The 72,089-nt window shown below is 35.5% G+C and overlaps 3 protein-coding genes and 1 long non-coding RNA gene across 4 annotated transcripts; 1 reads left to right on the top strand and 3 right to left on the bottom strand.

Moving 5' to 3' along the window:
* Nucleotides 1–14,074: 14,074 nt before the first annotated feature.
* Nucleotides 14,075–18,431, bottom strand: LOC133312132 (putative respiratory burst oxidase homolog protein H). The gene is given in 14 exon segments (XM_061513289.1): nucleotides 14,075–14,184; nucleotides 14,294–14,372; nucleotides 14,463–14,591; nucleotides 14,698–14,835; nucleotides 14,934–15,093; nucleotides 15,170–15,275; nucleotides 15,319–15,476; nucleotides 15,572–15,687; nucleotides 15,764–15,859; nucleotides 16,468–17,277; nucleotides 17,378–17,491; nucleotides 17,591–17,639; nucleotides 17,773–17,938; nucleotides 18,062–18,431. Coding segments are annotated over 14 exon segments (2,601 nt in total).
* Nucleotides 18,432–27,604: 9,173 nt separating this feature from the next.
* On the bottom strand, nucleotides 27,605–30,483 carry LOC133312125 (laccase-17-like). Its single transcript, XM_061513275.1, has 6 exons — nucleotides 30,370–30,483; nucleotides 30,108–30,259; nucleotides 29,762–30,006; nucleotides 29,541–29,669; nucleotides 28,313–29,284; nucleotides 27,605–27,735 (listed from the first exon to the last, which is right to left on the bottom strand). Exons 1-6 carry the CDS (start codon nucleotides 30,481–30,483, stop codon nucleotides 27,605–27,607), a joined length of 1,743 nt encoding a protein of 580 aa, XP_061369259.1.
* Nucleotides 30,484–40,899: 10,416 nt separating this feature from the next.
* Nucleotides 40,900–43,519, bottom strand: LOC133312109 (laccase-17-like). The gene is made up of 6 exons (XM_061513262.1): nucleotides 43,409–43,519; nucleotides 43,115–43,266; nucleotides 42,781–43,025; nucleotides 42,554–42,682; nucleotides 41,418–42,389; nucleotides 40,900–41,030 (listed from the first exon to the last, which is right to left on the bottom strand). The coding sequence occupies exons 1-6, from the start codon at nucleotides 43,517–43,519 to the stop codon at nucleotides 40,900–40,902; spliced, it is 1,740 nt and encodes a 579-aa protein (XP_061369246.1).
* Nucleotides 43,520–65,252: 21,733 nt separating this feature from the next.
* On the top strand, nucleotides 65,253–67,350 carry LOC133312137 (uncharacterized). Its single transcript, XR_009751640.1, has 3 exons — nucleotides 65,253–65,333; nucleotides 66,059–66,240; nucleotides 66,330–67,350. It is a non-coding gene; the product is annotated as an uncharacterized LOC133312137 (long non-coding RNA).
* Nucleotides 67,351–72,089: the final 4,739 nt, after the last annotated feature.

The raw sequence follows: 72,089 nt of genomic DNA, 5'->3' as shown, positions 1-72,089 counted from the left end.
ATGTGTACTGGTTGTCCTTTATTCATCAATCTCGAGTTTCTCTCATCGTGCATGATGCAAATAATAAAAGAACTTTATGAACATGTGGTAAATCAGCTTTTTGTTAAACATATTGAATGAATGAAAAGGTAAGTTGATGCTGCTGATAGGTGTTACTGTGGCAAGACAAATATGCAAGACTATGGACATATATTGCAAGGGAACTAATGGGATGCACATGCAAGTATGGATTGAAAAAATATTGTTGAAAATTTGCATCAAATTCAAAAGTTATTTGTGAGAAGAGGAAGGAAATTATACCTCAGCATTTAGTTAATAACAAGAGTAGAGTGTTGGCAGAATTAGATTATTTTAGTTAACTTGGGCCCCAAATAGAAGGAAGGGCCCCAAATGGAAGGAAGACCATTATTGAGGACAGAGGTGTGCAAAAAAACTGGTTCACCTCGTCCTGCTCTTGATCTGACCTTGATTTGACTTATAAATACCTACTTTTTTTTGAACTGGGTTTAATTACTGACCCACTTTTATTTGGGTCAATTTTAGACCTGACTTATTTTAATAATGACCCATTGACCCAAAACTTGACCCATACTCATTATATGAAAAAAAAGAAAATCACAATTACATTAAAAGAAAAATTTTAACGTAAAACAATTTTGTCAAAATTTTTTACGAAAAATATTTCCATCAAAATTTTTCGCAATAATTTTTGACGAAAAATATTTTCATCAAAATTTGTGACTAAAAACATTTTTGTAAAAAAAATTGACAGAAAAATTTTTGTCAAATTTTTTTCCATAATCTAAATTTCGTCAAAATATTTCACAAAAAAACATATTCATCAAAAATTTAGACGAAACACATTTCCATAAAAAAATTTTGACTAAAAAAATTTCATCAAAATTCTTTACAGAATTCAAATTTCGGCGAAGGTTTTCGATGAAAATATTTTCGTTAACCTTTTGGACAAAAAAAAATTTTCGTCGAAACTTTTAGCGAAACACATTTCCATCGAAATTTTTTGACAAAATATTTTCGTCAAGTTTTTTGATAAAAAATATTTTCATCAAAATTTTCAACGGAACACATTTCTGTCAAAAATTTTCGTAAAATTTTTTGACAAAAAATATTTTGATAAAAAATTTTGACGGAAAAAATATTCTATCAAAATTCTTTAGAGAAACTAAATTTCGTCATAAGTTTCGAATAAAACATTTCCATCAAAACAATTTTCGTCGAAATTTTCGTCAGAACATGACCTGACTTGGATCAAATTAAAGCGGGTCGGGTCAAAATACCTTACCTATAAAAACCAAGTTGGATCGAGTCGGCACAAAAATATGACCCATGCACACCCCTAATTGAGGAGGCGATGTAAGAAAAGATCTTTACCAAAAGAAAAAAAAAATTGGGGTTGGGTTGCCCCCTCCGAAACAAAGTAGCTCAGCCCAATAGGAGTGCAAATGATAGGTAGGGGGAAATTAAAATTTACTCGGTATTATTGCATGCATTATTGATGATTTACAAATTTTTCATTTACAAACTTTTACAAACTACATATATTTGACTGGTAATACACTCTTGAGTAAAGTCTGACTGGTCAGACATAGTGTAATTTGTAAGTTTGGAAAAAAAGGTTTGTAAATATAACTTTTTCCATTGATGAATATATTTAGAATTTCCACATTTCCCCCAAAATATTTTATTGGATATCAAGAACTAGCTATTATACCAAAAGTTTAACCCCCGTTTGGGATATGTACCGTTGGGATCTATAAGCCCACTATGTTCCCGTTGGGGATGGAGTCACTGTATGGATGATACCTCTAGCATAGGTAGAGACCAAGCTAGGAGGCACTGTTCCAAGTATGGTGCAAGCAGTTAACAATGGATTCAGGAGTGTGTATATGTGACTCAATGTAAATGGGCAGAATATCAATACATAAGATAAGATTTCCTCTGTATCAAGAGGGGTATTTATAGATGAAGGTGATGTTGATCTTGTGTGGGTTCGTGAGGAGAGGTTCAACTCTTCTTGGGTTTTGTTAAGGGTGCAGACGCTGCTGAGGGTGGTAGGCGCTGCTGAGGGTGGCAGGCACTGCTAAGGGCAGCAGGCGCTGCTATGGTTGCAGTGATGCACCCCCTGTTCCTGGCGATCTCAGCATATGACAAAGGGCAGTTACCTCTTATGGTATCTGGGGCGGTCTCCTTGGGAGTTATAATCCCTAGGTGAGACATTCTGGTGTCTCACCTAGGGAGCATCATCACATTGGGGGTTGTGAGGTTGGAGGTTGGTAGGGCTGACGTGGATGAGGGTTTTGGGCTTAGACCCTTGGGCCACTATGTCGTTGGGCTATTTGAAACATAAGCCCTTCAGCTTGGTAGCAAGCGTAGCTTAGTGCCAAGATAAACGGTCCTGGTCGATACTCTCTAGCTGGCGATCTGAGTGGCAGATATTGGCGGGATGAGGGTTCGCCCAGTCTCTTGGTGAACATTTTGGAGTCTTGTACGTTTGGTTCTTGGGCGATACTCTCTAGCTGGCGATCTGAGTGGCTAGTATTGGCGGGATGAGGGGTCGCCCAGTCACTTGGTGAACATTTTGGATTCTTGCAGGTTTGGCTCTAAGGCGATACTCTCTAGCTGGCGATTTGTGTTGAACGCATAGTACTTCTTAGGCCGTCCACCTGTCTCTGACAGGAAATGTGGCTTTTCAGTTTTCGAGGGACAGTAATGATGGGTGCCTCCATCATTGCAATTAACTGCAGGGACTCAAACGTCACGAAGCGCGACGCATTAATGTTATGCGAAAGGTGTCTTGTCCCCTTGTAATTACCATAGGATCCCTCATCACAACCGCTTATTATCTGACAGTTGTGTTATCCTACGGTTAGAGTCGTGGGATGTACACGTGTACGCCATCCTTATCCCTTTGGTCCTATTTAAAGGGGGTTTTTCCCTCCACGAAACCTTCTTCACTAATTTCTGGCCCTTTGTGTTTGCCTCCTTCTTTCCGGTTTTCTCTCTTCTGAGTGCTCGCATTGGTCTTCTTTTCTTCCATTCTTCCTTCTTCTGCAATCTTCGCTATCTCAGGTATAGTGTTTCTAGCTTGTAACTTTGGTATTTCTTTACTTTTCTTTGGCTTTGCTTCTCTTCTCTTCTTTCTCGTGATGGTCGAGTTGAAAGATTTGACCGGTTTGGTCTTGCCTGAGTTAGAGGTGGATGTTAAAGAGGAGGAGTTCGATGAAGCTTTTGATACGGGCGATGGCTGTATAGTGGGGTCGACTATGCGGGGTTTCCTTGCTGGTCGTGGTGGGGAAGGTTGTAGTGTCCCCTATTTCCGCTCTTTAATTCCTAGGTTTGAGTCGTTACCCCATAGTAGAATACCAGAGCTTCTAGGTTTCAGCGAAAAGGATATACAAAGTCTTTTGCCAGAGAGGGCTTTCGGGCATGTGGTTCCCTATTCTGGCGAGGCTTCTGGTTCCTGTCTTCATGGTAGGCGTCAGGCCGTAACTGGTGGGAGGGCTTCTAGATCTGGTAGGCATCGATCTGCCGGATCTAGAAGGCGACGATCTGGTGGATCTGGAGAAGGTACTAGGCCTCGCCTTTCACGGAGGAGTCATACTAGGTTTTCTGATCATTCTTATGATCACAGGGCAGGTTTGCGCCTCCGTGATTTGCGGCGTTCAGCTTTTGGAGTAGGGCGGCTTATTTGGCCCTTATCTTCTATTAACCGCCAACCTCAAAATTGTCAACTCGAATTTTATTACCACCATCGTCCTTTAAAAATAATCCATCCAACTGTTGAATCTCCAGTTGCCTTGTGCACGTCTTCTGGCCATATTCCTAAAATTTTCGAGTCTTTCCATCGCCGTAAATATGACGAATCCACTGACAACCGATTAGGTAGATACCACCCAGAGGACGCTCGACTTGTAAGTATGGCGTGTGGGATGCCATTTATGAAGACTTGGGGCTTTATAAGGTACAACCTGCGTGGTGGCCGTCTTCTTTAAGCTATTCAGATTTTTATACATCGGGCTCCTCAGAAACCTCTGACTCTTCTGGTAAGTTCTTTGTGTTTGAGTTGTTTTTGATTGAGTTATCGGTGAGGGGATGCTGGTGGTTCGGGGAGTAGGAGTTGGGTGGTGTGAAGGTTCGGGGTTTGATGATTTGTTTACCTTCTTGGCATCAGTTGAAGTGTTTGGCGTTTGACTGTGTATTTGTCGCTCCCAGGTTTGATTTGTGAGTAATCTCTTGACTTATGGCGGTTGTGCAAACTCAAGAACGCTTTTTGGCGAGGAATTGGGTAGACCCAGTGGTGGCATCTTCTTCTTCTTGTTATACCAGTACGGATATTTTCGACGAGGTTTACCAATCTGAAGGCAATTTTGACTTTACTGAAAATGCTGAAGACGAGATGAAATGGCAAAGCGTTGTGGTTAGGGATGTTGATTGAGTCTGTGACAAGCCACGCCGTAGGGAGGTCTCTCAATGGCGATTTATGGTGTATAAAACTCACTTTATCGATCAAAAAATGAGGTTTCCTCTATTTGAGTTTTAGATGGGAGTGTTAGCCCATCTACGGGCTGCACCTTCTCAACTGCACCCTAATGCCTGGGCATTTGTTCGGGTTTTTGAGAAGATATGCCGATACTTTGAATGGGTGTGCTCTATACGGTTATTCTTTTATTGCTTCCAGGTGTTGCCTTCGTTGAAAAAGCTTGGCTGGGTTTCGCTGAAGGCAGGGGCTAAACTGGGGGCGATATTCTCCACATACGCTGATTCATACAAAAACTGGAGGGGGACTTTCTTCTGGATACAGCCGATTCTGGACGAGGGGGAATTACCCTTCTTCGTTGACCGAGAAAGTGGGGAAAGCCGGATCGAACTGTATTGGTGTAAAGCGCACTATGAGCGTCTGGCCAATCAGTATTCGTTTGGGTGTGAATCTTTGTCTCGGGAAGAGATACAGGTAGTTGACTGGTTTCTGGAGGTTAGGAAGGGCTTCGAACGGTGGCCTACGAAGAAAATGTTGTGTTATGGAGGTGTGACGGTAATTTAATTTATTTGTGACTGCGCTGTAAGTATTTATCGTCTTAACTAATGCCTGTGTCTTTGTATCTTGCAGTTGAAAGTTTGTCGATGGATGCGTTAAGAATCGCACGTGAGGCGGCTGATAAGGTCAGGGCTGAAAGTGGTGGGGTTCCTCTGGCCACGCCTGTTCCCTCCGCACAAAGGAAAGATGTCGACAAAGGCAAGAAGAAAAAGGTTCATCGCCCAAAGAAGAAGATCCGATCTGCGGCTGATATTCCTGCTGCCAAGTTGGAGAAGAGGGCGGCTGGGCCCATAATTAAAGAAACGATGAACTGGGTGGGTGGTTCGTCGACAAGAGAGTCTACTCGCGGATCCATCTCACCTGGGCGTGAGAGTTCAGGATTGAAGAGGCCGAGAGATGAAACTTTGGTCTCGCCTGGGGGTGTAAAGACATTGCGCCTTGCGCCGCCTGAATCTAGACAGTTGACCGATGACAACTGCTACGCCGCGGGCGGTTTTCTGGAAGGTTCAGGCGACGCCTTCTCCTACTCCAATCCCCATTGGCAGAGTTTTAAAACTGTCGGAAAGGGATCTCGACTCCAACTTTCTCAAACCTGTGCTGAATATGGAGGTGCCTGACCATATAACCCGCCAGCAAATCCTTAATTGTACGCAAGTAGTTATTAATCGGATTTTGGGAATCCAAGAAATTTCCCTTACTGTCGACAGCCGTTGTTCCGCCCAGGAAGATCGCCTCAATAAGGCGGGGCATAAGGTGGATTGCTTGACCGTTGAAGTGGGGCGCCTTGGAAAGGAAGTTAATGACTTGAAAACTGTCAATAAGTCTTTGACTGCGTCGTCGAAGAAGGATGGTGAGGAAATTAAACGCTTGACTTCTGAGAAGGATGACTTGTCGAAGTCGCTAGATGAGTGTAAGGCAGAAAAAAACAGTATCCAATCGGCGAATGATGCATTATCCGTCGAATTGGCCTCGGTGTATGGGAACCTGCACACCTCCCAAGAAGACTCCAAAAAATATGTTGGGCGGGTGAAAGAGCTGGAAGGTGCCTTGGCAAGTCTTCTGTATCAATCTTTTAACAATGCGCTCCAACAAGTCTGCGTTCGGCATCCTGATTTTGACATTACCGGTTTTAGCCCAGAATATGAGGTGGAGGGAAATCAGATACTTCAGCGGATGGCGAATGGGGAGGCGGTTGTGATTGAGGAGGGTCCCGAGACCGATGAAGATGGTGGCCTATCAGAGGGTCTTGCTGTTGACGATGCTGCTGGTGGGGACCATACTATTGGCGATGAAACTAGGCGGGGCTTATCGTTGGAGCTTGTAGATGTTACGCTATCTGAACCAAACATGGAGGGTGGTGGTGGGAGTGTTGTTGTTGCTGACACAGTTGAACCAGCCTCTGTGGTTGAAGACGAGGTGACCCCCATGGGAGACCGTCAGACTTGACTTTGTAAATTTGTAGTTTCTTCTTTTTGCTATGGTTGGTGTGTCAACCGTGGAATTGCACTTCTTTGTCTGTAATGAAATGTTTTGTGTCTTTAGCCAAGTTTATTACGCCCTTGTTTTCAACTTTTCTCATTTGCATCTTGTATGTTGGCTGGGGGTGAGAACCGTCCCAGTCTAACGCTTGGCGGGGGTGAGAACCGTCCCACAACTTGGACGTTGGCTGGGGGTGAGAACCTTCCAAGTTCAACGCTTTGCGGGGGTGAAAACCATCCCACAACCTGGGCGTTGGCTGGGGGTGAGAACCGTCCCAGTTCAACGCTTGGCGGAGGTGAAAACCGTCTCAGTCCAACGCTTGGCGGGGGTGAAAACCGTCCCACAATTTGGACGTTGACTAAGGGTGAGAACCGTCCTAGTCCAACACTTGGCGGGGGTGAGAACCGCCCCGCATTTTGGATGTTAGACTGGGGGTGAGAACCATCCCAGTCTAACGTTTGGCGAGGGTGAAAACCATCCCGTAACTTGGACGTTGACTGGGGATAAAAACCGTCCTAGTCCAACGTTTGGCAGGGGTGAGAACCGTCCCGTATTTTGGACGTTAGACTGGGGGTGAGAACCATCCCAGTCTAACGCTTGGCGGGGGTGAGAACCATCCCGTAACTTGGACATTGACTGGGGATGAGAACCGTCCCAGTCCGGTGTTTGGCGGGGGTGAGAACCGTCCCGTACTAAAAATTACGGAGATCATGAGAGATTGAGTGGTGGAAATAACATGGTATTGTTGATTAAAAATGAAACCTGCCTCGTTAAAAACCTTCCCAAGCAAAACCCTTTGGGAGTCTGTAAATTGAGTGTCGTTGTCTGTTATAACCTCTCCTGGGATGCCGAAACGATAAATGATGTTTCTCCAGAAGAACTTCCTCACCCTTTGAGAGGTAATGGTAGCAACTGGTTCTGCCTCCACCCATTTGGTGAAGTAGTCAATGGCGACGATTAGCCATTGGACCCGGCCTGCCGCCTCAGGAAAGGGACCTAGGATGTCCATCCCCCATTTGTAAAAGGGCTAGGGCGATGTTATCGACGTCAGTTCTTCTGGTGGGGCTTTATGCACGTCGGTGAACCTTTGGCACTTTTCGCACTTTTTCACATGCTCATGGGCGTCTCGCTCCATGGTTGGCCAATAAAATCCTGCTTTGAGCGCTTTCCTTGCCAGCGAGTGACCGCCCATGTGACGGCCATTGATTCCTTCATGGATTTCCTCGAGGACGTACTTTACCTCGCAAGGGTTCAGGCATTTCAAGAGTGGGGTTGAGCACCCTCTTTTATATAAGCGCCCATGCATCATGCAAAATGGGCATTTCTTCGTACTACCATCTTGGCTTCTTTCTGATCAAGTGGGAGCGTACCTTCAGATAGGTAGTTAGTGATGGGCGAGATCCAGGTATCTTCGGCGGCTCTGTCAGTTACGTCTGTAACACTTATGACGACGCATGGGTTAGGCAAATTATGCTGAATGACATAACGATTGTTACTTGGGCTTTTTGTGCTTGCCAGTTTGGCAATTATGTCTGCCTATGTGTTTTTTGTCTGCCTAATGTGCTCAATTTCGACTGTCTCGAAGGTCCGCATTATATCTTTAACTTTTTCCAAGTACTTGCACATCAGTGGCCCTTTAGCCTGATATTCACCAGAAATTTGGAATGTCACCAACTGAGAGTCACTGAAGACCTTGAGATGGTGGGCTCCCAATTCCTTGGCTTGAAGTAGTCCGGCGATCATTGCTTCATATTCTGTCTGATTGTTGGTGGTATTAAAGTTGAAGGTCAAGGAATGCTCAATCGCCACACCATCCAGATTTTCAATTATCATATCGACGCCAGATCCTGTGGCGTTGGTTGAGCCATCAACATACAGCTTCCACACCGCAGACAGTGGGGTTTCGCCGATTTGACTATCGGTTGAGCTGACGTGCGTCATCTCAGCTATGAAGTCTGTGAGAGCTTGGGCCTTAATGGCAGTTCTTGGTTCATAAACGATTTGGTACTCCGACAGTTCAATCGCCCATGACATCATTCTTCCGGCGAGGTCAGGCTTATGCAAGACTTGGCGGATAGGCTGATTGGTCCTAACAATGATTGGGTGGCATTGGAAATACGGTCTTAACCTTCGTGCGGCGAAGATAAGTGTGAGAGCAACCTTTTCCACCTGCTGATACCAAAGTTCAGCCCCTTGTAAAACTTTGCTGATGAAGTAGACTGGTTTCTTCCTCTCTTCTTTTGACTCTTTGACCAAAGCTGCGCTGATAGCCTCGGCGCCTACGACAAGGTATAAATACAAAGTTTCTCCGTTGTCTGGCTTGGTGAGGACTGGTGGGCAAGATATGGCTCTTTTAAACTCCTGGAAGGCTTTCTCGCATTCCTCGGACCATTGAGCGGTAGTACCTTTTTTGAGTAGGCTGAACAGGGGGAGAGACTTGTGGGCAGAATTTGCTAAAATACGGGTGAGGGCCACTAGTCGCCCAGTTAACTTCTGGACCTCCTTGACAGTTTGGGGGCTTCGCATTTCTATAACCACCTTGCATTTGTCGGGGTTGACTTCAATGCCTCTTTGGGTAAGCATGAAACCTAGAAATTTACCAGCTGGCACGCCAAAAGCGCATTTGCTAGGGTTAGGCCGCATGTTGTACTCTCTCAACCTATCGAACACGCCTTGAAGGTGTAACAGGTGTTGATCAGGCGTTCGCGACTTGGCGATCATGTCATCAATGTAAACTTCGATGTTGTCGCCAATCAAATCTTTGAACATTTATTCATCATCCACTGGTATGTGGCACCGACATTCTTCAACCCAAAGGGCATCATGGTATAACAATAATTGGCTTTCTGGGTGATAAAAGCTGTTTTATCCTGGTCCTCCTCAAGTAGCGGAATTTGATTGTAGCCAGAATATGCATCCATGAATGAGAGCATTTTGAAACCAGATGCGTTATCGACCAACTAGTCGATACTAGGGAAAGGATAGGCATCCTTGGGGTATACCTTGTTCAGGTCAGTGTAGTCAACACACATCATCCATGCCCCATTTGGCTTTTTAACCAACACTGGGTTTGACAACCAAGTCGTGTATTTGATTTCCCTAATGAAGCCGGTGTCCTGGAGTCTCCTTTCTTCTTCGTCAATAACCTTCTGGCGGTCAGGGCCAAACTTTTTTTTTTTTTTTTTTCTGAGAGTCAGGTTTTGCTTTGGGGTCCATAGACAACCGGTGGCAACACACTTCAGGATCGATGCCTGGCATGTCTGATGGTTTCCAAGCGAACAGATCTCTATTGTCTCGCAGCAGCTTAATCAATTTGCTTTTCATTTCTGGGTCGATGGTCGCCCCATGGTTGTTGTTTGGTGATCAGCGTCGCCCAATACGACGTGTTCTAACGCCCCATCTGGAGTGGGTCTGGAATGTTCCACCCGAGGGTCGTCTCTTGCGTCAAATTCTACTAGGAAACATTGGTCATGCTCCTTGCCAATCCTGCTAGGGCTTCCTTCGATTGATTGGGTTGTTACTTGTTGGGGTGCTAGTTGGTCTCTGAAGGTAACCTTGGTCGCTGGTTTCAGAGATATATTGTAACAGCTCCTGGCTACCGTTTGGTCTCCTTTCACTGTTGCGACTTTGTTGTCTCTGGCTACAAACTTCATTGCCAAGTGCAGATGAGATACGCTTGCCTCGAAGGCAGCGAACATCCTTCTGCCAAGAATAACATTGTATGCTGACGGGGTGTCGAGCACTAAGAATTGGATGTCGGCTGACCTTGAAGTGGGAGGCGTTCCCATTGATAAGCGCATGTTTATCATTCCGAGCGGCTTGGTGACTGTCGCGTTGATGCTGGACATTTCACCTACAACTGGGGTTAAGTCATTGACCGTAAACCCTAATGCCTTGAAACAAGGTAAAAATAAGATGTCAGCTGAGCTGCCATGATCAACAAACACTCGATTAACGCCAAAGTTGGCTATTATTGCTTGAATGACTAAGGGGTCATCATGTCCGGGAAGGACGTCGCCCAACTCGCTGTTGTCCCACACGATTTTAGGCTTGGCTGGGTCCAAATCAACTTTTTCTTTGTTAATGACTTTGCCAAATACCGCCAAACACTGTTTCAAATGTTTCTTCCTGGCGTTAGCTGTTTCTCCACCTCCACTCAATCCACCTGAGATCATGTTTGTTACACCGTGTTTGATGACAGCCGAGTCTTCGTCATCCTCCTCCCGTCTTCCTCTATTGTTTGGACTGGTTTGCACCCTGCGGTCTCTTGGAGAGTCTTCTCTTCTGTTATGTTCACGGCGGGGCCGGTAATCAGATTGGTTGGCTCTTCTTCTTTCCGGTGACCTGCTACGCTCGCGGCGACGCCTGCCAGAACCGGCTTCACGAGCAGAGTCGCTCGCCCGTCTTTGAGCCCCTCCTTTGATAAGCTCATCAATTTCATCTTTGAGGGATCTGCATTCTTCAGTGCTATGGCCGTTGCTGCGGTGGAACTTGCAGTATACAATGATTTTCCTAGTTGACTGCTGATGCTGTGGGTTACTATTGCGCTCTTCTTTGTATTCAGTTTGCAGGACGCTGTGTGATTTGCAACCTAATGTATCACGCCCCAAGGGGCGGCTGGAATATTTGGGGGGCTTGCGACTCTTCCTGTCTTCTTCAACATGGTCCTTACTTTTATTAGCTTTCTTCTCTCGACTGCGGTAGTCATCAGCTCGGCTCCCCTTATACTCTTCTATCCGCATAAACTCTTGAGCTTTTTTCTTGACCTCTTCAAGGTCGGTGATTTCGTGGCGAGCGAGCTCATAGGCGAACACTCCTTGTCGTAAACCGGACAAGAGTATATGCACCTGCACCTTAGGGTCTAGCCTTGTACTTGCAGAGCCTCTTTATCAAAGCGGTCCAAAAAGGATCTGAGGGATTCTCCCGATTGATGCCGAACTTTTTCAAGGGAGTGGACAGATTTAGGCACTGGGCGACTTGTTGTGAACTGGGTTTAAAACTTGCCCGCCAAATCATCCCAGGATGCAATACTCCTTGTTGGCAAAGTAGTGTACCACGTCAATGCCCTTCCGCCCAGAAGCGTAGAGAAAGTTCTGCACATGAGGAGATCAGTCTCGCCATGAAGGATCATTGCCGCTTCGAACTTCTGGATTCATTCAAAAGGATCGGTGTTACCGACATACGTAGTGATATTGGAAGGGCCTTTGAAACCAAGAGGTATGGGGGTTAGGCGTAGGCTATCAGTTAAGGGTTTGTTGCGTCCCGAGGTATGAGCAGGTGTCACTCGCAAGTTCGGGATATGCTCATGTTGGTCCGACGGTGGGCGAGGTACGTGGGGGGCTTCAACGAAGAAAGAGAGGGCTGAAGCTTGATGGATGCCATGTTGGGGTGGGGCCGGGATCACATACGATCCTTAGGGTTGTGGGGCGACTGCATTATGAGGTGGTACTGCATAACCATGGAATGGAAAACCAGTACGGAAAGGTGGCGCTGGGTAAGGGGCAGCAACGTTGTGGGTGTAAGGTCCAGGGGGATATGCGGCGCCCAAAGGAACTCAATGATCATTGTACATAGCTACTGGTTGACTTCTTGCTGGCTGTTGATACAAGATGAGTGGAACAGTTTGTGGGCCGGGAGCGGCGAGTGGCATTCCGAAACGAACTCCTGGCGATAGGGGCTGGGTTGGGACTGCATTCTCTCCTTGGATTTCGCTACACGATGATCCAACTGGGTTACTCTGGCATCAGCTGCTGGCAACCGTGCGCCAACAGATTGTAGAACCGGGGTGAGAGCTTCACCGGCTGCTTGCTCAGCTGGGGCTGAATGAATGGACGGTGGGGAGCTGGAATGGACCGTTTGCGCGTGACCTTCTGGGGTGATGGCTCTGGTTTGCTCTGCTCTTCTTGTTGTGACGGCCATGTTTGACTGAAGGAATACGAAGTGCCTCCTGTAGATCTTCGGTAGGAGAATGGGAATAGAAGTTTATAGTTTCCCACAGACGGCGCCAATGTACCGTTGGGATCTATAAGCCCACTATGTTCCCGTTGGGGATGGAGTCACTGTATGGATGATACCTCTAGCACAGGTAGAGATCAAGCTAGGAGGCATTGTTCCAAGTATGGTGCAAGCAGTTAACAATGGATTCAGGTGTGTGTATATGTGACTCAATGTAAATGGGCAGAATAACGATACATAAGATAAGATTTCCTCTGTATCAAGAGGGGTATTTATAGATGAAGGTGATGTTGATCTTGTGTGGGTTCGTGAGGAAAGGTTCAACTCTTCTTGGGTTTTGTTAAGGGTGCAGACGCTGCTAAGGGTGGCAGGCGCTGCTAAGGGTGGCAGGCACTGCTAAGGGCAGCAGGCGCTGCTATGGTTGCAGTGATGCACTCCCTGTTCCTGGCGATGTCAGCATGTGACAAAGGGCTGTTACCTCTTATGGTATCTGGGGTGATCTCCTTGGGAGTTATAATCCCTAGGTGAGACATTCTGATGTCTCACCTAGGGAGCATCATCGCATTGGGGGTTGTGAGGTTGGTAGGGCTAACATGGATGAGGGTTTTGGGCTAAGACCCTTGGGCTACTATGTCGTTGGGCCATCCGGAACAGGATATGAGTCATAAATTAAATGTAAAGTACGAGTCATACTCAATAAAGAAAAAATAATATGATTCTGCCAATAATCTCCTATAGATGGTACCTCTTTACTGCACCTATCAGAAGCATTGTGAGTTAAGATGTTAAATATATAATTAAGAATCCTAAGGTCATCTTCCCTACATTCTCTCATTGCATATATCATGAGGCTTTAAGAGAATGCATGCAGTGTTATTGAGATTGCATTGCACGTTACAATGTATGAAACACGGTGGGGCCAATGCATTCTCTTATCATGTATATGTCAAAAGTTGTTGAAGATTAACAAAGAACATTCCTTTCATCATCAGTGATATTAAATTGTAGAAATGGATATGGAAATAAAGCTGCAAATAACTGATTATTAAAAATTAGTACTCTTGTTATCTATATTGTGAAAATCGTATTCATTAATATCGCTTCTTTCTTTAATTTTTACGGGAATATAATTTCTCATGTTGCATGAGACAAAATTGTCTCATCCTCCACTCACTTATTTGTATCTGCATGAGACAAAAATTGTCTTGTGCAACATAAAAAACTATATTTCCAATTTTTAGACCATAAGAAAGGATGAAAATGAAAAATCTTTAAATTTTTGTGGCTCATGAGTTTAGGTCCATTTTGATTGAGCCATAAATTTACTTCTCTTTCTCTTTGTTTAATCTGATTTCCATTCATATTTTATTTATCATAAGTTTGCTGGTAGATTGATGAATTGTAAGTTTTGAGCATATAAAGATTTTCTGGGAGAGAAAGAAAGGATGAAGAAAAATATTAACACTAAAAGATCTAGGCAAAACCAACACTTACTCATACATCTAACTACATACAAGAAACTTGTGGTTCTAAACAAAAAGTGAAAACAGATAATTCTGGATTGATGCTGTGTGAATTGCTCCTTTAGAAGTTCTCCTTATGAAAGTGAAATCTTGTACTTGAGTTTAGGCTGAAATCTTTACAAAGGTTCTTCAATGGTTTTGCAAGAGTAGGACTTCCACAGTAGAATACACCTGCATCAAGAAAATAGCAGACAAATTTTTTAATTTCTTTCATTGAATTTTTTATTTTATTTTCTCAAATATAATTTAGAATTTCACAAAGCATCACATTTTTGCATACCTATCCTTGAATTTTGATGTGTGCTTGCTAATTGAGAGAAGACTTTTTTCCAGTTGGGTCTTGCAAAATGAGTTCTTATCTGGCATATGGTAACATGAACATCATAAAAGCATAGACTTTGGTTGAATGATTAAAGAGGTTTACTTTAAATGAGTACAAAAATCAATACCCGGCTTTCTGAAACAACATCAACTCCATTTTTAGCATGTTGTAGCTTCTGAATCATGGCAATAAGTGCAGACCGTGCATCACCTTCTTCATAGACACTAGTCAAATAGTTGTGCATTTCTATCACACCCTGCATTATTTAAACATGCCAAATTTTTACTATATAGTTAAATATTATGTACATGGTGGAAACAAACCAAGGAAAAAAAAATGATGAGTTTGGTCCACAATCTCACATCATGGTCATATTCTGCAATATCATCCATGACACCTTTGAACCATTCAAATGAAGCCTGCTCTCTTGTTACCCAATAAAAATATGCTCTTTCAGGACCTTTCTTATATTCATCTGAGTAGTTGCTTTCAGGTGTTCCCTGCTATGTTAACCCCATCAATGGTTGCTTGTGTATAAAAATTATAAATGTACTGCCAACCAGAAAGTATATAAAATTTTGTTAATCTTGTGACTTACTTTTTGAGGGCTTTCTGCCTTCATGTGGTTCAATAGATCTTTGAGAATACTAATCATTGGGGTTGCCCCAATTCCTAGACCTATGAGCAAGAGGACATCATAATTCTTATAGGTTTGTGCCGGGGCTCCATAGGGTCCTTTGATGTAAATCTTTGGATATCTACAACAAGAAAGAACAAATAGGATCAATATTTATATATCATTTTGTAAAGTTAAGAACCAAGAGTTCTATTCACCTTGTTTGTGTCTGGTCATAGCTTGAATTTGCTCTAGTTTCCATCCTCAAAAGGGTCCCGCTTCTTGGTTGTGCACTTTGAGGCTCACAAGCCTGCATTTCTAGGTCTTAGTACAACTAGATGTTCAACAATTATCATATTTCTATTACCCTTTGACTAATTGAATATATAGCTTTGAGTTCACAGTTCACAGATAAACATCACCTTTGCAAATATGTTTTTAAGTTCTGTAGTCCAATCTCCTAAGGTTCGTATATGGACACTCAAGTAGTCATCTCCAGGTGCAGAGGTTATGGAGAAAGGATGCCTATAACAAGAGTAAATTTGAGTATCCTAGTTAAAAGTGATTTTACAGCAAAATAACTTTTCTGATCACTATGAGCCAAGTATCATGGTTATTACCATTCAAAACTAGATATATCTGGACACTTGACAAAAAGATACATTCCACTTAGATACTTGAATCCTGAGGGTTTGGTCATGTATAGTGCTAGAACATTTCCTGTGTATATTACTGCCTGAAATTTCCAAGTACTAAAATCATTTTCATGCTTCGGCGTGAAGAACCAAGGAGAAGAAGTTGTTGACACACACCTTAATGACGCTTACACGGTGATCTTTACTCTTAAAAAATCGATGAGTTCTCTCAGAAGCATAGAGTACTAGTGGAACTACAAGGTACATCCAAGTCTGCATTAATAAAAGATGATGTCAGCTGATTTATAAACATTTTCAGATTGTAGCCCATCAAAATGCAATGCTATGGAACTAATATGGAGCATCACGGCATGTGTCTTCACTTAATAACTTAAACTTTTACGAGAGTTGGTTCATGACATGGTATCAGATTACAAAAACAAATGGTCTATGGTCTAGAGTTTTATCCTTACCGTCCCTATCATTCTAATAAATATTGTGGAATTTCTTAGTACAATATAAATGGGCGTGTACATTGTCCACCTTTCAAACCCAAAGGATTTTTGTACGAGGGAATGTGTTAGAAATATAAATATAAAAAATCATTCATGTGCTTTCATATGACAACTTAAGCTTCAGGGAGAGTTGGTTCATGACATATGCCATCTAATATGAAGGGTAGGGAGAGTTCAACAATACATTTAATGAGCACTAAAGTAACTACAATACATATCAGTTTACAAATGCATAAGCTATTGCAACTGCATTTAGAGAAAACTTTAGGAAAATTGAAATCAGAATCTGGATATTACAGATCGATTTGGTAAAAAGTGTAGTTTATTGGTAGTTGGAATAATTAAAAATGTTGGAGCAATGCATACCGTCTTCTTGCGCCAGTCCTTGGTGAGAAATAGAAAGTGGCCATGTATGACAAGGAGTATGTAAACCAAAATTAGCAAATGATGTGCATACCAAAAGGCATTGAAACCAGCCAAACGATGCAAAGGGGAAGGTAACTTGACAACACTTCTTCTGAAATAATGTGTGGCAAGAGTGAAGGTAAAGGCCATAATCAAGACCATAAGAATTCCAGTTATACCAGGAATACTTTCCACAATGCTCAGATAATCAGGTTGCACATAGTTAAAACCTGGCCCAAGTATCATCATGAACTTTTCTTTTGGACACGATTCTATTCTAGGAAAATCACAAGTGACATGCATTCCAACATGAATAAGAGTCCCTAAAACTACAGCTACTGCAATCATCTTGTGAAAGTTTATATTGTCATCAAAAGGGATGATTCGACTAAGAACTGATCCTCTTAGCTTTGTAAGAGTTCTTCTGCACATGGTAAGGACAATGAGAGCCATGTTGAACTTGAGAGTTTCAGCAGCACCCTTTGCAAGGCAGAGACAGTAACCCATGACTTCAAATGCTCCTCTTTCCCTGTATTGGCGAAACTTCCATATGAAAAGTGCCAAGTTTATGGCCAACCAAAGTGTGATAACCCATATTCTTTTCCATTTATCAACTACAAATTCTGTGGTTGTAGAGAGAAATTTGCTAATAGGAGTTCTATACTTGCTCGGTATCATAGTTCTAGTCAAAGTCATGGTTTTAGTATTATCTTTTTTGGTGCCTTCTTCAGAACTAACCATTTCTCTTAGCAGAGTTTCTAGCTGCCACATCTGTTCAAAAAGAAAACAAAAATAAGGAGAATACACAAAAAAGTTGGAGGTTTATCTAAAACCCAATTGAACAAGTAGTAAAAATTTGTGTACTTCTAACCTCTATATATCCATTATGATCAGGGTCAAGTTCTTCCATAATCAAGGCTGCATATTCAGCAGCATGTTGTTTGAAATTTCCTAGCTTATTTGCAGAGGCACTCATCACTATAACCTTTTACACAAATTTACAAAATTCTGTTTTATATAATGGAAAAAAGAGAGAGAGAGGAGAAGGTAAAACAACAAGAATTTACATGGTCTCATTACTCACCTCCTTAACCTCCTCTTCTGATAGTCTACCATCCCCATTCTTGTCACACCTGAAAATAACCAAGTTCATTTATGACAGTGGATGGAATTAGAATGTAACATGCAAACGGTAGATAGATAGATAGGTAGAGTGAGAGAAAGAAAGTGTGTGTGTGTGTGTGTGTGTGTGTGTGTGGTCTTTACATGTCAAAGAACACTTGAAGTCTGGATTCAAGATCTTTGTCAGTCATATCCTCCCAGAATATTTTAACTTCATCAAGTGTTACCCCATTTTCTGCATAGATTTTCCTTCTCCTTGCCAAGGCCTGATACAGTTCCCCAGCGAAATCATTTGATTCTGCCCCCATGCCTGTGCAACACAATTTTGGAAGCATCATACAAACTTGTAACTAATTAGAACAACTGAATAGATTAATAAACATCAAAACCAAAATTTGAAGAAACCCCAATAAAACATAAAGAGAATACGTACCAATGCATGTTCCAAATTTATCTTTTGAAAGCTTCCCATCAACTGCATGTTGAGCAAAACGCTTCTCAATGGACTTCCATGCATCAGCTTCTTTCCCTGTAACCGTTCTATCAAGAAACCGTAAACCCTTAAGCCCTCTGGCTGCTCCTGATTGCAACCTCATCATCTTGGAACCATTATTCTCCTGAGAACCATTCCTGTTCCTGATATTGCCAACATTATTGTTCAAAGCAGCATCATTAGGAGCTTTTAGCACAATGCTTTCATGGGGTCCATCATCTTTTGGCACATCCACAATAGGATCAATCTCAACGCTCTCAAGAATCCACGTTGATGAATCATCCATTCCTTCTTTTTTAGGTGACATCATGACATCAATGAGAAAAGATGATCACCAAATGAAGCTGAGGAAATCTGGGTGTGTGAAAACACAGGAGAAAAGAGTTCAACGGGTGATGATGCTACTTTTGGAATTGTTAAGGGAAAAGGGTATTGTAGAAAAAGCTGAAATAGTCAACCTGGTATTTGTAGAGAGATATATGAGTATATAAACGTTGTTTGTGTTTGATAGCTTTTGCTAATAATAGGAAAAACAGTTTGAACATCCCCTTGTTGTGTTGGTCCAACCAACCATGATCCTTAACCGACCGACACTATAACAATATATGCATAACTACTGTTTTTTTTCTTTGCGTGCATTTCTGGCAGCTATAGTACTTCTACTCTGGCAGGACAATTAATTTGGTATTTCATTGTGGGGAATGGAGATATATATTCTAAGGGAAATATTACTCTCCTCTCCTTTTACATAAGGTAACTTATCTCATTTTCTTTCACTTCGATTTTCGCACCCTACTTTTTTTTTTTTTCTTACAATAGTGGGACTCACTCATTTTCTCTCTACCACTACCACATAAGATAACTGTATTATATAAAAGGAGATTAATAAAACCCATATTGTAATATTATCAATATTCATATGAAAAATCTGAGATAGCTTACAAGGTAGCTTTAATAGTTGTTCGTCAATTTATCAATAAATGATTATTGAGATTTTTCATAATTATTTTAAAAATAAATATAGGAGCATCAATTTTCCTTTTTTTTTTTTATCATAACTTTTACGTGGGTATATAGATTATTTTAATTCCTTTTTTAATAAAAAATTCAACCTAAAAATTTTAGCTGTTAAGTGAAGGTTCATTAATCGTTTATATACTTTTCTAATACGCCATCTCATATGAGAATCTATTGGACATGAATGATGGATAATGTACCTGTACTAAGAAATTCCATAAGAGAAAGTGAGGACAATGAGAATCGAACTCGAAACACGAGACTCTGATATTATGTAAAAAATCAATTCAACCTAAAAAATTAAGTTATTAAATAAAGGCTCATCAATAGTTTATATATTTTTCTAGGAGCGATAATAAAATTTCAAATATATTATTAAAGTAATGTAATAATATAATATATTTTGAACAATTATTAATCACGTTTAAACCGTGATAAATTTTCATAAATAAATTTTTTAAAATACAATTCATAAACTTGAAGGTGTTTGACACGTGGCACGATCCAATAAGTCTGGTACACTTGGAATTTATTATATTACTTTAATGATATATTTAAAATTACATTATTATTATTATTATTATTATTATTATTATTATTGGAAGTATCCATATGCCCCTGTACCTGAGTTAACTACTTTCATATGAAAGTATAGGTTTGTTTTTTCTAAAGTTACTTTAGACAACTTTATCTAATGTTCATTGAAATGATGTCGTTCTGGGACGAAAATTATGGTGTTTTTGTAATTTTAATTTATTTCAAGGTTATAATAGTCTTTATCATTCTATTTTTTTAATTTTTCAACCCTAAAACGACGTTGTTTCGATGAACATTAGATAAAGTTATCTAAAATAATATTAGATACTTTTTTCCCTAAAAGTATTATGAGCCCGTTTGTTTGCACTTTTAGAAAAAGTAATTTTTATCTCTTTCTTATTTTAGAAGTTCTTTTTACAAAAGTTAAAGCTATTTATATTTTTATAAAAATATTTAGATTTTGAAAAAATTATTTGGCTTTTGACTCCTGCTTTTTTTAGAAGTTAAAATTTTTAGCTTCAGAAAAAAGTAAATTTTTGACTTTTTTGTGACTTCTGCTTTTTTAAAAAGCAGACATCCAAACGAACTAAAAATGAAAAGTGTTTTTTTTCAAAAAAAAAAAAACAACTTCCGGAGAGAAAAAAACTCATCCAAACGGGCCCAATATGTCTTTCTTTCTCCCATCATATAAATGTAAGAAAAATCTAGATAACTTGTTATTGTGTTTTTCTTTTCTGGTCCCACCCCTCTCAAATACCAATTTTAATAACATACTTATGAATCGTGTTTCAGGTGATGGTTATCAACGACTTTTACTGCGATATTTAGTATCATTGTTATAATTTTTTTTTTTTTTTTTGGTCTTCATGGGAGTTTTATTGGCATCCAGTTGCAAGGAAGGATGGTAGAATGGGAAACTAGTTTTTGGATATTTTAGTGTGTTCCAACTTTTCATAGCAATTGGTTAGAAGCTGTTAATAGCTCCAAAAGGTATCGTTAGCTTGTCCAATGTAACGATGTATTCTCAAATTGGAGAATCGACGTGCCAGCATTATACCTAACATCTTTGATGTTTGCTCCAGCGCACATGCGCATTAGACTATATTGTACAATGGGATGCCTTTGACTCTGATTAAGGAAACATCCCCTCCATTGCGGGTTTTTATATTTAAGTAAAATTTAAAAATATAACCACAAGAAAAAATTTAAAAAATTAAATTAAATTTATTAAGATTATTAAAAGAGAAAAAATCAAAAAATAAAATTGTTTTGTGTTGCAAAAAAGAGAAAGTTATACTTACAATCAATTTTTGTTTATAATCTTTTACAGTTATATCTTAACCGTTGATTTCTGTCAATCAACTGTTATAATTTTCGTAAATCAAATTCATTAATTAATTATTAATTCACAATAAATGATAATCGTTGATTGACATAAATAAGATTAAGATATAGTTGTAAAAGGTTGTAAACGAAAATAAATTTTAAATATAACCTTCTTCAAGAAAAAATTAAAAAACCTTATAAAAAGACATGTGTATATAACTGAAAACAATTAGGATTGTGCTTAATCTAGTGTATTCTAATTTGATATAAGAATGAAGTAGTTGAAATTTGAAAAGAAAGAACAAATGTAATTTAAAAAGAAAAATTAGATAATAATTAACTTGAGAGCATCAAAAGTTGATATTTGGAAAGGAAAAAACTAACTTAATTTTATTTTTTTTTTAAAATAATTATTTTGACTGTATAAGAAACTAAAATTTAAAAACGAGGAAGAAATTTTAGAGTAGAAAAAATTTAATAATTTGAGACTTAAAAAAAGCCTAACAAATTATAAATAAAAATAATGTCATTTGTCTTAAGAAAAAAAAAAGTACAATAAAAAATTACGTCGTTATTTTGAAATGGATAATGATTAACCTTAAAACCCACATAAAACTCTTAAATATAGAACATTAAGCTTGATAATTTTAGTCATCCAACCAAATAGTTTAATTTAAATGATTATAAGTAGACTTATACGTATCAGTATGTCTATCTAAAATTAGTTCGTGCTAAATTTATTTAAATTTCTCTCAAGTCACTCGTCTCTCTAATGTCAAATATTTATATCTAAATTTATAACCACTATTATTTATCATAAGGAAAGGATCCGTTTACAAACATTTTTTTATAAATTTCTACAAATTACATTATGTACTCTGGAAATACATAATGTAACCTAGTGTACTTTCGAGTAGGGGTGGTAAACGAGTCAAGGGTCTTTCAGAGACTTTTGGCTAGGCTCGTAAAGGCCTGAGCTCGTTTAATAAAAGCTCGTGTTGGAACCAAGCTTGGACTTGTATAAAAGCTCGTTTAATAAAAAGGCCTCAGGCTCTAATTCAGAAGCTCGACTCTAATTCAGAAGCTCGGCCTTAGAGCCTCCCAGGCTAGCCTAGTATATAAATATTTATTTATACTTTTTATACTACTTGTAATAACTCTCTCTTATCAATTTATTTCACCCCATTTTATTGGTTTAACAGACTTTTTGAATGATTTTGTTCTATATTATGCTATTTGGATATATATTGAATTTATGTATATTTATGGAATTACTAGTGCTGTTCTATATTATCCTTCATCCTCCTTCACACAAACAAACCCACAAAAACTCATTCGTTTGTATCAATTTATTTTTTATTTTATTTATTTTATTTTTATTTTTGTTGGCACTTTTTTTATAATGGGCTAAGATAATATAACCTGTTATCTACCTTCTCTCACTTTAATTTTATTTATTTATTGTAGACTTTGTAAATCATTGCTGCAAATTGGAAGCTAAGGTTTCTATGTGGAAATTGATTTTTTGTGGAATTTTGTTCTCTTATTTTTATTCTTTAACATGCTAACAGGCTAAGACAGGCTTCACACAGACTTTTATTTTTTGTAAATAAACCAGGCCACAGACCAATATTATATTCGTAACAGGTAACAGACTAAGGCCGGTCGGACACGTTTAAATACAGGCTTGGCCCGTTAAGATCAAAGCTCGACTCGGCTCGGCCCGTTAACACCTCTACTTCAGAGAGTATATAGTGTAGTTTGTACTTTGTAAGAGTTTGTAAATAAAAAGTTTGTAAATATAACTCTCCTCTTATTTATTATTTATTTCCCATATAAATACTGTGTATATGAATTTCGGAAACAATCTAAAAATAAATAAAATATTTAAAAAATCGTTTTCATTAGCCTGATCATTCTGTCGTTAATGATTAAAATAATCATTGCTTTGTTTTTCCACGTTAAGTTCCTTTTTTTTCTCAATTTCAAAAAATCACTAATTGTATTAGAATATTGAAAAGTAATTATAACTGTAATTCATTTTATATATTAATAATTTGAAGAAAAACAATTAATTTGAATATTAAAATTTAGGAAATAATTACATATTTATAAAAACATAAACAAGAAATGCATTTTTCAGTTATATAGTAAAACTATGAACTATCACATGGCTACCGTCATGAGAGTTGGGTCATGCATGACCCGTCTGTGAGTACAGTGGTTAGTGCAATATATTAATCTTGACTTAGTAGAATATCATAGGTGTGTTGAAAATTGGGAACCCTTTCTCCACTAGTTGAATATGTCACCCTTTTACTACATGCGAAAAAGTAAATGAGCAAACAATTGAACAAATTTATGCAACCAATCACGGAAAAAACCCTTTGTCGTATTCTAACTTTTGATAAACAATAGAGTTGAATCACTGAATTATAGCGCCACCATTGCCACCATTAACCTAGAATTTTTTTTTATGTGTGCAAATTTAGTGACCAATTTTTTGTTTGTTTTGTAAATAAAGTTTAAATCAACGCTTGAACTCGTTCATAATCTAATTGCTTCCATAACAAGCCGTAGACAATAGTTTGACCAATTATTTCTCTCCCTAAATTTTACCAATCCTCCAAAACAAATATGAGAATATACTTCAGTACATCTATACATCGTCATTCTATTTTATAGTGGTGAATAAAAAAGTCAACACTACCTGTACAAAAGGCAAGCAAAATCACAGTAAAGACCTCGTCTCTAGATATTAACTTATTTGAGAATGTCAGACCTGCAATCAATCATTTCTTTTTATAAAAATGAGAAAGGAAACCAAGGATGAAGAGAGCATGGGAATGAGTACGTGACAGAGGATGAAGAATAGATTTTCTCTCTAATCAATTTACGTTGCTACGTTATTTTAATCATCTCCATACATTGCTACGTTGCTAACTAATATAAGAATAAATATCATTTTTGGTTCCTAACAAAAAATTCGGTCCCCACTTTAGTCCATTATAAAAAAAATTAGCCACTTGGTCTTATGAAATTCAAAGTGGATCCATTTTGGTTTTTTTGAGGGACTAATGTAGGTTTTTTTCGAATTTATGAGGGATCACGATTTTAACTAAATTGATCTACTTTAAATTTTTTAGGGACCTCGAGATTAATTTTTTTTGTAAAGGACTAAAATGGGGACCGTATTTTTTGTTAGGGACTTAAAAAGCAATTTACTCCTAATATATACTGAACCAAGAGATAAATAAAAACCTGCAACCAAAAAAAAAAAAATCAAAAATCTTATGACCGCACTTGTTGGCATTTGCCCGCAAGTGGGTCCGCCACTGATTGATTGACAAAAGAAAATATATCTCTATATATATATATAGGGGGAAGATCCACTTGCCACCAAAAAAGTTTACAACTCTTACAACCAATTTAATCACCGTGATTTCCGTCAATCTAACGGTTATAATTTATTGGAAATTAATAAATGTGACACAATAAATATTATTAATTTATAACCGTTAGATTGACCGAAATCAACGGTGATTAAATTGGTTGTAAGAGTTGTAAACTTTTTTGGTGGTAAGTGGATCTGTTCCCATATATATATATAGAAAAATATTTTCTCATTTTGCTTGAGAATTCAATTTTCATGTTGTGATCTTTCGATTTGCGTACAAAGTTTTTTTTCTCTAATAAATGTGGGATCCACTACTGGTTGAGTCACAATATGAGAATTCAATTCTCATGCAGCATGAGAAAATGAAACTCCTGTATATATATATATATATGTACAACAACGACATGTATATGATTATGATTCCTCACATTTAATACTTTCATCTTTTGTATGGTTATGATTCTTCATATTTAATGCTTTCATATATATATATAGCAAGTATTTAATTGCTGCACGTACACCAAAAATATAAACAGTGTTATTGCGAAGCTGGCACCGCTTACTTCTCAAATAAAAAAATTGGCTACACTCAAGTTTCAGTTTGTTGATCTCACGTCTTCTTTATTTCTCTGAATTTTCAATTTTTTTTTTTGAAAACAGTATTAATAAAAAAAAAAAACAAAGAAAATTCAGAAAAATAAAAGAAGACGTGAGATCAACAAACTGAAACTTGAGGTAGCCAATTTTTTTATTTGAGAAGCAAGCAGTGCCAGCTTCGCAATAACAGAAGTGACGAATTTCGTTCTTTGTTTTTCGTAAACAATTTCGTTCTTTGTTGATTTGTGTGCAAGTGATGTTTAATCAATATTTTCTTTTCCATCTTATTCTATTTTTTATTTATATATTATATTTTATGTGAATGGTTGCAATTCATGAACATGACTATTGAAATTATAATGATATTTTGTTTGTATATTTAAAGAGTTAAAAATTAAACGATAAGTATTGTGTCAATTCTCTATTTTGAAGTGGAGTTCCCTTTCATGTTTGGTGGAGTTTCTGATAAGTTTGCACAATTAAGTCAATGTTTAATGTAGGTGGTGGTTGAATCACATGCAAAACGACCTATTTCAGTATTCCAAAATAAATAAATAAACTCGTACTAGATATTACTTTAAATATTGTAGATTAGCAAATAAGAATTATAAATTATAAAAGGGAAAAATGTGTGTTATTTTAAAGAATGTAAAATTATGTCATTCTAAGAAGAGAGAGAAAGAGATAGATAAAGGAAGAAAAAGAATTGACAAAAAAAAAATAAAAGTGTGGGTCTCACCTCTTTGTGAGAGTGAAAAAATATAAATTATGTCATTTAAAAAAATAAACACTTCTCCCATTATAAAAATTACAAATTTATATAGTACGTAACTGGAAAAAAGAAATACAATTCAAGAACCAAAAACAAACGTGGTTGGTAGAGTGGAAAATAAACAAAATAAGAAACGAAAGGGGTGGTACAGTGAAACAGTTCCAAGCTCTCGAGGACGATATTGACATATGTATTAATATGATTAGTGTTTATAAGATCATGCATGCCAACTGGAGATTGCGAGTATATCCATAAGCTACAAGCAAGATCTAAAATATCAATTTATTTTAGGAAAAAAAATTTGTTATTTTAAATAACATAAGTTCTGTTATTTCACTCTTATAAAGAGGTATAATTTATATCTTTATTTTTTATTCACTTTTTTTTTTTAAGATCTATTTCTTTTTCTCATTTAAAATGATATAATTTTACATCTTTTAAAATAACACATATTTTTCCTTTATTTTATTGCAGTTCTATAGTTTTACTTGTTTGTTCCATACACATATAATTCGACGACAAGGATATTTGTCGATTTTCTTCTTTTGTTTCTCAAGAAAAATGAAAGATATATATTTGTGACGGTTAAAGGTATTTGTATAAATTACTAATAAATTTGAAAAATATTTACTTTATTAATAAATGTGGAAGGGAGGGTGAAAAATAGGGATATTTTTTTAATATCATGGGAATACTGAATTAGAAAAATTGCATACAAGATGAATCCATATCTTTTTTTGTGTATTTCTCATTCAAACCCGGTAATTTACTACTTTGAGAAAGAATGCAGGTGTACTGAAAAAGCGCTCGAAAGATAGATCCATGAATTTGCATAAGAAGAAAATAAAAAGGAAACACAAAGTAGATTGTTATTCATGTAACAAGAAACATAGTTAAAAATCTACCAGATTATGTGTAACCAAAAAAATCTACCAAATTATGGACTTTTGCATTTAACAACTATACTCATCCTTCAATCCCCATGCCTTCCCCAATTGCAATAGTATCTTTACTTTGTATCTTATAGTTATCATAAATCCTCCTATTAGGCCTATAGCTGATCAACTATATATGGTGTAAGTTGTTTATTTATTTTTTGAATTTCGAAAGGTATTTTACACTTTTTGCTTATAAGACTAATCTCTTTTTTATTTTACTTTTTTTTATTTCTTTTTGGGTATCCCAGGATGTCCCCATCCATTTGGACTAGACTAAATTCTCTTTCGTGACATAGAGCATAAAGATTTTTACCATTGACCCTAAGACACTTCGTCTAGGAACGTGACCCTGCTATGTTCTCTTCATGAATAGTGTTCTCTGATTTTAACTTTTAACTTTTGAATTTTTTTAATATTTATATCATTAAGAAATAAAAATAACACATTTATACTAATAAACTTTGAAAAATACTACTCTCATTTTACATGAGGTAGTTATCTCCTTTTCTCTCACTTCGAAAATCGTGCTCCTCCTTTTTTTCCTTTTTTTTTTTGCTTTTAAATAGCGGACCCTACTTGAATTCTCTATGTAACATGAGAGAACTACTCTGATATTACATGAGAGTAATATTACCCATAAACCTTTAATAAAAAAATTCTCATTCAAATTAATGAATTACAATGTCATGGCCTATAGACCACGCATGTTATATAAATAAATTTCTCTTCCGAAGAAAGAAAAAAGGTGCACCCTCAACCTCAAACTCAAGCCTCAATTATCTTTTGATAGAAAAAAAAATTAAAAAATTAAAAAAACTGGTGAAATACAATTGCCCAATGTTGAAATAAAAAGGGGCCAGAATGTTGAAACAAATTGAAGCAATTTCATCATCTTGAAGTTAACACTTGGGAAGATCAGCTGGTGGTGGAAGCAGCTTCTGATTTGGTAGCTTTCCATCCAAAACAACCCAGGCCATCTTAAGACCCCAACTTGTGTGGATTTCCAAGTGACAATGCATGAACCATACCCCTGCACATACAATTAATCATAATTTGCAAGTTTTTTTTTTTTAATTATTATTATTATTATTTTGTTTCATCAAAATGAACCAAAACATTTTTGAACTAAAAAGTAATTTTTTTTTCTAGATGCCCTTTCAGAAGGTCAAATCCTTGGGTCTAATAGCTCGTTTTGGATGAATTTTTTTTTTCTTTTATTTTTTTTAAGAAAAAAAGTACTTTTCGAAAAAAATCTGTTTGGATGCCTGCTTTTAAAAAAAGCAGAAGTCATAAAAAAATCAAAAACTTACTTTTTCAGAAGCTAAAAATTTTAGCTTTTAAAAAAAACAGAAGTCAAGAGCCAATTTTTTTTTTTCAAAAATCAAATATTTTTTAAAAAATCTAAATAGCTGTAACTTTTATAGAAAGTACTTTTAAAATAAAAAAGTGATAAAAATAACTCTCGTAAAAAGCCAATACAAACAAGCTCTAGGTGAGTCCCCGCTATACCAATAACTTTTGGGTAACTAAAATTAAATTTTGATAGTATTAATAAACTATGTGCTAATTAAAGTTTCAAAGTAATATGAAGCATTAATCTAACTAACCTGGATTATCTGCTTGGAATCTAATAGCAACCCATCCACCAGATGGGACACCAACTGTGTTCCTTTCAATAGGATCAACAAGGTTGAAGTTTGCAGGGTCCTTATTTGGATCAAAGTTACCAAAACCTTGGCCAACAACAAAGAAGTTAAAGCCATGCAAATGGAGAGGGTGACTTTCTGCACCAAGAATGCTAGTGTCCTGCATGACAAGCTCCACACTTGTGTTGAAGGGAAGAACCACAACCTTTGTCCCATTGTTCACCATGGTATTGTTTGGTGGGGTGCCAGTATAGTTGAATGGAATCAAAGGACTGGTTGGGAAGTTTGGGGAGTAAACTCCATTGGATTGACCAGTGAAGTGGGCTTGAAGAAGTGCAGTGGTTGGGAGTGTAAATGATACATTGTTCACTGATGCTGAAAACATTGTTCCATTAGGTCCCTGGCAAGTTTTGTTATGTTGGCAGGGACTTGTACCAAGGCCTACTGTGAAGAAAAAGTGTCTATCAACTTTCTGGGGAACATTAGCAGGAAACTGAGCACTTGCTAGGCTTCTGAGTTTGTTGGTGAAATTTGTTGCAAAAGAAGTGTCATTAAGTGCAGGGAGAATAGGTTTGAGGAGAGGAAGCTTTTTCAGTGAAGCAGATGAATGGTGAGTATTTGGTGGGGTTTTATATTCTAGAATACCAGCAACAGTTGAGTTATCAAAAGTGCCAAGGCCAGTCACATATGGTCTAGCAGTCATTAAGAATGTGGCATTGGGGTAGTGAGACTTTGTCTTTAGAAGAACATTAGTGGTTTGGCCAGGGGTAATAAGGATGGTGTTAGTCACAAAAGGTTTTACATAAACTGCATCTGCTTCAACAACTGTGAGGGTATGATTTGCAATGCTGAAGAATAGTTCATCATTTAGTGCCGCATTGATCAAACGTAGCAGGTAAATCTTCCCTGGCTTCACCTTCAGCTTGAATGTATCTGTGAACAATGACATCTTAATTAGAATCAAGGCATATTGCTGATACCATTTCATAAGAAGTCTATCATTTCTAATAGTTTTATGCTAATGCAGAAATTTGTGCCTAAAATTGTGAATGCTTTCTTTAAGGCAGCACTTGATGAGTGCCAATTGTTATAAGTGAAAAAAGCTTCATAATTGTAGTATTATTATTTTTCAATCTTCTAGGAACTGGTGACAATTTCTAAAACATGTAGATTAATTAGCACTTGATACCTTTGTTTGAGCAGTTATACAATGGCCCTGGAAGTCCATTAATAGTGTAGGCATCAGAGACATTAGGTCCTCCACCTGTTTGCAAGGCTTGGGTTATAACTGCCTCAGGATCTGTATTCCACCATTCTCCTATAAAAATTTTTTTTGTCACACAACATGATTAGTTTATGCAAATTAAGAAATGGGTAGTCCAAAGTTCAATCCTTTAGTAAATTCATTACCAAATATGATAGGAACTTCCTTATGGGGTTTTGCAAAAGGGTATTGAGCATTGTGCTTAGGAAGAATGATGATAGGACCATAGATAGTTGATCTTAACCAAGATATGTGAGCATGCCAAAACAGTGTTCCTCTCTGGCCAATAATGGTGTAATTGTAAACATAACTTTGACCTGTTTGGATGGGACATTGAGTCACATATGCTGGTCCATCAGCCCACCCTGATTGAAGCTGTCTAATGCCATGCCTATTTGACAAAAATTACTTTTAGGCTCAAAGCTTAACAAAGTCACTACAATTATTCTTCTAGCAATTTTTGTTTTCTCTTGCAAATTGAATGGCCATTACCAGTGAATAGTGATGTTGTTCTGCACATTGTTAACCACTTTGATAAGAAGACGGTCTCCCTCTCTTGCAACAATACGAGGTCCAGGAAACTGACCATTCACTGTCACCATGCTCTTTGTGTGGCACAGTCTTGTCACATTTTGGTTCCTTATCTGTGGCAGTAACCTCAATTTGTTACATACAGAGAGAAAACAATGTAGTAAAAGAAAATCACCAAAGAAAAGTTAAATTCAAAAGGGTACTGAGTCTTTTAAGGAATTACATCAAAGTGGTAGTGTCTGGTGGTGCCAGCAAGTGCAAGCTCAAATATACAAAAATTAATAAATGACAAAAAGAATAGTGGGATTTGAAGTGATGAAAAAAGGGAAACACCCATATTTGTATTTGAATGAGTGAAGGATGAACTTGAAACTGTTAAACTTTTTGAGTTTGAACTGTGTTGATGGAATGGGACAAAATGGTAGTCTATATATATAGGAGTGAAATGATGTGGTGGTTTGATTAGGTGATGCAATATAATCTGATTCAAAGAGAAGATGAAATCAACATTGCTGTGTTTTAACGTGAATAGTTGTTAGAACAACTTTAGAGTAATGTCAAAGACATTCCATTTAGTTTGACCTCCTTCTTGTGCAAGTCAAAGTCCTTAACAAAATTCTATTGTTCTGATTATTAAAGCTGCATATCATATTCATGGTTTGTTTGAAACACTGTTGTGTATGCAAGATGGCATCTGAAAGGAACTGAAGATTGAGTGGATCATTGGTCAGATGTAACTCTCTACCAATGTACTTGTTGCCAAAGTAATAGAGTTTCTATCTAATCTGTCACTTCAGAGTTCAGGGCCAGATATTGGTGTCATATTTTTATATTACCATAAAACAGAATTTGCATGAAATATAGCTGAAATTCAGTAGAAATTAATGATTTTCTTCAACTAGAGAGAATTATAGAAATATAACAAGATTAATGGTTATGTGTGCATGGAAATATTGAAAAAAAAAACAAAGATGAATATTACGTTAATTAGTTTGTTCAGTTGGTGATTAGGTAGGTGATTGTGATTACGTTAGATGATTGGTTACATCTCTACAAGGCACATTGTGGCTCCATCGTAATTACATTTTTCATTCCATTAATTTTCTGATTCTTCTCTCATCGCTTTTCTCTCAAATTAGCATCTCTCTTACCATGTTTTCAACAATCAATTTTGCAAACATGAAATTCATACATTAAATAACAAAACAAAGGCCATGTAACATGTTTCATTTTAAAATTAACTATTTATTCTGTTTCTGTGTTCTGAAATCCAGTTTTGATATATTACTCATAACAAGTCTTATTTTTTTTTTTAAGTATTAACTCATAACAAGTCTTAATTGTATGGATAGGTGTATATAAATTATTTGTGAATAAATGATTTTATTGTTCATTAATTTGAATTGAGTTGGATCACTTGATAAGATTGAAGAACACTGACAAAAGGATTTTGGGTTTAAATCTTCTTTGTGGTCTTTTAATAGTACTCATCCATATGTATTATTGTAAATTCTCATTTAAACTTGTAGCATGTCTTGACTTTTAAAGTAGGATAAAATTAATATTATGTAGCATGATATAAAATTTTTTACTTGGTTTCCGCACCAGTATTTTTTATTTTTTGTTTTTATTATATGTGTAGGACCCACGTACAATTTTGTTTGAGTAGAAAAAATTATTTAAATTATGTTACCTGATGTTAACTTTATCCTTTAAAGTAAGGCCACAAACCTCTGAAAATATTGAGCATAAAAATACAATGACACTATGCCCAAAAGACAAGAAAAAAGATGCAAATTAAACTAAGCCCAAACTGGCAACATCCCATCACACCAGATAGGTGAATGCATTAATATTAAAATAAAAGTTAATGGTAAAATGTTAAATATACAATGATTTTCTCTTTTTTATGTTTGACACGATGTGTCACATTTTTGTTTTCGATTGTCTTTCAACTCACTATTTCGTAACAGAGTGAATATAACAAACAACATAGAAGGTACAACTTTATTGGGATATACGTTACCTAACAAAAATTAATTTCTTTTATATAAATAAAAATTGAACACATGATCTATTACAATATGATAACAAAAACTAAAGAAGAGCTAATTGCCACACTGCTACACTTGAAATTATTTAAATATTTACGGTGTTTTTTTTTCCCGCTCTTGATGTGAGATACCCAAAACGTGACCAGTGGTGGAGCCAAGTGTTGCAGGGTGTGGTCTCGGCCCGAACTAAATTTTAATAAATTGTACTTATTATGTATAATTATATAATTAATTATAATTTGACCAGATTAAAATTGTAATTTGACTCGGGCTAAAATTTATAATTTGATCCTATCTGAAACTTAAAATATTTTTGATAAAATATTTACCGGTCAGAAATAGTGTAATTTGTAAAAATTTGTAAAAAAAAGATTGTAAACACATCATTCCCCTTTATATATATGGGTTTACATTTCTGCAGTTGTTGTACGTGCAACAATCAAATACTTGCCATATATATACTTGAAAACATTAAATGCAGAGAACTATAACCATACAAAGGATGAAAGCTGAAAAGGTTTGCAATACATAAGGAAAAAAAGAGAAAATTTATTTAGTTAGCTTCCGGATTAATTAAGTTGAGCATGCTGCGCTTACTATCATAAGAATGTTAATTAACCGGCTGCAGACGGGGCGTTACAAAAGCATTAAATGTGAGAAATCATAACCATACATCTGTCGTTGTTGTACGTAAAGCGGATGCAAAAATAATTTTACACACACACACACATTACATATATATCGAAAAACATTTCTACAGCCACTTTAAATAAGGTTGTCTACAGCTATCCCTTTTTAACTAAGTATGACCGGTCATACATAAAAATTTCATTTTCTCTCTCCGCCACGTTAGTCGACAGTGTCTGAGGAGAGAGAAAAAAGAACAGCTTTATTTTTATAACTATGTATGATAGGTCATACTTAGTTAAAAAGGGGTAACTGTAGATAACCTTATCTAAAGTGGCTGTAGAAATATTTTTTCCATATATATATATATATATAGAGTTTACCGGATGTACAGTGACTGCATTTAAAGATTAGTGCAGTCATATAAAACTACGTCATTTTATAGTGTGAAAGCATAAAATATTGGGAATTATAACCATACAAAAGTTAAAATAAATGTAAATCATTAAATATAGAGAATCATAATCATACAAAGATAGAAATGAATATAATATTTCCATTTTCTACAATTAATTTTGGAAGAGAATTTTTTCTTTATCTCACCCAAAACGACGTAGTTTTTAGGTGACTGCACCGATACTTATATGCAGCCACATTATAAATCATTTTGCCATATATATATATAATCATTTCTGCAGCCGCTTTATGTACAACAACGACAGATGTATGGTTATGATTCCCCACGTTTAATGCTTTCATCATTTGTATGGTTATGATTCCTCGCATTTAATGCTTTCACGTATATATATGGCAAGTATTTAATTGTTGCACGTACAACAGCTGCAGAAATATAAACCTTATATATATATATATATATATATATATATATATATATATATATATATGGGCAGAATTCTTTGACACCGGTATCAAACTTTAAAATATGACACCAAAATTTAACCGTTAATTTTCATCAATTAAACTTATTAATTAATTATGAATTCCCAATAAATGATAATCGTTCATTGGCGGAAATCAACAATTAGGATTTGATGTCAAATTTCAAAGTTTAGCACCGGGGTCAAAGGATCCTCTCTCTCACACACACACACACACACACACATATATATATGGGATTGGTTATTCTACCTACCATCTTTTCTGCCTACCTTTGTCTACCATTTTAAAACACTATTAGATCAGAATCTTAACTAACATTTATCTTTCTCTTTCTTCTTAAGATTCTGATCTAACGGTGTTGGAAGGTGGTAGGTAAAGGTAGACGGAAAAATGGTAGGTAGAATATCCTACCCCTATATATATATATGAGCTTTTTGTTTCTCAAGCTGCTTGAGATAACTTTATTTCCGGCAACTAAGGTTGTGCATGACATCCTTCCCGGAATCAATTTTTTCTTTTATTTTTTCCCGAGAATAGAAATGGATAGAAAACGCGTTTGGTAAAACCAGTTTATTTTTTTGTTCTCGGGATGAATCAGATTAATTTTTGTGCTGGGGAATAGGAAAAAGAATCTTTTTTTTTTTTGCTTTTTTGTTCCCGAGCACAAAATGAGAAACATTTATTTCTCTCAATTACTTTCCACCACTATCATCATCATCATCATCACCACCATCTTCCCCATGACGACGATGATGATGACGATGCCACCGCCACCATCACAACAACCACCACCACCACCGCCGCCACCACTACATCACTGTCACCGCAGCCACCGCTACCACTACCATCAGCGTTACCACCACCTCGACGCAACCACTTCCACCACCGTCACTAACCACCACTATCATCGCCGCAACCACTGCCATTACCACCACCACTATCACTAACCACCACTACCATCGTCGCAGCCACTGCCATCACCACCATTGTCGCCATCGCCACCATTACCATCACCACCACTACAACCACCATCGCCATCACCACGCCATTGCCACCACCATGATGCCACCACTTCCACCACCATCATTAACCACTACTACCATCGCCGCAGCCACTATCACTGCCATCACCACCACCACCACCGTACCCAACCGCTACCACCATCGCCGTAGCCACTGCCATCACCACCACCACCACCACCACCACCACCACCATCGCCACAGCCACTGCCATCACCGCCGTCGCCACCATTACCATCATCGTCACCACCACCACCACCATCACCATTACCACGCCATTGCCATCACCACGACGCCACCACTTCCACCACCGTCACTAACCACTACTATTATCGCCGCAGCCACTGCCATTGCCACCACCACCGCCGCAGCCACTGCATCACCACCACCATCACCGTCACCAACTACCACCACCTTGGTGGAGTGAGATATTGCTTGTGGAAGGGGAAAAAATTTAACATTGGTGGAGCTTGAGGTGGAGTCTTCCATTCTTGTGGTTTGGTACCCTCACCTTAGACCATTGTGGTAAGTTTTCCATCCATTTTGGTTAATTTGAATAAGGTGCATCTTTAGGGTTTTATTTTGAGAAATGCATGAATAGTGGGGTGTGTTAGAGTGAGATTGAAGTTAAACTCCTTTGTAAAAGTTGTTAGGAATGATAAATAAACGGTAGAAGTGAAGTTAGTTTGTCATTTGATGTAGTTTCAATATTTGGGGAATATTTATGCTTGAAATGTTGAGTTTCTTGCATTATTGAGCCATGGTTTGCTTGGATGATTGATTGTGTCCCTTGTGGTGATAGGATTGAGCCTTGTGGACCAACATTGAAGGACCAACCATTGGAGGAAGCCATGGAGCTTGACTAGCTCATTGAGATTAGTAAGTTCATGCCTCAGTTGTGGGGTGAATTTGATTGTTTGGTTGATGAATATCGATATATTCTTGGATACAATAGATTGATTGCATTACTCCTTGCGTAGGTGTTTGTTTGTGAGATTATTGGTATTGTTGTAAAGCCAGGTTGATTGCTCATTGGTAGTGAACAAAGGTTGAGATTGGAAGCGAACAAAGGTTGAGATTGGAAGCAATTGAGATAAGCCTTCGAACCTTGGGAATTGATCCCTTAATTGTTCCACCAAGCCCTAAATTGGTAGTGGTTGTTGATAGTGTATGTAAATGAAATAAAGTAGTTTAATGCTTTGTTATACGTATGTGTATGCACTGGGTGTGGCCTAAGATAGTGTTTCCCTATGTTTGTATGTTGCATGACAATGCGTAATTCATACCTAGCATCTGGGTATCCTTAGGACAACATGAGAGCTCGAGGGATGTCTCCTAGAGATGTTTTTACACACTGCATGAATGTGTGTTTACTGCATTATTTACTAATTATTGCTATTAAACTGTGAGTGAACTATGGGGTGGAGAAATGCCCCAAGGTGTAACATCCCCGTCTCGAGCCGATTCAGTTAACACATATATGATACTAAACATAAACAGTGGAAGACTTAACGTACAAAAATACGAGCTAGCTTTTTCTTTTTCTCTCATCTAATTCACATGATATATAATAATGCACAACTCTTTCTAGTTTACAGTCTATTTGGCAATAACGAAAATCGGACAGAGTAACAGCTGAAAACTGGACAACTGGGATTTATAAATCCCACTCAAAAAGTATCCTGATAAACAGTTTATACAATTCATGAATTACAGAATATCAGATGTCCATCACAGATAACATACCCATTTATAGGCTCATACATAAATTGACTTCGTGCCACTAAGTCTATCAACACGCATAATCAACAACTAGACATATAACTGAATACTACATCATAATATAGACATACCTGAATACACAATTATACATGCATCAAATTGAAAACATGTACAAGACATATACAGGCCATATATACAATCCAAAATATCAGTAGTCTAAAGCTACTCAAAATTCGGTCCGTCGCAACCCCTCTAGCCACGAGTCATGTCCCTGCCTCATGAGGGCTCACCAGGAATCTGAAAACCTGAAATAATGTCCCAAAACGGGGTGAGATAACAAATTTCAATAAGCTCAAGGTTTATAGAGCATTCTACATACCCTGGGCCCACCCCAGCATGAAAGTCAGATATAGAGTATACAAGATATCATATAACAGATAGCATAACTGAACAAACCATATATACATATCTTATCAGAGGTGTACACAGTCATTCCCAAGGGAGGACCCCAAGCGAAAATCAGCGCACGTGTTTCCAAGGGAGAACCCCGAGCAGAACCAACCATATATTAGAGGTATACACAGTTAGTCCCAAGGGAAGACCCCAAGCAGACATCAGTGTACGTAGAATCAATGGCCAAAGATCATTACAGAAATCACATCAGAACAAAACATATCATATTATCATATAGCTCTATATGAATGCATCTATACAAAGCATTAAATACAAACATACAATCCAACCATAGTCCACTAACCATGGTGGAGCACACAAGTAAGAATATACTCCTTAAATATAGAGCTTACATCTTGAAGCTTTATCAATTTGCTCACTTGTAACACAAGTTACTTATTTAGCTCCAAAGAAATCCAAAGACTCTCAGTCCCTAGGCACATCTAGAGAAAGAATCCAAAACAAAACTCAATAAAATGCTACAATGTCATGTAATTACAAGACATACACTTTATTGTTTACTTTCATTTCTTTACATTTATGCCAATCATATGCCAGTTCATAAGTCCAGACCACAATCTTTAAGCTCTCTTATTAGACCATTTAAGGATGATTACTCACACAACAAGCAACCGCCTTGGTTCATATTTATATAGGGTCTTAGAATGACCCAACCAAGCTTCTAAAATACTCTTTACAACTTTTAACAACATAGACCTATTTTTGCTCACAAAGTCGATGGAACACATACAAATGAGCCAATATGTCTCTCATTATTTCTTAAGCCATTTCACTTCAAAATCATACCAATGCCATGCCTTGGAACCTAAACACATCATCAATATAATTTTTAACATAATCAACCCTCAAATAACCTTATAGGCCGAATTCAATGAGGAGGGTTTTCCAAAGTATTATTTTTCATACTTTCAATTTAATCACTCAATTCACACTTCCACATACATATAACCTTCACAAATTATGCAATTTAATTTTTGCACTCCAAACCCCTATTATCACTACATGGCCGAACTTAGGGAGAAAGCCAATGGGATTTTTTTTTCAATTTTTATACACACATTCATGCTTATTTAACACTATTACTTCATAAACCATATTAATTCATCATCAATTTCAAATTTCCAACTCAATAATTTTCCACCAAATATGCTCATAATATTCAAAACTCAAATCGTGACATTTAAACTATTGGAATAAGAATCTCTTATCTCAAATCACCTATACAAGGCTTGGAGAACAAAACCCAAGCTTGGTTCCACCAAAAATCCAATTCTCTCACTAGGATGAATAGTGACCGAAATTTGAGAAGAATAGAACTCTTCACACAAGCCTTTTCAGCCCAAACAAATGGGTGGGATGGATTCACATTGATTTCTACTTAAAGTTTCGTGTGTGGCACTTTGTATTTTGGTGATTATTTGAGTGAGAATCAAAGGAAGAAGAAAACTTGAAGCCAAGCTTCCATGGAGCAGGGAGAGAGAGAGAAGAGGGTGGGTTTTGATTTGGAATAGGGACTTAGGAAGAAAACTTAAGTTTATGATGATGTGTAATCTTTTACCGGTTGTTTTCGCTCACTTAATTTCACTTAAATTAACCCGGCATTAACTTAAAGCTACGAACATATTTTTAATTTTCTGAACTCATTTACATTATTTTTTATTCCCAAAGGAATAGTATTTTAAATTCACAGTATGGTTTCTGTACCATTTTTGACGAAATGCACTGTGAATAACCAATTGTGCACTGTTTACACACGAAGCTGTAAAACTTATAAACTTAACACTTTTGGTCTAAAAATGACTTGTTTAGCATATACTGGACTTCTTTAATCTTATTTCATCAATTATTTAGTTCTGGCCTCTAGCGGTACAAAATACCTGGCAGAAACACTATTCATGAGATTTACACAGAAAAGTGGCAGACTATACAATTTTTCGTTCCGAACTGATATTTGGCATCAGAATTTCCAAATTAGGTCTCTAAACTCATTTTTCTCATTCAAAGCTCTACCGGTTGATTCACAACAATGCAAATCATCTGGCAGAATGCACTGTTCATGACCTAGTCATGATTACAGTCAAAATACTCAAAATCACGTTCTGAATCTAATTATGACATTTAAATCCTTAAATTAAATCTGTAATTAAGATTTACCAGATAGGGTCATTATACAAGGACCCCTGGTTTACTGAGGTATATTCGTATATCTCATCCATGTTATGGGGACTCCCTTTTAGGTACAGATGCTGCAGGAGGCTCTGGTGGCAAGTGGCCATACTTGGATTAGATTGATACATACAGATATTGCATTATTTTAGTTATGCATGTCATTTAGTAGTTCCTATGTATAGGATTTATATTTGAAAGCCATTTGATATATGTACATCATGCTTTATTTTGGTGGACTTAGTCTATACTCATCTCCTTTGGTGTCTCTTGTTGTTCATGGGAGCTAAGGATTTGATTATAGTATTTTGTAACTAAGTCTCATGGTTATGTATTAAAGACATTTAGATATTGTGTAATGTTGTACTTATGGTATATATGATAGAAGGGCATAGATGCCTATTTGGATATCATTGAGTCTTGAAATAGCTAAGAATCATGTATTGAAGTGGTTGTATAATGTCTATAAGGTGAAAGGAAACCTCTGGGGTTGAGAATCAATGTAAATATAAAGTTATCATGTCTTGTTGTCCATTTTTCATATCATATATGATAGATTTGGACCCTTGTGTCTAATGGAAGTTATAAATCTTTTTCTTAGCTTTCCAACGAGACTAAGATTGCGGCAATCGGATAAGTATAACTCAAGTTATTGGCAAAATACTAAGGTGGGGTGAAATCTCCAGATCCGTGGTGTTGTGAGTGTCAACGTTGGCGCTGACAGCGCGGGAAGATGCGAAGAAGCCAGTGTTATCGCGCTACCAGCGCGGGTTTCGCGCTGTCAGCGCGGGACCCCTGTGAAATTCAGCACCATTTTCTTCAAAAATTCACTACTTGAGCTACGGTGCTCCGAATTGAGCGCGATTTGAACCAACGCGTAGCTAACGAAGAGATCTATAACCTATGGGGAGATGAGGACCATAAAAGTAGTATAAAATTCCATGTGTAACTAAAGAGTGAAGGTGTTTAGTGTTGAACATCAATAAAATTGAGTTTTTAAGCCTTGTTGGTCTAAAAGGACTACTTGGCACACTATGGTAGCAACATATTGTCTAAATAAAATTACATTAAGTGTTCCACACATAGTTTAAGTTATGATTACAGTTATTGGAATTGTTTTAATTACGGAATTGATTTTAAACATAAATGTTTATAATTAAAAAGTAAAAAGTTTATATGTACTTTAATTCAATTGCTGTGATTGTAATTGTTAAAAATATAAGTTTTAATTTTAAACTTATTTGAAAGGTTGTTGTTTACTAGTATTTGTAGATAGCTCCTGTAAATAGGAGTTAGTTTTGATTTAAACAATCTGTATAATTTGTTAGGATTTTTTTGTATCTTTGATCTGATCATGGATCATTTTTTCTGTATTTAAACACCATTGCTATGGTGCAGAAACATAATGAAAGCAAGTACATATTTTGACAGTAACTGCGTTTAATGTCATACGTAATGTTAACATACCGGTTCTAGAACGGGGTGTTACATGCATTTTCATTTTCATGGTATAATATTTAGATTTAGAGAAAAGAATGCTCAAATATTTCTGATAATTAAAACCATATAATCCTCATTGAAATGAAAGAATATTACAACTTAGAAACAAATTTGTTATTGTAGACGCATCTTAACATATTCCACCCTTTCGCCTCATCATCGGAAGGAATGAGAAAAAATGGAACTAGAGATAATCAGTTAGTCCACGAAGAATGCCAAAAAGGGCCATTTAAACTCGGGGGGAAAAAACAACGGATTCAAAATGTTAAGACCGCAAATTGTAGGGAATATTTAACACATGGGAAGATCAGTAGGTGGTGGAAGCAGTTTCTGATGTGGAAGCTTTCCATCTAATACAACCCAAGCCATCCTTAAACCCCAGCTCGTGTGAATTTCAAGATGACAATGCATGAACCATACCCCTGCTCACATAATTTACATTATAATCCGTAAGTTCAAATCAAATCACCAAAACAATGAAAAAAAATTTAGCCCTCTTATGTCCAGTATCTTTTATTATGTGTTTGTTGGTGTTTTAATTCGATATTATATTTGCAGAGTATTGCATGCCATATTATTGCTAATTAGATAAATCTTGTGAGAATTATCATTCCTCAATTTTAATATAATATGCATGGTTTTGATTAGCAAAAATAATTTTCTTTTGACTTGTTTAAGGTTGAATTAAAATGTAAATTTATCACAACTAAGTTGGACAAAGTAGCCATTTTTTATGGTGAATGACAAAGTGGTGGTTTCAAATAGCTATTGTATTGCAAAATGGTAACAAGAGATGTTATTAATCATACCTGGGTTATCAGCCAAGAAACGAATGGCGACCCATCCACCAGAAGGGACTCCCACTGTGTTTCTTTCAATTGGGTCAACAAGATTGAAGTTTGCAGGGTCCTTATTTGGATCAAAGTTTCCAAATCCTTGGCCAACAACAAAGAAGTTAAAACCATGCAAATGGAGAGGGTGACTTTCAGCACCAAGAATGCTGGTGTCCTGCATCACAAGTTCTACACTTGTGTTGAATGGAAGGACCACCAACTTTGTCCCATTGCTCACCATTGTGTTATTTGGTGGATTTCCTGTATAGTTGAATGGAATCAATGGACTACTTGGAAAGTTTGGTGAGTAAACTTCATTGGATTGACCAAAGAAGTGGGCTTGAAGAAGAGCAGTTGTTGGGAGTGTGAAAGATACATTATTCACTGATGCTGCAAACTTTGTTCCATTTGGTCCTTGACATGTTTTGTTATGCTGGCAGGGATTTGTACCAAGTCCTACTGTGAAGAAAAATTGTCTATCAACTTTCAAGGGAACATTAGCAGGAAACTGAGAGCTTGCAAGGCTACGAAGCTTGCTGGTGAAAGTTGTTGCAAAAGAAGTGTCATTAAGGGCAGGGAGGATTGGCTTGAAGAGTAAGAGCTTTTTCATTGAAGTTGTTGAATGAAGAGAGTTTGATGGAACTTCATATTCAAGGATACCAGCAACAGTTGAGTTGTCAAAAGTGCCCTGGCCAGTAACATATGGTGTAGCACTCATGAAGAATGTGGCATTGGGGTAGTAGGATTTGGTTTTGAGAAGAATATTAGTGGTTTGTCCTGGGGCAATCAGAATAGTGTCTGTCTCAAATGGTTTAACATAAATTGCATCTACTGCAACGACTGTGAGGGTATGGTTTGCAATGCTGAAGAAGAGTTCATCATTGAGTGCAGCATTGATCAAACGGAGAAGGTATGTCTTCCCAAGCTTGACCTTTAGCTTGAATGTGTCTGCAAAAGACCAATAATTTTCATATAGAATCAAAACATATCCAATTTTAATTCATAAGGATGTGGTTAAGTGTTACTCTTCATAATTTTAGGAATTTAGCCACTAGTAACCACATAACATGGGGTATTCTTAAGTTACTTTTTTTTTTATTATCACTTGATACCTTTAGCAGAGCAGTTATATAATGGCCCTGGAAGTCCATTAATAGTGTAGGCATCAGAGACATTTGGTCCTCCACCTGTTTGCAATGCTTGTTTTATGACAGCCTCAGGATCTGCATTCCACCATTCTCCTGAAAAATGTTATTAATATATCAAAGTAAGGTCAGTGCTTAATACATGCAGGTAATATTGGTGAACTATGGTATGGTGTCAATCACTTTCTCATTACCAAAGGTGATGGGAACTTCCTTGTAAGGTTTGGTAAAAGGATATGGAACTCCATGCTTTGGAAGAATGATGAGAGGACCATAGACAGAAGATCTTAACCAAGAAATGTGAGCATGCCAGAAGAGAGTGCCTCTTTGGCCAACGATGGTGTAATTGTAGACATAACTTTGGCCTGTTTGAATAGGGCACTGAGTCACATATGCAGGTCCATCAGCCCATCCTGATTGAAGCTGTCTAATGCCATGCCTATTTGGAACATAACCAAGTATTTTCAACACATGAAAGTTCAATTTACAAATTATGTTCAATTTCTTTTGTAAACTAAATTATTTTACCAATGGATGGAGATGTTGTTGTGTACATGGTTAACCACTTTGATAAGAAGACGATCACCCTCCCTAGCAACAATGCGTGGCCCAGGAAACTGACCATTAACTGTGACCATGCTCTTTGTGTGGCATAGTCTTGATACATTTTGGTACTTTATCTGCATCACAAAACCAAGCCATTAGATACAAAGCAAACAGATACATGTGAAAATAAACTAAAAGAATGTGAAATGTAAATGGTTTAATTTTGAAAAATAAGGTAGCTTTAAGATAAAGGTATCAAGTCCTTTAGAGATGTACATCAAAATGGTAGTGCCTTGTAATGCCACCATGTGCAAGCTGAGGGATGGTGATCAAAGAGAAGAGAAGCATTGCTGAAAATAGAAACGATTGAAGAAGTGGAAGGCCCATATTTATGAGTTGTAGAGAGTGCAAGAGAGAAAATGTGATATTTAATACACAGTTTGTTTGAGTTTGAACTGTGGATGCAACAGAGCTCATTGGTAGTGCAATTTATAGATGAATGATAGCATGTGGTTGTTGCAATATTATCTGTTTCAAAGAGAAGCTAAACTCTATAAGATGTTCATGTGCTTTTTATTGAGTTTTTTAATGAGTTCAGTTGTTAGAACAACTCTGGAGTGGTGTCCAAGACAATCATTCACCTTGATCGTTTGACCTCCTTCCTGCAGAAATCAAACCTTTGCAAAATTTGCTCCTTTTAATATTGTTCTCGCAAAACTCATTTACAGTATATTTTACCCACCTTTTTGTGCATGAAAAATGACATTTGAAAAGTAGTCAAGTGAGGGTGTTCAAGTAAAAAGGAACTTCGACTATAATTGAAATTATTAAAGTAATCTTCATTTAACGGTTTAAGTTTTTAGGTTAAAATTATTCTTTACATAATATTAGAGTCTCGATGTCACGTTACCGCTTCCATTTAATTAATAGGGAAGGATATTGTGACAACCAAGTTGTGTTACTACCAAGTGACTACCAATTAATCTCACCGTTAGATCGATTATGTTGATTCAACGGTTATATTTATTTTCATCTTTCTATGTTTATGATTTTCCATATTTAAAGTGAAAGCATTAAATATGGGAAATCATAACCATACAAAGGTGGAAATAAATATAAAGTATTAAATTTGGAAAATCATGACCATACAAAGATGGAAATAAATATAACTGTTGGATCAACATAATCGATCTAACGGTGAGATTAATTGGTAGTCACTTGGTAGTAACACAACTTGGTTGTCACAATATCCTTCCCCTTAATTAATAATTAATTAAGTCTTGTGAACCTGTGAATTCTTGTGTGAGGTGAAGTGTTAGAGAATAGTATAAACCAATAAAAAAACTTTTAATTAACAGTTTAGGCTTTTAGGTTAAAAAAAAATAGTAGATAAAATTATCTGCTACAATTCTAAAACGACTTTATTTTGAGATCTAAGACAAAAAAAAAAAATACAAGACATTTTAAATATTTTACTTCTCTAACATGTATTTTTTTTTTTTCCAACCGTGAAATCATGTGTATTTGGGGTGGAAAAACATTAAACCCAGTAATAGGAAAAGTGAAATAAGTAAAACTCGTAGCAAATAAAAGAAATTTACAGTTTATCATACAATTCTTAACTGCTGTTCCTATCAGTCGTTTTCTTGAATTAATTAATGGATATGTCTCTTATCTGAGATCTCCAAATCAATTTCATTGACTCTCTTTAGCACATTGGTTTGAAACCCCAAAATCAGGGCCTATGATGGTTCATTACTAGAAGGGAAGCCTTGAGAATTTTTGGTCAGATGTAACTCTCTCAACCGATGTTCTTGGAACCAAAGCAATAGAGAAGAGGGTTCTATCAAGTTGTCACTGTAGATGAGTTGTTTGCCATATTTTTTTATTTTTATTTTTTACGTTATCACAAACTACATGACTGATAACAAGCATTAATATTTAATAGCAAGGAAACCTAAACACAGTTCAATTTCTAAGAAAAACATGCTAACCATTAAGCACCATATTCAAAAGAAGCAAAATAATATATATGGTAGGTGTAAGGCGTACAACAAGCGAATGGATCCTATCATGTGATATATATGAAGTTACATGAGATGATTTCAGTCATCTAGATACAAATTAATGGTGATGTGAGAATGTATTTGGATAAAATGTGAGAAAATGATTACCGTTGATTTGTATATAAACGACTGAGATCATCTTCTTCTTTTTGGAATTAGATTATTTTTATTTTTATTTTGGAATTAACTTAATCATAATTACTTCTTTGAAACGAGTTGGTTTCTCCGATATTGAAGCTTAGACTCTTTGAGCTGACCGTAAGACTAATCCGGAATACGAGGCAGATCAGTGATGGAATTTTTTATTTTTTTTATAACAAGTGATAGAAATATTTAAATCCCTCTCAAAAGTGATATGTGAGGATCGGAACTGAGACTCTTTCTTTTTCACTCAGTTCCTTTATTATCAACTGAGCTACTACTATTTAGTCTGAGATCATCTTGCATCATCTTGCATAATCTTATGACACATGAAAGGATTCATTCCCATCAATATTATATTTACATCTAATCCCATGCATACACATGGCCACGACGTTTGGGTTCCAAAAAAAATTTACGTGATACATTAAACTAAGCATTTCTTGTTCATCAAATGTAATTTCGTAAGTTTTAATATATGCATGGCATGAAGTAGAAGGTATATGATTGTTCTATCATTTAATTATCACATAAATGGCTTTTTACCAAGTATTATTAGGAAAGCTTAGTTCATAGTGTAAGGCAACGTTATTCTCCATATTATGCCGAATTACTTGGTTGAGATGTTCATCTCCATAATATATGAAGTAGAGATTTTTTAATTTATTTTAATTCCAAAAATATTTATATGAGGCTGAGTGTATATAGAGCAATGTATTATTGAAATCTTGCATTGGATTGAAAACAAAGTAACTTCCAACGTTGGTTAGAAAAAATAATAATAATAACATAACAAATATACCAAGATGTAAACCACTATGTTTGGTCTAGTGGTGAGGAGTTTTGGTAATTTGTATTAGGTTATGTGTTCAATTTATATCAATGTATTCAAAATAAAAAATAAAAACAAATATACCAAGACGTGTCTTGATGAATTTAAACTTCAGATGTTAGATTCGGGGTTAGAAATCACTTAATTATAATACAAGATAAAAGTTGAACAATAAATACTCGAGGAAGGATTGAATGTGAAATATGACATGGTTGCCCCCCTAATTAAGTGACAAAAAAGTTAGGGAATCTAGCTTTAACGCCTTCAATGCGACAACAAATTAGGATTAGTCAGAGATGCTTTCCGTTGATAAGGAAAAAATTTAGCTCTGGTAAAGTGTGGAGGCATATGTAAAATTAAAGTAACCTCTTTCAATTAAATAATTAAACACATACATAGAGTTACAACATTTAAAGACTTTGGGAATATGCACTTTATGAGTGGGTCAAGTTAAGAATGAACAATCAGAATGTCTATCTATTTATTCCATGTCAAGAGGGGTAAGTGCTACAACCAGTTGAGATCTTTGTGCTTGAAAGAAAGAGTAAAATGGGGTTGCTGAAGAACAATGGAGGGCAATTTCTCTGTTGCTGTGTGCTTGTGCTTGTTCTTGTCGCTGGAGGTGAGAGTATAGAAGCACCAGAACAAAAGGTAACCTTTGCTTTTTGTTACTAGGCAATGCTCTCATAAACATTCCAATAAAATTAGAGGTATAGAAAATTTATATTGATCATACTTCTATTCCTTTTCATACCAAGAAATATTTAAATAGACACGAGACATGACACGAATGTGATATAGTAGCACGATTGACACATAACCAACACATAACCAGTGTTGAAAAGATTGGCCCCACCGGATCGACCTGGAAATTGGTAAACCGGTCATATGACCGGTATGATTTTCATGTTGGATTGGTCAAGTAACAAACCTGGTGCGACTCGGCTAATTTTTGAGAAAACCAGTTACCCGGTTGGTTCAACCAATGACCCAACTCGGTTCACAAAAAAAATTTAAAAAATTAAGGATTTTTTTTTTAAAATTCACAAATAATTTGTTTTTCTTTTGAAATATTTGAGTGATTTGTTATTTATTAACTTACATAAGTACCTACAACACTAATATTATTTTGGTTATGCACTATGTAACGAATTTCAATTTAATTTATAGATAGAGATATCATCTACTGAACATGAAACACCGGTATCTCAAGCATTACATGTTTGTTTAAGCCTTTGTTGAATAATAATATGTGATTTATTATTTTTCATATTAAAATATTTGAAATTAATATTTATTTTTTTTACAGATATATAAATATGTTTATAATTTTTTTAATATAAATTATAGATTTGCATATACTTAGATCCACTGGTTGAACCAGGGATCCAGTAACCCAATACCTCGATAGGGTCAATGAGTGGGTCAGATTTAATAACATTGCACAAAATCATTACTTTTAGAGTGCCTGTTTTCTCTAAGAATTTTAGGAGGGGCAATTGGCCCCTTCAAGTTCAGTCAAACTTTTACCATAACTTATTTGTAAGAAAAATGTAGTTTAGTATAAGTTTTCCCCACCCCTGAAGCTTAATTTCGTCCTTATCATTTCTCATGTATGAAGAAATCATGAAGAATTTTTTAAATTCGACATGTATTAATCGACTATTGTATTACCCCCATTTAAATTAAGGGTTCGTTTTTCTACTGTCAGTGTAGATAACTTATCTACATTGAGCCTAAAATGACGTTGTTTTGAGGTGAAAATCAAAGTATTTTTATAATTATAATTTATTTCAAGGTTATAATAATCTTTTTCATTGTGATTTTTTAATTTTTCAACCCAAAACGACGTCGTTTTGAAAACGAATGTAGATAACTTATCTACATTCACTTTAGAAACATTAAAGCCTTAAATTAATGTAAATTTTGCTTCCTTCGCCCCATTTAACAAAATTTTCTGGATCCATCATTGGTTTCTTCCATGAAATTTTGGATAATTAGAACAACATTATACCATTTTTCCTTGTTATTTTGACAAAAGAATACATAAAAAAAAAGGGCCTATAATTTTTTTTTTCTTCAACAATAATAGCATAACATACTGATTACTTGCCAATGTGAGATACGGTTTTTAATGTCAACCGTTACTTGAGTCCCATTACCAAATAATTTTACTAATAAACTTGTATTTGCACATATAGCAGAAAAATTGCACCTATGTCATCACCATAGAAACCACATGCACACGGGGAGCTGAAACCTCAAATCATGTGAGCCTAAGATTTGGAGACACAAACTCAAATGACATATTGGTTAGGCACCTAAACTCCAAGCAGCTGAGGAAAGTTGATCCATTGGAGCCTGAAATTCTTGATGACATGCCAAGGAAACCATTTCAAGCATGCATAGTGGACCAATTTGAGGTCACAGCACCATGTGTTGAGTCCCCCATATGTTACTTGTACCTCAAGTTAATTGGCAATGATGACTGGAGACCAGGTTTTGCACAGGTTCAGGTGCTTGATGGCTCCCATCTCAGCTCTGATTACTTCTATTTCAGAAGATATCTGCCTAGACATGTGTGGCACGGTTCAGATGTATGTGATAGTGAGGTTACTCCCTTTGGTCTCAAGAAGAAGAGAAAGGTTTATTTGAACAATCCATGAGTCAAGTAAAACTTCATACAACTTTTTATTTTTAATCTTTCTTTTAAGGGTTTAATGAGTATAATGTTGGATGATATAAGAAAACTTTCCTACACTCACGATAAAAAGGAGAGAGAAAGTGAAATAATGATAGAGAGAAAAAACATGTAAACCCCACCTCTTAGTAGTGTGTATAAGAAAGTTTTCTTGAATCATGTAAAATTATACTCATAAAACCCTTCTTTTAATTAAGTAAACTAAGAAAAATCAGTGATGTTACTCCTTGATATGTAAATTATTGAATAGTTTATTTGAGATTATGGGATAATTATACAATAGTGCTGTACAATGTAATTACAAATCGACAACATGATAAATTAGACTGTGTAAAGAAAACATTTTTTTTAAATCAATATTAATTTAATTATATAATGATGATATTTGTCCTAAAAGGCGTTAAATTTCTTTAAAAATTAAATGGATTCAACCCTTATGACCTTTAAATTATGATTTAATTGGGTGGATTAATTAGTTGTTGAATTAAGGTGAAATCAAATTATATAATATGAGATAATCATACTGAAGACATAACAGTTTACCGGCTGGCCGATTGAACTGACCCATCAATACAAAAATTTCAAAACGTTATTAAAGTGATGACATTCAACTTAATATTAGAAGAAGAGGGGTTTGGTAATTGGTTGTTCAAGCACCAGAAAACCCCAATCAGAAACCAATGGTTAAATATAAGTGAGAATTAATAATAGAGATTAATCATTAGTTCAAGTGGTAAAGAATTTCTTCGCCTTAATTAGAGGTTTGAGTTCTAGCTTTGAAAATGAAGAAAATGATCTTGGAGACTCATTACCTATATAATCAAGTAATCAATTAATGAACCGGTAGATATATAAAAAAGAATTAATGTTAGAATTCAGTATGAATGTCGAAATGTAGTTTGTTGTGATGTATGTTTGACAAATAAAACTTAATTAAGAAGCATTATAGTGCTTGAAATTTTAATTAAGAAAACATTTGAGGGGAAAAAAGCATTTTTAATTTTAATTTATTATTTTGTTCTCATTAGAGGTTAGAAATAGGTTAGACCGCCCGTTGGAGGCGTATGGCCACATTTACATTAGGTCCATTTACAACATAAGTTAAGCTATAAGTCAAGACTTTTTAAAAGTTTAGTTAATTAAAAAGGCCTTTGGGCCTAACAATGTGTTTGACCTACATAAAGGTTTAGGCCTTTAAACTTATTTAAAGAGAGGAACTCTTGGCCTCTTTAACGGCCTTTTTTAAAAATAGGCTTTTAATAAAGATTTTAAGGGTTCATTTGGATGGGCTTTTTTTTCTCCAAAAATTATTTATTTTTTTAAAAAAAACACTTCTCATTTTTAGTGTGTTTGGATGTTACTTTTAAAAAAGCGGAAGTCACAAAAAAGCTAAAAACTTACTTTTTTTCAGAAGTTAAAAATTTCAACTTCTAAAAAAAGCAAAAGTTAAAAGTCAAATATTTTTTTCAAAAACTAAATATTTTTATAAAAATATAAATAGTTTTAACTTTTATAAAAAATATTTCTAAATTAAAAAAGAAATAAAAGTTACTTTTTGGAGAAGCCGAAACAAATGGGCTCTAAGTCAGGTCAGACCTTAAAATAGACCTTGCCAAACATTAAAAAAGCCCTCTGGCATGTAAATAAGTCAGACTTAGACTTTGTATCTGGGGAATGGATCAGGCCTATTTAAGGGAGGGTCTGGCTTATTTTGATTCCTAGTTCTTGTTATTAAAAAAAAATACTTATTCCTTTTTACTTTAGTAACTTCACCTATAAAAATAATTTTATTAAAGACTTATTTGGTATGCATGATAAGATAAGGTTTAATAGTACATGGTTTGATTGTATAAAGTCTTCCTAATTTTAATGCTATGAATTGTTTGGTGTGACATTATATGAGATACAATATTATATACGATAATACTGAAAAATTGGTGAAGTGCGCGCTATTGTGGCCAAAGATCTATAATGCGGAAGTTTTTAAGATTGTAATGCAAGTTTTTACATGAGTATATACATTGAAACTTATGTATCAAATATATATATATATATATATATATATATATATATATATATATATATATGGTAAACCTATTTTCATGTAATATAATCTAAAGCATTTTTCTTACTCAAACAAAAATCATGTGGATCCCATACATATAATAAAAACAAAAAATAAAAAATGTTGGTGCGAAAACCAATGAGTGAGTAGGTAAAAATTGTTATATCATGTTACATAATATTAATTTTTCTCATATATATATATATATATATATATATATATATATATATATAATTGAAGGGATTATCGGTTCTGATGTGACAAAAAAAAAAATTATGCTGTCACAAACACAAAGAGATGGATCCACAATTTATAAAATAAAATAAAAATAAAATTAATTGAAATCACGTTTTTCGAAAACTCTGCAGAACGGAAGGATAATCTCTTGCTGCAGGAGAACTATATTCCCATAATTGAAACTCAACCAAATTTATAGCTCCAACTTAATGTTAAAAATGGAGATGATTTTCTAAAGTGCTAGGCTCGGATCTTGTTAACTCCAGTTGAAATGCATGTCTAAATCTTCAGCACTTTGTAAGTACATGTTTATACTGGTCAATGAATTTTGATTCAACTAAAGAATCGTTTGGTAAAGGAAAAAAATTTTGATGCCTGAAATTATGATTTTTAAGAATATGGTCGGAAATATTAAAAAAAAAAAATTTGATATGCCAAGATATTACTGAAATTATTTGATTAAGTTTGCTGAATCTGTATTTGGTTGATTGAGAAATATTAACAGAATTATTCAAACATGATTTTGGTTGGAGAGTCTGGAGCTTCGGCAGAACAGATCAATTAGAGGGAAATGGGTCTCGGTTGATGGCTACAGCGTTGTGGTTCGATTTGTTGTGCAAGGAATCAAGGGAGAGAAAGGGAGCACTGCCGATTTTTCCTCTTACTGACCAACAACTAGAGCGGCAGAGATGATGGTTAATCAAGTAGTGTTGGCGGTGGAGAAAATAGAGAAAAGGGGTTGTGCGTTGACGACGAGGGAGACGTGGGAGATGGGGTTTAGAGGGTTGAAAAGGAAAGCAAGATTAGGAATGGTGGGTACTGGGTTCGACGAAGCATGGATAATGAGAGAGAGCTATTCGGTTAAGGAAGGGTAATATTATCCCAGAAATTAAGTGTCATTTTCCCGGCACCGGTATTCCAAGAATATCACTCATTTGGTCGTATTCTTGGAAGGGATTTTTGAACAAAAATTGTACATAAATTTAGATATCTAGGAAAATTTTGAAAAAATTTCTACCAAACATGGGTAAATACAAATACCACTATCACTTTTATGAGATTCTCAAAAAAAACCTCTACCAAACAGCCTCTAAAGGCGGAATGCAAAAAGGGAAACAAAGTCCCAGAGACAAGCATTAAAGCAATATAAACATATGATAAAGTAGTAAAAAAAAAAAAAAAAAATTATATTTACAATTTTTATTTACAAACTCTTACAAATTATATTATGTATTAGCGATAATACATTTCAGCATATAATATATTACCCCTAGTATATAATGTAGCTTATAAAAGAAAAATTTGTAAATATTATATAATGGCGGAGCCAGAAAAAAAAGTCAGTTAGTGCCAAAAGATCCTGCCAAGTGGAATCAGGTAATGCCAAAGTTATATTATTTTTAAAAACCCAACTAATATCAAGGTTATATCATAATTTTTAAAGAAAATCTATACCATTTTAAAAAAGGGTTTTATAAGAGTTATGTTGTAGGAAAAGTGATTGTATAATGTTATAGAGATTCATTTTGCGTGCCGTAGTTTTTTTTTTTCTTCAAAAAGTGTGGGCCCCACAAAATGTTGTGTGTGTAGGAAACTTTATTGTGTCATGTTAAATGACACATGCAAAACCCTTTAAAAAATTAGGTGCCGCCAAGGCACCACCTACCTGTTGGAAATCGACAACACACATATCGAAAACGGAAAAGAAAAAAGAAAGAAAGAATAGACACAGTGATTTACCCTAGTTCACCCAATTAAGGCTACGTCTAGCTTGTCTTTACTATATTCTCATCACCGCCACTCGTTACAAGTCACTCGGTTTACAAGAAAAATATAAATAGGATTAGAAAACCATACAGCAGCTATTCATGGGTCCAAGCCCAAACTGCTAAGAAAATTACAATAAAACAGAGGCCCACAATAGTACCTAGGCAACCCTGCTGACCCTGATAATTAAGACCTTCATCAGCATGCAAAGTATGAGTCATACCCAACACTACCTCGTAAGTGGCTCCACACTTGCCAAACAAATCTACCAATAGGCAACCCTGCTCTAGTTACTTAGAAACAAAATTCTCAATACAACATGAAAATATTTTCACATTATGAGAATTTTTTATTTTTATTTTATTTATCCACCGATTTATTGATAATCAAACTCATATAGAAGGCGATTATCTTACGATCAATTTCTCCATTTCAAGATTCAAACTCGAAAATTTTATATTGTTTGAAGCATAAAAGTAATTCCTATGAGAAAATTTCAATCAAAGAAAAAAATATATATATTGGAAGGATAAAAGTGTTTTTTTTTTTTTTTTTATATAGAAGGATAAAAGTGTTTAACACTTTCTGTATTTATTGCAGAGTTTCTATCACAAAATTCGACGTTGGTGGCAAGGAATGTATATGTCGTTAATATTTTTATTTTTTTTGGAAAACAGATATGTCGTTAATATTAGTGTAGCTTACCCAGCCATCTTTTAATTATAATCTTTCAAGTTTTCGGGTACGGGAATAAAATTGTGGCAAGTCTATTTTTTAGTAAAATAATTTGGTGGTGTAGTTGCAATGTCCTGCAAAATAATAATAAAATTCCAAAGGTAAAATATGATATAGTTTATGGGAAAATATTTTTCTAGTCATGGTGATAAAGTTATCTCCAGTGAATCCAAAACAACGTTGTTTTGGAATTGCAAGATTAAAAAATTATAACGATAAATTATAATTACAAAAACACCTTGATTTCAATCCCAAAATGACGTCGTTTTGGGCTCACTAGAGATAATTTATCTCCATTGACTTGAGAAATCCTTTACCCATAATTTATATCCATAAAACTTTTTTTTATACCAACACTAATTATTTCTTTGAGGCGAGTAGGCTCCCCTGAATATTCTTAAAAGTTTCAATTCTTTGAACCGGCTATGGGACCTTGTTCTGTCTGTATGACAGAGATATCTAGCTCAAGGCTAATAGATCAATATGGAACCAGACTCTCTCTCTCTCTCTCTCTAAGGTATCTATGGAGTAGATATCTAGAGATGGAAGGTCATTGTACACAACTGATAACGGCATAAGCCAATGAGATGGTGTGTATGTATAATAACAGCATAACAGTAAGACAGAGATTAGATTATACATGTAGGCTTTATCTCCTATTGATAGAATTTTACCTATGGATATGTGAATTTTGGGCTTTCTATTTATAAGCCAGGTCCATAACAGGACTAATCATTAGTGCATAATATTGGAAGTCACGTCATCACCATAACATGAAAAAGGGATTACGGCCACATCAGCAAGCGAATAACTGCATATGACTATTTGTTGAATAGTTTGTTAAGCAATTGGTTAAGCTGAGCTCTATTGCAACTTTAGTTTGTTACATTCTGTTTTTAACTTTCCCGCGTAAACTGTTGTATAAATAGGAAAGACTGTATCGCACAATTTAACTTTCAATGATGAAATACAGTATTACTCTCTAGATGGTATCAGAGCTCTAAATTGGAGCTCTGGTACACAAGAGAGGTTTTGTTCTTGTTTCAAGATTCTTTCACCATGGAAGAACAAGTTACGCCTACTGCAGTAGCTTCATCTGTAGTAATTCCACTTACAACAACAACTCCAGATTTCTACACAAACCCAGCCAATCCCTACTTTTTGCATCCAAATGAATCACCATCACAGATCCTCGTTTCTCCATTGCTCAATGCAAGCAACTATCATACCTGGTCCCGATCGATGACAGTAGCACTGATTTCGAAAAACAAGATTGGTTTCATTGATGGAACCATAGTTTCTCCATTAGAAACTGATCCAAACTATTCGGCTTGGCAAAGATGTAATAACATGGTGAGTGCGTGGATTCATAGATCCACTTCTGAGACCATTGTGCAGTCCATTATATGGATTGAGAAAGCACGTGATATCTGGCTTGACCTTCGTAAGAGATTCTCAAGATCTAATGTATTTCGAGTCTCCGATCTCCAAGAAGAGATCTATCGGTTGCAACAAGGAGACAGAACAGTCACATAGTACTTCACACAGTTGAAGACACTGTGGGATGAATTAGAGAACCTCAAGCCTCTTCCGGTATGCACTTGTGCTGTTCGATGTTCATGTGGAGGTTATGCGAAAATGAAAGAGCAGCGTGAAAGTGATCACATCATCAGATTTTTAAAAGGCTTAAACGAACAGTACTCACAGGTTAGATCCCAAATTATGTTGATCAATCCTTTACCAGAAGCTAATAATGCTTTTTCACTAGTTGTTCAACAAGAAAGACAGTTTCATGGCGAAGGAAGATTAGGAAATGTTTCAAATCCTCAAGCATTTGCTGCTATGGTGGATTCTTCTCGTGGCAGAGGTTACTATGGTGGCAGAAGCTTCAGAGGACGTGGTAGAGGTTCTATAGCTAGACGGGGCCAAGGTATCAACAAAATATGTACACATTGTGGGAGAAATAATCATACAATTGAGACTTGTTTCCATGTTCATGGATTTCCTCAAGGATATAGGACAAAGTTCAATACAACACAGAATGTTCACACTGTGAATCGAATTCCTCAAGCTAATTTTGCTGTTGAAAGACCAGATGTCAATACTTCAATTTCCTTCTCCAATGATCAATATCAACGCATCTTGGATCTCCTTGAGAAGAATAATCTCAATTCTGATCCAGCCATGCACTCCACGAATTTCTCACAGGTCTCCAATATCCAAACCGAGAGTATATCAGATCCAGGTATCCATGACACTCAATGGATCCTGGACACAGGTGCAACAGATCATGTTACCTATCTTAAGTCTCATTTTACTTTTATTGAAAAGATTAAACCTGTTTCGATTCATTTGCCAAATGGTGCATGCGTCACAACTTGTTTTGCAGGAACAATACCTATTTCTTCTAAATTGGTTTTGTTGAATGTCCTATATGTTCCTGATTTTAAAGTGAACCTTATGTCAGTGACCAAATTGCTAAATGTTCATTCCTATTGTCTAACTTTTCATTCCTTCTCTTGTCTTATACAGCAGCCACATACCCTGGCGACGATTGGTATAGCTGAACAAAGAAATGGACTGTATGTGATATCCAGCAAGATAAGTGGAGCAAAGGTCAAGGACTCTAGAATAGGTGTTGGGAGTCTCTGTAATAGTGCAAATAATTGTAGGAAGAATAAGAATAATGGTGACCCTACACTGTGGCACCGACGTCTTGGTCATGTATCTGAATCTGTTTTGAAAGAAATGTCATTAGTTTTTCCTTTCATCCAATTCCATCATAACAGTGTATGTGATGCTTGCCAATTGGCTAAGCAGCATCGACTACCATATAATGCCAGTACCTCCATATCAGAAAAAGCATTTGATCTTGTACACGCAGACATTTGGGGGCCTTATTCTGAAGCCTCCATTGAGGGACATCGATATTTCCTTACGTTGGTAGGTGATTTTTCACGGTTTACATGGATTATCTTAATGAGGAATAAATCTGAAACTCAAACACACTTGCAGCATTTCTTCAGTTATATTGAAAAACAGTTTAATGCTTCATTGAAGGCAATTCGCAGTGACAATGGGGTTGAGTTTCTCATGACTGAATTGTATTTGCAGAAAGGTATTGTTCATCAACGATCATGCGTTGAATGCCCTCAACAAAACGGCATTGTAGAAAGGAAACACCAGCATGTTCTAAATGTTGCACGAGCCTTACTATTCCAATCTCATTTGCCCATCAAGTTGTGGTCATATGCTATTACCCATTCAACTCACCTCATTAACCGAACTTGCACTCCCCTTCTCAAAAATAGAACACCCTATGAGCTTCTTTACAATACACCTCCTCCTATAATGGATCTTAAGGTATTTGGATGCCTAGCCTATGCCTCTACCCTTCATGTACACAGAACCAAATTCGATCCTAGAGCACGTAAGGCTGTCTTTCTTGGTTATAAGACTGGCGTAAAGGGCTATCTTCTTTATGACCTCATGTCTCATGCACTTTTCCTTTCCCGTAATGTGGTTTTCTTTGAGCATGTTTTTCCATTTCAAACCTCCATCACACCACCTAGCACCACCTCTATTCCTTTACCTACTAATCCTTTAGACTTAGATTTTGACTCATACATTCACCCCAAAATATCGTCTACTCAACCTCTTTCACCTACTCCAAATGGTGCCCGTGACATGAATACTGATTCTGTTCCATTATGTCACTCTCCACATGACACGGCCACATCAGGCTCTCTGGCATTTGATACTACAGACACGGCCACATCTATTATGTCACCTGTACAGAATCCTTTGCCTTTGCTTCGACGTTCCTCACGCATTCGTGTTCCACCAACTTATCTTGCTGACTATCACCATAGTTCACTCAATGTTCATCATGCTAATAATTGCCAAGGTATGCAACCCCCATCTACCAAATATCCTCTTACTGATTTTTTGTCTTATTCTCATTGTTCACCACTTTATCATCATTTTTGCTTGAGTATTTCCACTCATACAGAACCTACCACATATAGTCAGGCTGTACAATCAGAAAATTGGAGACAGGCCATGGATTCTGAGTTAGATGCTTTAGCTCTTAATAACACATGGTGCATTACAGATTTGCCTCTTGGAAAGCAACCCATTGCTTGCAAATGGGTCTATAAAATAAAGCATAAGTCTGATGGTTCCATTGAGCGTTTCAAAGCTCGCCTTGTTGCAAAGGCATTCACACAAATGGAAGGCATTGACTTCTTCGATACGTTCAGTCCCGTGGCCAAGCTCAATTCCATCCGAATTCTCCTAGCTCTCGCTGCTGCAAAGGGGTGGTTTCTTTATCAGCTTGATGTCAACAACGCCTTCCTCCATGGAGATCTCCATGAGGAAGTCTACATGCAACCTCCACCAGGCTTGCAGAACGTGAAATCTGGCCAAGTCTGTAGATTACAGAAATCTTTATATGGTCTTCGTCAGGCCAGTAGACAATGGCACGCCAAGCTCTCTTCATTTTTGATTTCCATTGGATATCTGCAAACTCATGCTGACCACTCCATCTTTACACTTCAGAAACAGTCTTCCTTCACTGTCTTACTTATATATGTTGATGACATTGTCCTTTGTGGCGATGATATGACTGAAATTAACCGTGCTAGACACCTCCTAGATGCACAGTTTCATATCAAGGATCTTGGTGAGCTACGTTACTTTCTTGGTTTGGAAATATCTCGTTCTTCAAAGGGTATTGTCCTTAACCAACGTAAATATGCCTTGGAGGTCATTTCAGATGCTGGCTTACTTGGGGGAAAACCAGTCACAACTCCTATGGATTCTGCTGCTAAGATTAGTTCCTCTCACGGAAATCCCCTTCCAGATCCTTCTGTCTATCGTCGCTTGATTGGTAGGTTGCTTTACTTGACCACCACTCGTCCAGATATATGCTATGCGGTTCATCGTTTGAGTCAGTATGTAGCTCAACCTACTGATGTTCATCTCACTGCTGCCAAACGCATTTTGCGTTACTTGAAAGCTGCTCCAGGTCGTGGCCTTTTCTTTCCTTCTAGCAGTGATCTTCGCATTCAAGCATTCGCTGATTCCGACTGGGCTTCATGCCCAGACACTCGGAAGTCTGTTTCTGGCCTTTGTATATTCATTGGCCCAGCTTTGGTCATTTGGCAATCCAAGAAGCAGTCCATTGTCAGTCGGTCATCCTCAGAGGCCGAGTATCGAGCTTTGGCTAACCTCTCTTGTGAGCTTCAGTGGGTCCAGTTCCTACTTCAGGATCTTCGCATTCCTTGGTCACGCCCTGCTTCTGTTTATTGTGATAGTCGTTCAGCCATTTATCTAGCTCACAACCAAACATTTCACCAACGTTCCAAACACATTGAAATTGATTGCCATGTGACCCGCAACTTGATCAAATCTGGTCTCCTCCATTTACTTCATATTTCTTCTTCTGCTCAAGTGGCTGATGTGTTCACCAAGCCGCTGTCCTTTCCACTCTTTCATTTTGCCATCTCCAAGTTGGGGATGTATGATATCCATCGCCCAACTTGTGGGGGGGGGGGGGTATTGGAAGTCACGTCATCACCATCACATGAAAAAGGGATTACGGCCACATCAGCAAGCGAATAACTGCATATGACTATTTGTTGAATAGTTTGTTAAGCAATTGGTTAAGCTGAGCTCTATTGCAGCTTTAGTTTGTTACATTCTGTTTTTAACTTTCCCGCGTAAACTGTTGTATAAATAGGAAAGACTGTATCGCACAATTTAACTTTCAATGATGAAATACAGTATTACTTTCTAGACATAATGAGTCCAGAATTAAGATCTTATACTTCTCTCAAAAATATATTAGTGGAACTTTTTAACACTGTATATATCAATCACTTAGTAATGTATTGCCAACGAATAAAAAAGAAACTTATATGTGGCTAATAGCAAATTAGCTAGGCAAGGTGTTTTAGTATATATATCTCCGCTCTTGCACACTACACTAATTTCTAAAACAATCCATGCCATCAAAATAGAAGTTTCACATATTACTCTCTATTTGTATAAATATTTAGTGCACAATATTGTACTTTAGGCACATTTTTGGCACTATTATTACCGTTAGCACCAGACTGCAGTTTCTCTAAGCCATGCCCCATTTCGAGTTGACCGAAACTGATCCTAAATTATGATCAATCATAACAATAGTTTCTATCTTTTAGAGTATGAAGATGTGACAGGAGCCGGGCTTCAATATGAGCCTGTGTCAGAAAAATTATATGTGTATTTTTTTCTTTTTTTTAATTTTAGTTAGTTCATATTATAATAAATTTAAATTATATTAAATATAGAGCACTTGCATTAAGAAAAATTATAATTTTTTTAATAGTTTTTAATTTTATTAACAAAAATTATTTTTTTATACAACTTAAAATTGAACACTTGTCTAATACAACTTACCCAAATCTTTCACCAAAAATATTTTAAGTTTTAGATAGAGCAAAATTACAAATTGTAGCCCGGGCCATATTACAATTTTAACCGAGGCCAAATTAAAATTAATTATATAATTATATATAATAATTATAATTTGTTAAAATTGAGCCCGGGCCGAGGCCATACCTAGCCTATACGTGGCTCCGCCACTGAGACGTGACCAAGGAGAAGAATTTTAGTGGTACTGGATTGTTGGATTATTTCTCCTTAGTTAGATACAAGTTCTAATGTATGGAAGAGTGAAAAGGCTTCAATGGGAAAATAAAAGAACTTCATGGGAGAATAAAGAGTTGTATTGAAATTCTTCACATTAAATGAAGAAGAATCAAGAGCAATGAAGATATCCCTTCTAGCCATCTATAAATAGAGAAAGAGAAGAGATTAACGAAGTGAGGTGAAGAAATCTTCCATGAGAGAAAGAACCTGACTGAATACCTCCACCTCTAGAGAGAAGTTTGCGTGAGACCTCTTTAGGGAAGTTTGAGTGAGACCTCTCTAGGAAAGTTTGAGAATACCTCCATTGTAGGTGATGCTTGATTATTGGATTGTACCTCTAGTGAAAGACTAAGGAAATGTGACTATTGTAACTCATTATTCTTATAGTAAGAGTTTGATTCTAGACTAGAGTCCCGTGAGTTTTTACTTCTTGACATTGGAGGAGATTTTCCCACGTTTAAACAAACTCACTACTAAAAAAAAATGAATTAGGGACGGATTTTAGAGATAGAAAATATTTCGTCTCTAATTGAGACGAATTTAGAAACAGAAAAAACAATTCGTTCCTATTTAGGACGAAATTAAATTTTGTCCCTAATAAGGACGCATTTTGAGATGAAAAATATTTTGTCCCTAAATTTTCAATTTCTATAATTCGTCTCTAATTTCATCCCTAATAGGGACGAACAATATTTCGTCCCAACTTGGGATAGAATTAGGATGTTATTTCTAAAATCTGTCCCTAAATTTGTCCCTAATAGGGACAGAAAACGTTTTGTCCTTAATAGGGACGAAAAACTGAACAAATTCCGTTCTTAATAGGAATGAAAAACAAAAAAATAATTTGTCCCAAATTGGGAAAATTTTAGGGACTAAAATTGTATTTAAGTGTTATTACTACATCATATACATACATAGCACTTATTTCTATTATAAAAAGCAACAATACGTGATTTATCTAGGGAGAAATATATGAAGGGTGGTTAATCTAACTCGCTATTATACAAGCAAACTGGTATTTGGAGGCTGTTTAACTGAGGCGGTTTCACTTAAACCGCCTCCAATTGATACATAGAGGCAATATTTTCGGCGGTTTATTTGATTCGTGGCGGTTCACACGAAACTGCCTCCAAATGTGTATTAGAGGCGGTTAAAATAACCGCCTCTATTTACCATTCAGAGGCGGTTACATTAAAATCACCTCTAATTGCTATTTTTAGAGGCGGTTATACCATAACCCCCTCCAAATGCATCTTAGACGCAGTTAAAATAATCGCCCCCCATTGACCATTTAGTGGCGGTTGAGATATAAGCGCCTCTAAATGTAGCAATTAAAGGCAGTTTTATTATAACCGTCTCTGAATGGTAAATAGAGGCGGTAAATAGAGGCAGTTTTATAACCTTCACTTTGAAGTCCCACATTAGATAGCATTTGTTTCTCCTTTTCCATTCCCTTCTATATAACAACTCACGCTAACACACTCACATACAAAATTCAATAAGTTATTTATATTCAACTAATAAAAATTATATTAACTTTTAAAAATGATTTTTAAAAAATATATATATATATTAACGTTGAAAATTATATTAAAAATAAAAATTTAAAAATAAATATTATATTAACTTTTAAAATAACAATTTTAATATTAAAAATTAAAAATTTATATAATTTTAACTATTTAAAGGCGGTTACACGTTATTTGGAGGCAGTTAATATAACCGCCTCAGATTGTCTTTAGGAGGCGGTTAAAATAACCGCATCAGAATATGATTTGGAGGCGGTTAGAATATCGCCTCAGATTGTCATGTAGAGGCGGTTATTTCGGCGGTTTTTCAAAACTGTCGTATTTTTCCTCACGACGGTGGTAAACGAGGCGGTTTATGAACCGCCGAACCAAGCAATTAAAGGCGGTTTGAACCGCCTCAAAATGCAAATATAACTGCCTCTAAAAACTAATTTTCTTGTATTGTTACTACTAGAAAAGTATGGATAAGAGACTAAAAAAGATATTTCTAATAGGGATGGATTCAGAGATGAAATCTTAATCACTCGCCAATAGGGAAGATTGATAAACTCATTGGTTATCATATTTTATAAGACTAATCTTGTAACATCCCGGGCGCAGACGAGGGCCAGAAGTGATCACCGGTGCTCAAGGGCATGGTGCGCAAGGGCACAGATAAGGAGCGGCTCTTGGCAGGCTTCCAGTGGCGGGGTACATGAATGAATCGAATCAACACTCGAAAGAGAGGAAATCCAGAGACTGTGCTGGTATAGAACAGTACAGTTGAGGATAACTTATAAGAATTAATTGGTACTACCTATACTAACAAGATGCATCTACTTTTCAGTAGCCCGAGACGGAAGAACTCCATAGTTAAGCGTGCTTCATTTGCAATAATGCAAAGATGGGTGACCTCCCGGGAAGTGTGCGAGTGAGGACAAAACACTCTTAAAAGTCTTGTGTTAGTGTGTGGGGATAGTCATTGATGCTTGGAGTGGCTAGTCGTTACAAGTGGTATCAGAGCAGGCCTCTCTTTCAGTACGGTGTGATTCGAGGACGAACCAAGCTGAAGCTGGTGGGCATGTAACATCCCGGGCTCTGACAAGGGCGGGGAGTTATCATTGGTGCGCAAAGGCACAGACAAGGAGCGGCTCCTGGTAGGCTTCCAGCGATGGGGTACATGAATAAATCAAATCAACACCCGAAAGATAGGGATTCCAGAGACTTGTTGGTATAGAACAGTACAGTTGAGGATAGCTTATAAGAATTAATTGGTACTACCTATACTAACAAGATGCATCTACTTTTTTATAGTCCAAAATAGAAGAACTCCATAGTTAAACGTGCTTGACTTGTAGTAATTCTGGGTCAGGCGTTACAAATCTCAAATTAATTAACTCTCAAATCAAGACTAAAGTATGAAAAATTTGAGTTAATTGGCTAAGAAAAGCAATGTTAACCATGGCTCTCGATATCTCACACTCCGCATATATAACATCCGTAAACTTGTATATAAAACCATCATTTGTTGTATTTGCATCATATTGAGCCCTAAGTGATCTGTTCCCATAGCTACATATTGGTATATATGGTTTTGAACACCAAGTAACCAGAGATTATTTTCTTATTAGATCCCTCGTGGGTATATTTATTGGGGGGCTACATGTTGGCACTTGCTCCATGAATAAATTTAACAATTCGCAAGACTGGACAAAGAACGTCCTTGTTTATCTTTGTCTATCGATTTATACATTAATTATTGGGTATGACTCGGATATATATATATATATATATATATATATATATATATATATATATATATATATATATATATATATATATATATATATATATATCTTTCACAAATAGAGGATGACTCATTGTGAAATATTTTTATGTATTTCTCTTTTATAAGTTTTCATGTAGGGTCATACAGATTCAATGGATAAGCATAAGCTCATATACTTGAAAATTTAATAAGAGATCGACGATATTTTCTTAATCATTTTTTTCTTTAACAATCCATCTATTATTTAACAATAGAATTAATAAAATATCGTATTTGGAATTCTATCTCAATTTTTATCCAGTTGTAAATTATCTTTTTCAGTTATATATTTTTTTTTTTGCAAATTAATTGATTTTTTAATTTTTAATGAATTATGTATTTGAGGTTTAGCATTTAGAAACGGCCAAATATTTTTTAATATTGAAATAATAAAATTTTGTGAAGCTTTAGTTATAATTTTTCATCAAAAGTTATTATTCAATAGTTAAAATTCAAACCGATAAGAAATCAACATTATAATTTTAAAGGGGCAACTTAAAATTTTCTCATATGTGTTTCCCTTAGAATCATTTATTCTTCTATACTTTTTTGATCTCTGTCAAAAATTAGACTAAATCACCTATTTTCTCCTAATTTGACACAATTATTCCCGATGAATTTCACTTGATCTAATGAGGAACCTGTCTTTGTATCATCTAGGCACATTTATGATCGAAATAGCTTCTAAATATTATTTTGTAAAATAAAATGGCATGTTTAAATATTATTTAGAAATAAAATTTAAAAATACTTATGGAGGCCAAACACTTTTTTATGTGTATTTTGGTGAATATTGGATAAAGTTATCTAAAATAACTTTAAACCCTTTGTAAATATAATAATTTACATCAACATTATGAATAAAAAAAATTAAATTTGAAATATTACAAAATAACATAACACAAGATTTGAACCCTTGTTCAATTCACCTCTACACTAATCTTAACCACTACGCTCTTTTAGTAAATTTCCTTATTTTGAACGAATATATATATGGGTTCGCTTTTTCTGCCGTTACTGCAGATAAGTTATCTGCAGTAAGCCCAATACGACGTCGTTTTGAGGCGGAAATCATGGTGTTTTTGTAATTTTAATTTATTTCAGGGTTATAATAGTCTTTATATTTATAATTTTTTAAAATTTTAATACCAAAACGACGTCGTTTTGGAAAAAATGCAGATAAGTTATCTGCAGGCAGAAACATTTTTCCCTATATATATATATACTCAATGGTAATGTTATTTTTTCATCATCCATCCATTAATTTTCCTTTCCCCCAAAAAATCATTACGGCGTTTTCACTTTCACATTTAACCATTCACGTTTCACCATTTCACTTCACCCGAAAAACCTCTCATCACAAGCTGCTCCGTAATTTCATATTCGCCGGAGAACATGATGACCAACCAGACTGTGGAAGTTACATGTAATCTTCTTCTTCTTTCTTCAGAAGCTGCTTGCTAATTTCATATTCTCTAACCCTATTTCCTGTTATTAATTTTTTTGTCACAAACTCCTTCGTTTTTCATAGATTAGGTACCTGTTCCTCTTGTCCCTTTGGTTGTTCATTATTGATCTGAAAGCTTTCCTCTTTATATCCTTTCACCGTTCTCCTTCTACAGGTAATTATTATTCACTATTTTGTTTTTGAATTGGTGTGTGTTGTTGGGGTTATGAACGCTGGAGAACTATTGTGTGTTTATTGATTTGAAAGCTTTCCTCTTGATTTTTTTTGAAAACCTCTTTTTTTAAGAGGACTTAATAGACTGAACGAGGACCAAGCCAATCTTTCTCGTTCGCTCCCCAAGCCTTTTTCCTGATCTTGTACTGTTTATTGAATGACCTTGTAGGATGGAATTGGGATTCCAATTGTCAGGGTAGGTTAGTCTTGCTTCAAACGTGTCAATCTGTGACCATGTCACGGTTAAAGACATTCATGTTGGATTATTAGTTTTTTATTAGTAGTAGTTTATTTATTTTTTGTTGGGAGGTTCGTTTTGAACCTTGCTTCAAACTTTTTCACATGTTTGAGCCTTCGTATGTGAACCGTGAGATAATGTCAATCATAATGCGTAACTTTGACCAATCTTGTGAATCATATGGGAATTATTCTGAGGGTATGCATGAGCTGTGGTATAAAGAATTTCGGGTATGTACACATTGTTTATTTTTTCCTTTCTATATTTTTTAAATGGTGGTTGAATTTTTTATTAATCCAAAACATTGCATTATTGTTGTATGATTTATAAATTCAGCAAAATTACAAATGTCTTCCACATGATAAGAATATGATGAAGAAAACTTTTGATTCCAAAGCATCAACTTTGTTGTCACATCACTTGAATAGGATTCGAAATGGGCAAGAGAAACACACATGGATTGAGGATGACGCTTTGGCTAACATGAAAGAAATATGGTCTTCAGATGAATGGCAAATAAAGTCTAAAAAAAACAAGCAAAATAGAGCTTGTTTTGAAGGAGCTTCACATGTTGGAGGCTCCATTCCATTTACCGAGCACAAAAAGATTGGTAACTAATTTAAATTATAAGTTTCAATAATTATAAATAATTATTCAATGTTTCTGTTATGTTTGATTGACTGAATTTTTGTATTGTAGATGCAAGACCCTGCAATAGATCCAAATTCAGTAGATTGATTGCTATATGAGAAGATGCAAATATTTAAAAAGGACGGTACATGGACTTCCCAGAGATCAAAGGAAGTTGCTGTGATTTTCTTTCCATTACCTATAAAGTTATGGACATTGTTGACTTTAGTCACCTTTAGTATACTTGATAATAATATTAAATGTGTGTCTACTTAAAATTATGATATGATTAAATTTTGCCTTATAAAGCAAATTTATTTTCTGACTTGTAATCTTTGTAAGGTTCATTAAGTGATGTTGATAACTTGATTATGTTCGTTTAGTTGCTACCTTGAAAGCAACCTAAATACGTTCATTTGTAATTTTTGGTTTAATGCATGATATTACTTGGTAATCTGCATAGCTATGTTGGCAGAAAGCTATAGGTATGTTGCTACCTTTTATTGGAACACCCTTTTTGAAATATCTATGTGTTTATAGAATTGACACATGTATTGATGACTAGTGTAATTTGTTTATTTTCAGGATAAATTCTTTGAGCGGAGGAATGAACGTGACATGGTGATTGAAAATGATGCATCCACCGACCAATCTGATAATGAATTATTCCTGCAGACTGTTGGAGGTATGAGCAAAAAGAGCCGCATTTTTGGTTTGGGTGTAGAGGCAAGTAAATACAAGGCTTCACAAAAGTCTGCTAGTTCATCTCAAAGAGTCTCTGCAAATGAGTATAATCGTATGAGAAAGCTAGTGACAACCATTTCCACCCAAAATCAAGAATTGCAGACATAGATGGCTGTTATGAAAGAGCAACTGAAGATTTTGATGGCTCATATCTCTATGCCCACTGCTACACCTCATGCTCGTGAGGCACACAATGAGGTTCAAGTTGGTGATGATGCGGAAGATGATGTCTATGATGCTGAGTTACACGAAGATAATTGATAGTTATTTTATGATCTTTTAATACATTTTGTGAACAATACTTATTAGTGATATTGTAGTTTGATACATTTGTTATTTTTGCTTTTACGATACTTTTTATCATTAAGACTTTTTAGCTATTTGATTATAACTATGATGGCTTGTATGGTTATAATTGTTATAAGTTTCAAATCAACTTTGATTGGTTATATGACTTTGATGATTTATATTATGAAGATTATCAGGTATAAATTTTGTTAACAAAAATTCGAAATTTTTTATTAAATATATTTTGAAATTAGGGATTGAATTAGGGACGGAAAAATTCTGTCTCTAATATTTTGAAAGTAGGGATAAGATTAGGGGTGGATAAAATCCGTCCCTAATAAGGACAGACAAAAATTTCGTCCCTAATAGGAACGGACAAAATCTGTCCCTAATAGGGACGGATAAAAATTCGTCCCTCCCTAAGTTCGTCCCTACTAAGGACAGATTCCTACCTTTTACAACTCTTAATTGTTGACAACATTAGGGACGAAAAACACATGTCAGAGACGGATTTTATTAGGGACGGAACGAAAGTTCCATCCCAAAACATTAGCGAGGAGCGATTCAGGGACAAAAATTGTTCCGTCTCAAATTCCGTCCCTAAATTATTTAGGGACGGATTTATGGCTTTTAGGGACGAAATTTGTCCGTCCCTAATACCAATTTTTTTAGTAGTGATTGCATATATTCTTCTCTATCTCTCTTATCTTGTATTTTACTATTTCACTTCTGCAATCGATTTGAGGGTCCAACTTGACCCAACGTGGATCACCATAAACTCGATCAGCGATTCGGACAAATTAAAATCAGACAACTATTAAAGAAAAAGGAGAGATGAGAAATGAAAAATAAATTTTTATCCAATTGTCTCCCCTTGAATGGAACGAACACATGGACCTGGGATAAAAAAAAATTTCCGTGACACTCCAAAAAAATATTCGTGACCAAGATCTTCTAAGAAAGGGAAGCAAAAAGTCAACAAGCTAAGATAGGTTAACCTTAAAGAAAAGGATATGAAACATGTAAAAGATAAAAAGAAACAAAACCGAACTTGCATTATTATAAATTTGAGTTGTTCCTTTTCTGACTGAAACAATTAGGAAGCGACATAAGATAGTGGACAACATGAACACTACGTTCCAAGAAACGGATTTCGAATCCTATATAAACTCCAAACCAGACATGCTCTTGTAAAAGCATGCGTGGTGGACAATGCCATCATGCCCCCATCATTATTATAATACTCTTATTTCAATGCTATCTTATGTCTTTTTCTGTATATCAATTAGTGAAGATCGACAAAAATACACATTTGAATCAATTGAAATTTTTCCCCTCATTATGATGATTTGTACATTGAAGAGAACAATGCAGCTTCCTTTTTTCCTACGTTTCGCTAAATAATATAAGATAAAAAATTTGTTTATAAATTTAAACAAGTTCGACAAAGCTAGCTTTTTTTATTTTATTTTACTTTTTTGCAAATACAACGAAACAAAAGAAAACCAGAAACTACAGGTAGAGGGTAGAAACCCCCCGTCAAGCTATAAATTTAGGGTTTTATGTTTATTATTTTACATAACATAACTTCACTTTCCTACGCACATATTAAAGAAGTGGGGTCCACATGTTTTTCTTTCTCTTTCATCATTTCACTTTCTCTCTTCGTCATTATGTGAGTTGGAAACTACGCTTATATTATGTCACATAACATTAATAAAACCCATAAATTTAATATTCTTGTAGTGCAAACTCTCTTATTAAAATATAGAAATAATTAAACTCATTTTACATTAAAACAAAATGGATGGAATAAATACAATTAGATTATATATATATATATGGGGCAAGATCTTTGGCACTAAATCTTAACATTTGATTTTCGTGAATCTAATGGTTATAAATTATTGGGTCACTTATTAATTAGTTAATAATTTTCAATAAATTATAATTGTCAGATTACAATAATCAACGGTTAGGATTTGATGTCAAACAAAAAAAAGTTGAAATCGGTAAATAATCTTGTCCATATATATATGGGGTAGAATTCTTTGACACCAAATCTTAACCGTTGATTGGCGGCAAGCAATAGTTATAATTTATTGGGTCATATTTATTTAATAATTAGTAATTCATAATAAATTATAATTGTTGATTGACGAAAATCAACGATTAAGATTTGTTGTCAAATTAAAAAGTTTAAAATCAATATCAAAGGATTCTATCCCTATATATATATATATATATATATATATATATATATATATATATATATATATATAATTTTAGCAAATGCAGCCTAGATATTCAATAGTTAAGGAATATTAAAAAATTAGATGTTATAAATAAGGGTGTAAATGGGCTAGATCAAACTAGGGTATAGTCTTTTTTTTCTAGAGAATAAGCTGGGCTATAGTCTAAATCAATGTTGTAAAAATCAGACCGGGCCAGCTGGATCGACCTGGAACTCGGTGAACCGGTCATTTGACCGACCTGTAAAAATCAGACCATTCCCACGATAGTTTAAAAAAAAAAAAAAAAAATTCTGGTAAAAAAATATATCTTCTCTGTCAAACGCTCATAGATTCCTTGAATCAATTACACCGTTGTCATATAATCTGCGATAGCTTATTGGGAATTAAAGAACTGACAGTCCCTTCTTAACATAGAAGACTTTTCTCCTCTTTTTCTGTTACGAGCAGAAATTGTGAGACTCGTGTATACTTTCAAATTAGTCTCTTTCTGGTAATACTATATATATTGACAATACTTGACAATCAAGTCAAAAAAATTTCCAAAGATGCAAATTGTACTTTTATTTATTTATTTTCTCTTTTCTCTCTTTTACCTTTTTTATATTTATTTCTCTATATTAAATCTCCTTTTCTTCCACTTCATTTTTTTTTATTATAATCTCTATGAATAAATCCCAACAATAATATACAGATATAAATAAACCCAGCGTATATTACCAATTTATAATAAAAATATTGTTAAAACCTACACAAAGTAATTTGAAATTAACACTTCGTTACTTAAATTACTAACTTTATCTATTCAGCTTTAAAGGTACTTGTACTGTCATATAGTATATTGTGATTCCTATAAGTTTCTTGGAAAAGAAGAAAAGGAAAACGATAGAAACTGAAAGTGACTTCTTGTTGTTGGGAATAATTGTTCTCTTTCTTCTTAAAAATTTACAAAATTAAAACCCATTTGGCCATTTCAATTGAAAATTTATATATCCTATAAAGAAATTTTATAGAGTTTTCTTTTTCTTTTTCTTAAAAGATGCTTCTAATTATAAATTTTGTTAAAAGATACTATAAAATCTGAATCGTGCTAGAGCAAGCCTAAATTGCATCAATTAAAATGCAGTGTAGGCAAACATAGTTATTATTCAATAATGAAACCCACCACCATATATGTTGGGAAAAGTGTTTGTCCTTTTAAATGACACAACTTATATCCTTTCACTCTCACAAATAGGTGGACCCACACTTTTATATTTTTTTGTCCCTCTCTCTTCTCCTTTATCTATCTCTTTCTCTTACTTAAAATGACACAACTTTACATCCTTTAAAATGATCCACACTTTTCCCATATATGTTTTATAAAACTGCATTAAGCTCGAGCATTCTAGCTTTTCCATAAAATTTTGTGTGCCAAATTAATAAAATGCGTAAATGGTGGCCAAATTCATATCTATTTGCAACACATATAGCAAACCAATCAAAATATAGATAGAAGGACCAAGGGAATGTTGGTGAGACCTGGAACATGATATGTGATAATGGAGGCAAAATCATAAGCCGCAAGCACGAATTGCAATGATGCTTCATGAGTGTGAAAATCTTTCTGCTCCCCACAGTTATTTGCTTAAAACTATGCCCGTGCTCTCTTTTCAATGCAAGTTGTATCATTACCAACAACTGCATAAATCTTAGATGACTAATTAATTAGCCACTAAATCTGAAAACTTTAAAAAATTAGTTTAATAGTTCATGTTCCTTGATTTATTTTGTTATATTATGTAACTTACATTTAAACACCTAATTTCACAACTAGTCACAATCACATATAATTAAGTATAACTAGTTTCATTTAAATTTGTTTTTTGGCCGAATTCAGATATGGACATTTAAATGTATAGGCTTAGAAATATAATTAATTAATATAAAATATTAGTTAAAGGAGAAGGTTATATTTATAAACTTTTTGTTTACAAACTCTTACAAACTACACTAAATATGACCGGTCATACTTGAATCAAGAGTGTATGACCAGTCATACTTAGTGTAATTTGTAAAAAAAAAAATGTAAACAGATCATTCCCCTTAGTTAAATATTTTTCTTTTATATGAACCAAAAAGTTAACCTATAGTTTATGATGAAAACCATGCACTTTAATTTCTTTTTGCAGTTGTGTTACTTTTTATTATTCAACAAATTAAAACAAATAAAAGTCATTATCTTAAATTTATGATATCACGTAAGAATCGATTAAGCACTAGGTGTCCTGATCTAGATATCATGGTAGTTATAGTTGATAAAATTAGAGGACAGCTATCCCAGAGTTGGAAGCTCACCAAATCTGAACTTGCTTCTATTTTGAGTGAAGGAATCCTAAGTCACCAATCTCTGAATTAAGTGGAAGAATAGGACACTATGACTTTTATTTCTTCACCCGTTACTCTAAGGCAAAGTAGAAAGCGACCATCATAAAGCAGAGAATCCAATACAAGCAAAACTGCATTTCAAACTAGCTTCCAAATAAAACAATACAAGCTGTATAAC

The sequence above is a fragment of the Gastrolobium bilobum genome, unplaced genomic scaffold (genome assembly GCF_033153095.1).
Source record: "Gastrolobium bilobum isolate Gb01-03AN ecotype WA unplaced genomic scaffold, APGP_CSIRO_Gbil_v1 utg11508, whole genome shotgun sequence".
NCBI classification, from domain to species: Eukaryota; Viridiplantae; Streptophyta; class Magnoliopsida; order Fabales; family Fabaceae; genus Gastrolobium; species Gastrolobium bilobum.
Note: the sequence above shows the minus strand (reverse complement) of the source record. Positions and strands in the feature narration are given on the sequence as shown.

Excerpts from the sequence above, each read along its gene's own strand:
- LOC133312125 (XM_061513275.1), bottom strand. The coding sequence starts at position 30,483 with ATGGGTGTTTCCCTTTTTTCATCACTTCAAATCCCACTATTCTTTTTG. Across the intron at positions 29,670-29,761 it reads GGAAGTTCCTATCATATTTG|GAGAATGGTGGAATACAGAT; the intron begins GTAATGAATTTA and ends AAATTTTTATAG. Across the intron at positions 29,285-29,540 it reads GTATAACTGCTCAAACAAAG|ATACATTCAAGCTGAAGGTG; the intron begins GTATCAAGTGCT and ends CATTGTTCACAG.
- LOC133312109 (XM_061513262.1), bottom strand. The coding sequence starts at position 43,519 with ATGGGCCTTCCACTTCTTCAATCGTTTCTATTTTCAGCAATGCTTCTC. Across the intron at positions 43,267-43,408 it reads CAAGGCACTACCATTTTGAT|ATAAAGTACCAAAATGTATC; the intron begins GTACATCTCTAA and ends TTTGTGATGCAG. Across the intron at positions 41,031-41,417 it reads TTTCTTGGCTGATAACCCAG|GGGTATGGTTCATGCATTGT; the intron begins GTATGATTAATA and ends TTATGTGAGCAG.